Source organism: Agelaius tricolor, unplaced genomic scaffold (genome assembly GCF_023055355.1).
Source record: "Agelaius tricolor isolate 1412-34295 unplaced genomic scaffold, bAgeTri1.0.p SCAF_4, whole genome shotgun sequence".
NCBI lineage: Eukaryota > Metazoa > Chordata > Aves > Passeriformes > Icteridae > Agelaius > Agelaius tricolor.
In genome coordinates this window covers 56,373,851-56,434,798 of record NW_027269264.1, presented here as the reverse complement: position 1 = coordinate 56,434,798, position 60,948 = coordinate 56,373,851, and the positions used below count along the sequence as shown (strand labels likewise).

Here is a 60,948-nt window from a genome sequence, read left to right as displayed (position 1 = left end):
CGGGCGCGCGCGATGTGACTGACAGCCGAACCAACCAATGAGCGCTGCGACCTCGACCCGCCTCCCTTCGCCTCACGCCTCTTTCTTCCACTCCCCTTCCCTTGTCTTTTTTTTTTTTCACGCTGTGGGCATCCTATTCGCGATTCTGTCTGCCAATTAGACCCATGGACCAATCGCAGTGCGGATCTTTAAAGAAAAGATAAAGGCAGCCAATGGGCGGCCTCCCCGCCCAGCGGCGGGGGCGGGGCGGCTCGGGGGGCGGGCCCTCAGAGGAGGTAACACTGAGGGAAGAGGCGGCGGCCGCACAGCACTCGGAGGGACGGAGGAGGATAAGGAAGGGGAGAGGAGGAAGAAGGAGGCGAAGGAGCGGTGGCTCTCGGCGGATCCTGGTGGCTCCCGGTAGGTGCTGGTGGGTACTGGCCCCGGGGTCCTGCCCCATGGGCAGGGTCGCTCCGCTGGCGCTGCGCGGGCCGTGAGGAACCGTCCGGGCCTGGTCCCGGCGGGGCCGGGGGCGCCTCCCTACGCCCTCGCCCTTTTTGTTGTGGTGGGACCCGGGCTTGGTTATCCCGCTACCGCCGGCATTACCCCCGGGCTGTGGTGGGAGGGCCGCGCTGTGCTGCCCGTGTGGGTGTGGGTGAGGGGAGGGAGGAATAAAGAAGTTGTGCCGCTCCCTCTCTCCCCCGCTCTCCCTCTCCCCCGCTCCTTCTTTCCCCCGCTCCCTCCCTCCGTGCCCGGTGTGTTTTCCTTGCAGGGGTCCGCAGAATATCCCGAGCTGGAAGGGACCGGCGGGGATCATCGCGTCCAGCTCTTACCGCTGCACAGGACACCCCTATGTGCCTCCTGGACGTGCAGTCAGGGCTGTGTGTGCGAAACTCCGTGGAGTTTTGGAGGAGAAAGTTAGCAGCGGTGTGGGGTGAGGGGTTGTGTTTGGAGCTAAGAGTTTGTGTTTGGGATGGCGAGGCCTCGCCTCACCCTTTTGTCTGTCCCCTCTCCTTGTCTGCAGAGCCGCGGGTGTAAAATACACACAGCCCACGTGAGTAAGGACTCGAGGTTACTGGTTTTATTCACGCCTTTAATGCTGCAGCATCCTGTGTGTTGTCAGTGGGCAGGGGTAGGTGGGATACTGGGGAGAAATTCCTCCCTGCGAGGGTAGTGAGGTGCTGACACAGGCTGCCCAGAGGAGCTGTGGCAGCTCCATCCCTGGGTATTGTTTGTAAACAAACACAACCAGGTAATGTCTCATCTGTCCCGATAAGTGCATGGAGGAAGCTCTGTCGTGATAAGGGCAAGTGGTTGGTGTTGTTGCTGCAGAGTTGTGGAGTTCCTGTTTGTAGGGTTTTTTGGTTTGTTTTTTTTTTTTATTTTGTGGAGAGTGGAAGGGAAGAGAAGTGCAATGCAGCATGGTCTTTTAGTGTTCACTCTGGGGAAATAAAAGAACGGAAAAAAGCGTGTGAATGAGCGAAGAGCTCTTGTGATGATTGTGGAGAGCTGTTGAGCAGCTGGCATTCAGGCTGCAGGCTAGTCTTGTGTCTCTGGTCGTCCGTCACAGTTTCTGACTGAGAAAAACCCAACACGTGTGTTGTGCTCTTTTCAAATGCTTGTGAGTCGGGTAGCATTAGGAAAAAGTTTGTTTACTGGGCTAACCAAAACGAGTGTCTCCAAAAACCTGCAGCCTGTGTGTGTATTGTGTGCGGAGCTCATGCTGTCACAGTCCAGGGGTGTAAAGGGGTTAGATTCCATTGGTAGTGAGAGGTTCATAAAACAGCTTGTTAGGAGGCCGCAGGTAACAGCAGGTTTGTCTTTTCTCAAGCATTCTGTCTTAGCCTGGAGAGCTGTACTTTCAAACTGATTCATGACATTACTGCTGTGGGGGCTGGCCTCTGCAGTGAGGGACTGATTAGCTGTTGCTCTGTTCTCCAGGCTGGAAAAGAAACACCTTCTGGTTGAGGTGAGAGGCCAGCAGAGCGAGGTTGCTTGTTTAGATTTTCTCATGCTTTGTCGAGGTGTTGGTGCGTGAGTGGGTTGTTTGTGTGCTCCTTCTGAGGCACAGCTTTCAAACTTCTAACATTTACAGGCTCCAGTGAATTCGGGGGGGATGAGAGAGTGTGAGTAAAGGAGGTGTCTGTGAAGTCCCTTCCTCCCTTTGCTTAGCACTATCATGATGAAAGATAACGTTAGTTACAAATGCCTTGAAGAAGTGGAAGGGGAGGGTCTTGTTTAAGGTGTTTTCCACTTGAAGATGAGTCTGAGCATATGTTGGACAGCATCTTGGGGTGTTGAAAAGAGTAACCTGGCACCTGGTTGTTGTTCTGCAGTTGCGTGGGTCAGATACACAGACAGTCAACAAAAGGAGTGTAAGTGTTTGAAGATCCAGTTTTTTTCATTGAAGAGGCTGGATGTGCGTGATAGAACCTTGGAGAAGAATTCATCAGCTTTCCTGAGGTTTTGTTTAACAGTAAAAGAAACAGGACAATTGAAGCAATTGAAAAAATGAGGTTAAAGATTTGGTCTCTGAATTGTTCTCTTGTTTCCTTCCACCCGGCAGCTAGATTGACCAAAAAAATCAAATACCCTGGAGTTGCACAGTGAATCTCCAAATGAAAGGCTCTCCCTGGGTCCTCCTCCATCTTCCTGTTCCACTTGATCTTTCAGAAGTCTTGAGCACCAGTTGATATAATTGAGTTTATTGGAGCTCAAAAAACCCTCCCTGCTACTGAGGGCAACTTTAAAAAACAAACCTTGTTTCCATCTCTCTAATCCCTTTCCCACTAAAGTACTGGGAGAACAGGCTTTGTAGTATGTTCTGGGTAACAATGAATCTGAGCTCTCCTTGAGACTGAAGCAAATTCCTAAGTTTTGTTTGTATAAAGAACAGTACGCAAAGTTTTAATTATTATAAAAAGTATTCCAGAGTTTTCAAATGTATTCAGTGCTGCCTTAATGGTTGTGCATGTAAATGCCCTGTAATTGAAAGCATCCATTTATGGGCCTGACTTGCTAAGTGAGCTGTAAATTCTGCTTTTCAGATTGGATTTAATGACTTTTATCATAAAGCCATAAACTGGTTGTGAACTGTGCCGAGAGGCAAACAATACCTAAGCTTACTTTGCCAAAATATTTGTAATTGTTGATTTGTTAAACTGAATTGCTGCAGGTCATGCGATGGGATTAGGTTTTTGTAATAGAATGGAGAGTACAGGCAGCCCTGTGCTCAATACTCTCTGGGCTAGAAGAAATTGGCTACTGCAGAAAACCTCTCTAAACATTCCTCTCCACTTCCAGTAACAGAAACTCCATTGCAAACAGTAAGTCTTCATTCCAGATGACTTTTTACTCTGATTGTGTGTTTGACAGCCACAGTGTGAACGAAGACCAAGCAGAGACTGCAAGAGGGAAGCTCCTGAGTCTCCCATCAGTTTAGTCTGGGGCTTGAGCTTGGTTTAAAACCCTGGAGCAATAGGAGATTAACATCAGATAGATATATAACGTAATGGAACCTTGCTTATCAAGGGGGTGGGGGGCTGGCTTGTCTGAGGAACACTAGGCCTCCATTGAAAGTGAACTCGCATTAACTAATTGTTAAATGCAATTGTTTGGGCTTTAACAAAGTGGAGGAGCTGCTAAGCTATAAACTGAAACAGGTACCTAGGTAACTGATAGCAGCTCTGTGAATATTCCTGTCAAATTTAGCCCAGGAGTATTTATTTTCTAAAATAACAAAGCTGACACTTGCCTGTTGCACATGGAAAATTTTAGTTAAAATTATTGAGGTGAGAAGGGCTTAAACTGCTGTGTTTTGGAGTGCTTAGTCACTGCTTTTCTGGAGCTGTTAATGTCCTTTGAGTTTTAAGAAGCAGTACTCTGATCTTGTTCATAATACTGAATAAGTGGAAGAATTTTGCATCTTTGTAGAGACAGGTGGATTGGCCAGCTACAGTTGTGGAAGTTTTCCTCTTCTGCAGTTTTAGGAGAGTTGCTAAAATACATTGGGCCCTCCAGTAGTTTAATCAAAGGTCAATAAAATTAGCAACTCTTTCTTCTCATGTCTCCTGTTGCAGCCAATTTTAGTATGCCAGGAGTGCGTGTGTTAGATGGAGTGCTAATTTTTTAATAGCAACACACCTTTTCATTACTGCATTGGCTACAATTTGAGGTAGCCCTTAGTAATTCAAGAAAAATCCAGCTTCCCAAGCTTTTTTAAGATTATGATTATGCTTGTTTAGTTCTGTAGATGAGAAATTTGAGTTTTCTCATTTGATTCATAAAAAGACTTCATGGAGTGAGTGAGATCTACAGTCATGATAGGTGAGTAACTATGTTTTCAATGAGTATAGTTATGTAGTGTTTCAAGATGCATTGCAATACTAGAGCGTGGTAAACTTAAAAAGATGTGTAAATTGAGTCTCTGTATAGGCATGTTTCAATTTCTCACTGTAAAGCTGGCCCAGAGGAGGAAATCACTTTGCTCCTCCTTCCCTCCAAGGTCACAAGCATCCTGCCTTGAATTTCATCAGCCTGTGTCAAAACAGAACCAGGACCTTGGTCTTGCTGGCCAGAGCTCCTTGGGATGGGAGCTCTCCAGAGCCACCTTTCCTACTGGGCTGATTGGTTGAAAACCTAAACTGGAGTCTGAGGGCATTACTCAGTGAGGCTGAACACCCCTTCTGAAGGAAAAACCCAAAACAAACCCAAAGAGCCAAACCCCAGTAAGGGAATACTGCCCTACTCTGACCTGAGTATGAATGAATGAGCAGTAAGAATGAGCACCATACCACTTTTTCTGGTGCTGGTTCTTCAGAAAGGTGTCACAAAACCAGATGTCTGTTTGTAGGAAATGAAAGAGTTAGCCCTTCTGGAATCTTGAAAGGCAGTTTTTGGAGGAGTGGTGGGTGCAATAGATGCCCCTTGTCCTTTCCACTGAGTGATTTAAGCTACAGCAGATTCTATCTCAAATGTAAAATATTGACTTTGATTTCAGTTTGAAGTTCATACTGAATTCAGGTGTACATTGTGAAATTGATAAAGAATCTTTTCCAGATTCCAGGATTAATGAAAAAAACATTATCTTTAAAAAAATCCCAAAAATGGGACTAAAATAGGGAGGAAATGAGCTTGTAGACTTTCTCTCAAATACCACAAATTATTTTCCTCGATCTTCTTTCCTCAGGAGCTTAACTTCTGTCCTCTTTATTTCAGAAGAGCTCTTGCAAATGAAATTCTTCTAAGCCAGAATACTTCTAGTAAAACCAGGAGAGATCAGATTTCTTTATTTCAAGTTTAAGATGAATAAGGAGACTGATATGAAATATGTTGCATAAGGCTTTAGAATAAATTAGCCAGAAATCACTTGATATTTTTGGTAGCACCAATGTGTTTATAGTATGTTCCAGACGCTCAGGAAAGGAAAATTTCCCTTGAAGATTTTAGTCTGCTAGTATGCTGCCCTTAAGGTTTTCTTCATCTTTTGTGCTTAGTTATTGCTGGGATCATGGGCTTAATATTTAATACTTGTTCCAGAGAAGCACAGTAGAATGGAATAATAGTAGACATGACTCAAACTTTGACTTTAGAAGTTGCCAACTATGACACTGTTTGACCAACTATAGAAACATGTGTGCATCAGGGAGGAGAGATATGCTGCGGGGGCAGAGATGAAACAAATACCACCAAAGTTAGGCAATTTGTAGCTCTTCCAGTCTTAATCTGTTGGGAGTAACAGCACATGGCTCTCTGTGTTCCAGCAATCTAAAGAAACTTTTGTACCTTTCTGGGTAACAATGAGTACTCCCTTGAGTATCCATAGCTGCAGTTTGAAGGCATAGTCCAGAGATGAACTTGGGATGGAAAGGGCTGAAATGGAAGTTTTCTGCTGACTTGGTACTACTAGTTCAACTACAGTTGAGCTTGGGAAGGGATCCTGAAAAATCTCCCTACAGCTACCCAGAGAGTCCCTGAATCTTGGTGTCTTGTAGTGGATATTGGAGGTAGTGCACAGGAAGGAAATAAGGATCAAATTTGGGCCATGCCATTGGGCCTCAGCAGAAGAGAGCACAGGGGTCATGGTGCAAAGAGTCAGTGATGGTGAAGCACATCTGAGCTCCTTTTAAAAGCAAAGGCTGTGAGCGCTCAGTTTTTTGAGGAGGTTGGCTCTAAACTACTAGGGAATCACAAAAAACCACTTCAAGTAAGAGGGGATGTTACATATTCAGCATGTAGTTAATCTGAGGCCATTTTAGCAATGTGGAAATGTTTCTTGCAGCATTGGTAAAGATTGTGTTCTATGTGCATTTGGGGGGAGAACATGTTTTATTTTTTTTTAGTGGAGGAAGAATGCGTACCAGGCAAAAATCTAGAGGAATGTTTCTAGCAAGAGGTAAGTGTCAGCAATGTATGCAATTATTGTTGTTTAAGAGATCAAATCTTCTTCTATTACTGTATCCATTTGAAGCTAAAAGTTATAATTGATTAATAGAAATGGGATTTGCTGATCAAAAATGAGCTTTAACAGTGACTCCTAAACCCATTGGTGTAAACAAGGTGTTTCTGATACCATTTGGGTGGGTACAGGTAGAATGATCAATGCAGGTCTAGGGATCCCTATGTTTGTTTGAGCTCCTGACAGATGTTCTGCAGCAAGCAGACATGTGCACCCTGCCTTCTGTCTCCAGTTCCTCATGAGGTGTAAATTTCTGTCTTTGTGCTTTATATTTAAATTATAATGTTGAGAGCTTTAGGATAATATGACAAAAGGAATAAATGCAAAGACAATGTTAGGCTGATACAATTTTTTTTCTATGGTCCTTGGATTAGTCCTTATACAGTGTCTTCAAGTACTTGGAATTAATTTAATGGAAGAAGTAAAGCTTTCAGGCTTGGCCTCTGTCCAGGGGAACATCCCAAACTGTGTGAGCTGTGTTCAGATAGTTTCTTTGTGAAGAGAGGCTGAGAGCCCTCTTATTTGAGGGAGGGACGTGATTCAGTTGTACACAGTTGTGAAGCTTGCAAGCCAGATGAATGCAAGTAGTTCTTCATTCTTCAGCAAAATTTTCAGTGGTAGAACAAGAGTGACTTTCTGAAACTAGGAAGGGAATAAATTAAATTACTAGAGGTAGTTCTTTTAACAGTGGGCACTTAAATACTAGTGCAGTCTGCCACAAGAGGTTGTGAAGGCATGTTCAAAAGGTGGTTAGATGGATTTGTGGACAGCAAGTCCATAAATTGCTTCTGATGGAAGTAAGTAGCAATGTAGCCTTTAATTTTGTAATAGTTAAAATTGCTGAAGGATTATGAGGAGAGTGGACTGCAGAATACAGCCAGGTTCACATGCTCAGAATACAGCCAGGTTCGCATGCTTTCCTTGAGTAGCACGTCCTCTTGCCACCTTAGGAGCTGTTGGAGAACTGGGCTGGATGCACCATGGCTGCATTTTCATTGCAAAATCTCCATTTATCCAAATTGCTCATAATTCAGCCCACTCGTGCCTTGCAGTTTGCACTATCTCTCTAGGCTTGGAGCAGAGTGCCTTTTTTTTGTAAATTAAGGTTGAAATTTACTCTCATGCGAGTACTCATCACAATAGGCTGAAGTGTTAAGCTGAATGAAGTCCCTGCCCTACTTGTGTCACATTCTCTCTGCTCACCCTTTGAAAGATACAGGGTCACTCACTACTGGAATAACTTACTGAAATTCTTATTGATAACTCCTGGCAAATCACTGGCATGGCAAAACAATAGCTAGAAGGAAGAAGTTAGTTTAAGCCTCCCAGACTCCTAGTCTGCAGCTGTGATGTATGTTGTGTTTTTGTTAAATAGCTGCTAAGCTGCAAAAAATCATTGTTAGAAAGGGCTCTTTAAATGTATCTCTTGGTGTTTTGGGATTTCTTACAGTTTATTTTCATGGAGGTAACATATCAATTTGTGCTTTCTGATATCTTCTGCAGAAGCTGGATGAGCCCACATCTGTAAGGCAACTGTATAAAATTAAGTGTAGTATCTAGAAGTTTCTGATTAGTTAGATCTGAGCTTACAGTCATTTGGAAATGTAAAAAGAGATTTTTTAAAAATTTATTTTCCTCTGAGTATGTCAAAATAATGTGAGAGTATGAAATGAAGTGTATGGAATTTCTAAATTCTTTTGTGCTCCAGGATTTAAGTTACTCAATGTGCATTTGAAGCAGGAAGGCAAATCTTTAATAAAGAAACACCAAACCACCAGATAATACAGAAAATTTTATTTCATTATTAGGGGAGAGAATACTGCAAAATGGAGCACTTCATCACAGGGAGTATTAAAAGCTGAAAAATTGGATAAAAGCATTGAGACTGTTTGGAGGGCCTGGGAGAATAGGCTCCAAAAGAGGCTATTTACCGCCTTGGTGGTAAATGAGACCTCTCTGAAGTCTGTGTTTTATAAGGCTGACAGTCAAAGGAGTATTCTGTGGCACTGAAAGGTGTCAAATTTGAAGCTAAAGAACAGTAAATATTCAGATAAGGATAAGAATTGGTGTGTGGAGCAGCAGTGATATTGGTACTTGATTGCCTACATCTGTCAGCACTGAATATTTAGATGTTATACATCAATTGCTGCTCTTTGAAACAAGTCTTAAAAGCCAAAGAGGTTGTCTCCTTTAGTTCAGTCTTTCTGAATTTCTTGTGTGTGCCTCTGAAGCACCCAGTGCTGGCCTTGCTCAAAGGCTGAAGTATTTTTATAAAGCTCCCATGGACTGCTGCTCCCTGCTTTAGAAACCCAATGTGATTCTTCAACCACTGGAGGCTCTGCAAGCCTCCCTGTTTAATCTTTGGAGCTGCTTGGTGTACTCATTAGGGGTCTAATGTGTCTCACTGCCAGGCCCTCAAATGGTTCAGAAGATATCAGGCTACTTAATTTGGCTTTGTCACCAAAATAAATGATTTAAATTAAAGCACATTTCCAGCTATGCAGTCAACACTAGTGCTGCAGTGGTAGTCTGGGGCTGGAGTTCTCTTTCCACACTCCTGTAATTCATCTGACATCACTTGTAGTACATCAGTACCATGTGTGAGCAGCTTTTTAGCTTGAAAGAGAACTATCTTGGCAAAACCCCCAGAAAATTGATGGGTTTTTACCCTTACCTAGCTGAATTTTTATGGAAGAGCATTAGCACTGGTGCTGAGGTGATGGTGCCACAGAAAGGAAAGGAAAGAGAACTGGGCTTCCTGTGGCAAAAAGCTGTTCTGTTGGCTTGACTCCTTTTCATACTGGACCTTGAGTGTCTGAGTCAGTGTTTCATTAAAAAAAAGTTGTCTACTGAGTTTTATTTTTCTTGTTTGCTGTAACCAGGTCTCCAATGCAATGCTCAGCAAAATCATCAGTTGGAGTAATTGGGGACAATTCAGTAAAAATTTAATGTTGCTAGAAGAAGAAAATTTCTTTATAGTCTTGTGTGAAAATGAATGTTTTATCTTTTACCAGGGCCTCTACAGACAAAAAGATGTGCAATAGTTTAAAACTCAGAGAGAGTTGTTCTGGGTTGGGTGTAAGTAAGGAAGGAATTCTTGCCTCTGGAGGTGGTTAAGTTCTGGCACAGGTTGCCTGGAGAAGTTGTGGCTGCCCCATCCCTGGAAGTGCTGCAGGCCAGGTTGGATGGAGCTCTGAGCAGCCTGGGATAGGGGAAGGTGTCCCTGCGCATGGCAGAAGGTGCAACAAGATGATTTTTAACAGTCTCTTCCCAAACCACTCAGTGATTCTGTGATTTAGGATGGAGTATTTTCAATGGCTTGCATAAAATTATCAGTGTTGATCTTGGTCCCTGTTAATTAGAACCTCTGTCTCCCTTATCCCAGAAAACTACTTTGCTTGCTTCTGTCATATTTTTTGGGTGCTCTGAGAAGCTGGTTTATGGAGGTGTAATTTATTTGAAACTGAAATGTCATGCCTACTGAATGTTCTGTTTTGTAGAAGTTGCAAAGTTATGACTTAAATTACCTGTAGAATATAATCTAGTGTTTGTTGACTTGGCCCTCACTGAAACTGCAAAAATGTGACAAGGCATAAATTAGCCATGAATGCTGTAGCCTGGAGTACCTTGGATCATGCTGTTGTGCAGGTGGGAGACTTCACTAAGATGAAGTTGGTATATTTTGGGTAGATGTGAGGAGTGTGCCTGTGCAGGTTGGAGAGGCACGTAAGCCTTCAAGGCTCAAATCAAATAGCCTGAAGGTAGTGTTAGCTTTTAGCTAAAACAAGGTATTTTCAGCTGACTGAACTAACTTACTCAGCTTGGGAATATGGGAACTTTCTGGAGTTCAAATACCCATTTGTTGCCTGGAAGTAGGATCATTTTTTACTTCAAAGCTATGCTTCCATCCATAGGACCATTAATGTCCTTGTGCAATTTCTAACAGCTGTCTGCCTGTTGATTTCAGGTATTTTATTTTAATGCCTAAAACCAGCCTAATGGAAGCTGCAAAAGCAAGATGCTTTTTCCTAAGTGGCTATCATTTCTCTTTTAAATGATTTGAAGTGCATATTGCAGTGAATGCTAAACATAGCTCCAGTTTCAGCATCCTTTTTAATATTTCATTTTATATTAATATCCTGATCAGGTAGTTATACTGAATGAAAGGCTTTTAAAATTGAAAACAGATAGTTCTACTACCCCGATGCCTACAAAATAAGATTTTAACTGTTCCTTTAGTGAATTTTGAAAGACTTGATTTTAAGGACTGCCATTTGAGGGGATTTATTATCTGTAGACCACTGAATTTTAGAGGGGACTAGGCTTATTACTAGACTTGGGGGAAATTTGAAATTGGTGTCCCCCCATGTAAAAATAACTGCTAGTTATTTAAAACATGACAAATGAGAAAAGGTTTGTGAAATGGCTGGCTGTTGGAAGGTTTCTGTCAAGCCATAATGACTAAATCACCTTCCAAACACAATTTCATCTGCTAAATTAATTTGGAGATGGGCAGAACATGCATATATATGTATGCAATTTGTCAATCACTTGGGAAAAATATGAATAAATTACTTAAACCAGCTAGCCTAGTACAAAGCTAGACTCAAGTTAACCTTCTGTATTTGGTGAAGTTTGCTTTAGTCGGGAAAGATTTGAGAAAAAATTAATTTTCTATTCCAGCAGTAATCTTGGTCTGTGTTTGCAATTGCAGAGTCTACAGCAAACTTGATGAAGTCAAGTGATGAAGTACCTAACTGCGATACAGACTACTTCTGAGCTAATTATCTTTTTTTTTTTTTTTTGGGATGCAGTGTCCTGTGGCATTTGGCAGTGAAAGGTCCTGAGGCAGACAGGTATTTGTTTCATGTGAAACCTCAGTGCTAACATGTCTCTTGTTTTGGTTTGTGTTTTCAGGGATCAGGCGGGAATCTCCAATTCATTGCTTGCTGAGTGTCCTGTCTGGTGGAAGTCATGTCCATATTGCCATTCACTCCACCAGTTGTGAAGAGACTTCTGGGGTGGAAAAAATCTGCTGGTGGCACTGCGGGGGCTGGTGGTGGTGAGCAGAATGGTCAGGAGGAGAAGTGGTGTGAGAAAGCAGTGAAAAGCTTGGTCAAGAAGCTAAAGAAAACGGGACAGCTGGATGAGCTTGAGAAGGCAATTACCACTCAGAATTGCAATACAAAATGTGTGACAATACCAAGGTAGGTGCTATTGTATTTGAAGTTACAGCCACTTAGGAAATGATTAAATGGATGCTCAGACCTTCTGTGAACAAATGACTAAAAAATAGTTGCATGCTTTTGATTCTTTAAAATTAATTAAAACCTGTATTGGATTAATATGGTGCTTGCTTATAACAGAATCACATGCTTTGTGAAGTCACAATTTTGTTACATTTCAATTTTCACTGATATGCAGGATCCTGTTTTTGTGTATTCTGATGATATTTAACACTGGTCTTAGTTTGTAGCACTGCTTCATGCTTTTATTTAATAACCCTGTCTATACTTGGGGAGGGGGGAGCATGCTTGAGCCAACACCTGTACTTGAAAAAATACCGAAAGACTAGTTTTTCCTTGGTCAACACTTCAGTAATCTAATTATTTTCAGTTTTATCTGCTAGTTTAAATGGTACACGCTGCCTCCATTCTCCCTTTTGAAGGGAAATTTTATCCTTGGAGGCAAGTTGTCTGAAGACCAGTTTATTTACTGTAATTATTGTTATTGTTTAATGAAAACACTTTTTGCATAATAACTTGGGGTATTTCTAGAATTGCTCCTCTGATATGTATAAAGATTTAGATGAACAACTTGCATTCTACCCCTTTGGCTTTCCCAGCTTAATTCATAGCAACTGCTGTGCGAGAGCAAGGGTTATGTTTGTAAGTACAATGCAGTCTGCTCTTGATTCATGTTGCACTGAAATCCCACTGGGGTGCCTGGGCAAGCTCATTGTGTGTGACAGAAGTATCAAATCACTTCACAGGTGTGTTTTTCCCTGAAAGTTAGAGAATTTCACTTTTCTGGGCACTTAAGTCACTTGATGCTAAAGTTATTTATAGGGGAGAGGAGCTACATCTGGTTTATGAACTTCATTTCTGTATTAGCGCATTTATCCTAGCTACTTTCAAACTTTGTATTAATCATAGTGGAAGCTAGATTTGACTGGTGTCACTAATGATTCCATATATCAAATGTGTTGTAGCTGTTATCTGATAATGGTTTCAGCATTCTGTTTTCGATTTGACACAGCTGTCTGGGAAAGTCATGACACTACCCTGAATAAATGACTATTTTAATTCTTATTTTTCTCTTTTCTCTCCACGTTTTGTTTCTAATGCTGCACTCTGCTTCTATTTTTTTCCCTAGAATATACCCAAAAATTTCTGGTTTTGCCTTCTGCTTTCTTCCTTTTGCCAGATGGAAACAATAGATTATTAGTGCTTTCTTGTCTCAGTGTATTATCACCAGACTAAGATTGGAACCTGTAAGGTTTTAGGTTTCTTGAGATGACTCTGTGTATTTAGAGAGTCTTTACTGAAACTGAGATGAGGTGCTTAATTGGCAGTTGTTTCATATGACGCAAGTTAAACACACTTGGTATAAAAATGTGCACCTAGGTTCTAGAGCTCTTGGATTTTATAGAGCCCTCCTTCAGGGAAACTGGAACAGTAGATATTGCTATTTCAGAAAAATAGATGTCTGCAATGAATTTTGTCAGAAGATACAAACAGTATTCTAATACATCATTGTTTTTGAGTAGACTCATAGTAGTCTACTCATAGTAGAGTATGCTTGCGTGACCTTTTGTGCTAAAGTAGACATAATAAATAATTCTTTAAAATGGAATACAGATATTCTGTTACTAGCAGTTTTTGCTGTTCTCTGTCCTCCACTCAGCTGTAAAAAGAACTGGACCTGGATTTTACTCCTCTTGAGTACCTTAGGAGTTAGTCAGGAAGAATTTTTCTGTTGGTGTTGGCTATTATACAGGGCTTAATTTTAAATTAAAAAATTGTTTTGGCACTAAGGGGCAGGGTGATATCAGGGCTGCCAGCAGTGCCATACAGAATTTTTTAATTTCATAGCTGGGTTTTATATTGTTGATATTACTTCACTTTGACAGCAGTAGTTTGGGTTCCCAAGAAATAATGAATGTCAACTCAGTATTGTAATGACTTCTTGGAGATTCTGTTCTTGGATTTAGTAAGTTAATGAAACCACTGCTTGAGACCCACTTTAATGAATGTCTTAAAGATCTGCAGATCAGCAGGGATAAATAATAAAATGCTGAATTTGAAACTTTTTTCCTTACTAGTCAGCAGGAAGTTTGTGGTGCCAAGCTGCTGAGATGCAGTTCTGATGTGACAGCTGGGCTAGCTTTCCAAATGTTTTTGTGTATGTTGGTTTTTAGCTAGCTTTAGTTTTACTTACTACTGTTTTTAATTTGGTGCAGATATCGACAACTGTCGTGGGATGCTTCTGTTTGTCACTGTTGCATTATTCTTTAAAAAAAGTTTCATTTGCAGTTTCAGAAGTTTCTGGTCCCCTGGGAGATTTCCAGAGGTTTGATACAGTGTTTAACTCTAGTATACTTTTTCATCATTGAAACCTAAAGCTTCCAAACTCCCACAGACTTTTCACGAAACTGAGAAGCAGCTTGAACAAAAGTTGTAATAAATCACCTACTCAGAAATCTGCATTTTTTACTGTGTGTCATTGATAATTGTGCTGAATCAGGTTTATTCTGCTCCTGTGCTGTTTGTCAAGGTGACTGCACACTAAGGGAGGCTGATCCTGTGTGTACTACACAAAAGCTGCTCATGTGGTAATTAACACAACTTCTTACGAGACTAATGGAGGTTCTGAGAAAGCAGAAGCAAACAGATGGAGTGGGTGTTGGCATTGCACAGCAGGACTGCTTAGCTCTTCATAAGTGGGTCAGTAATCTAGAGCAGAGGCTAAATAAGTACAGAAGTCCTTTTGACACTAGCCCTCTAAGTAATTTGTAGTTATCTTGCTGAATCCTCCCAGCAAGCCAGTGGGATTCTAATCACATAATCTTTGTGTATTCTGAAACTAAATGTTGGCACGTGAGTTCACTTTTCGAAAATACAAAATTAATTTGGTGGCATTTAAGAACTTGTCTTTATGCTCTCTCATGCAGTTTTGACATGGCCAGGAGATGCCGTCAGTGTAGAAACACTGTGAGCATCCTTCTTCTAAAGGAGCAGTTTCTTCCTTCCTAGCCTGGATTATTCTTTTGAATCTCAGAATCCTAGATTAGTTTGGGTTGAAGGGAACCTTAAAGATCACCTAGCTCCAACTCCCCTGCCATGGCCATGTGCAGAGGCATCTTCCTCTAGACCTGGTTCCTCAAAACCCAGTCCATAAATGCTTTGTAACTAGTGGAGGCTGAAATCCAAGCATCTAACAAACCAAACCATGCCATGTAGTGAATAATCAGCTGGCATGTTGTCATATCTTTTGCATGTAGTCTGGCATATAGTCTTATCTTTGTTATTTAAAAAGTTGTTTCAGTGGTAACAGCACAGAGAATTGGAATCCAAAGTATGAAAACACAACTAGTTTCAGCATCTCAGTATTTTGGTGTGATCAGCTGAGTCATTTTTATGTCTTAAAAAGAGTACAGGTATGCTTCATGCCTTATTTCTGATTCTTTTAAATGGGACCAGAAAACAGTTGCTTTTTTAAAGTGCCTTATAATGTACAACTAGTGAAAAGAGTTTGGTCGGGTCAGGTTTGGGATAATAGTGACCTGGACTGTTGTAGTTCCTTTATTTTCAAAATTGGAAATAAATTTAAAAAAACAAAAACAAACCAAAACCTAAGGGAAGGGAAGCATTGAATTTGAACAATTTTTTCTTGACATTAATAGCAATAGTCATTTTACAGTTATTATATATAGTTGCTTTTGCTACTGTATGTGGAACTGTAGTTAACACTTGAATCTCAGCTTTAATTGGGGGGCTTAGTTCCTGCAGAGGAGGTAAATTTTACTGCTGATTTACATTAAATTGCATCACAAAAGTAGAGCAATGTTGAAAGTTGATGGAGAGCACTCTGGCAGATTTTTGGCTGAAGAAAGGTTTAAAAACCCAGCTTTCTGGGTTTAAAAACCCAGTTCAGAGAGTCTCTTCTGGGGTGCTGGTACCATGCAGGTGCCTCAGAGTCCCAGGTGAAACGCAGCAATTGCTTCCAGAGCAGAGCAAGGGCTAATACTCTTGTCATGCTCTTGCTTTCCAGCCTGCGTTGCCATTGGAGTTTTAGTATTATCTGGTCTTACATGTGCTTTCTGTCCCTCTTGTTTAACATGAGGAGAGCTTCTCTGTGCCATGGTTTTTAGAAGCTTATTCTTGCTTGTTTTTTTGCAGCTTCCCAATTTTGACTTAAAGAGTGAGAGTAAGAATTTAAGATGATCTATGGAATTTGCAGTCCATAGTTAAATTTCTAAAGCACCTGGCTTCTGCTTCCAATATGAGCTGAATACTGAATTTTTGTACCATTCGGAATCAAAGAGAAAGCCCTACAATGGGTTCCATGGTTTTGGGAATGTGGAAGATACTGAGGGAGTGTTGGGAATGTGAAGCACACAGTTACAAATTAAGTGATTGGTTGGAATTACTGATCAACTTCATTAATGTTGATGGTGCTTTGAGGTTTTTAGGAGGAAGTAGTAATATTTCAAATATTTTAAAGCCATACCTCTATGGCTTTCACTTCATCCAATAATAAAGGCTGGCATTTTTTTTAACTGCTCCCATGGAATTGGTTACACCCTGATTGTTCTGGGGAAATAAGGTGTTGTTATTTAAGCATTGCATTCAGAATACCTTTATGATATTCTTTCCTAAATAAATGTAAAAACACAGTAGTGTGCATTGATTGCATCTGAAGGCTGTAGTGTTTTTGGGTTTGGTTGTTGTTTGGTTACAGCTTTTTTAGTGAAATAAATGTCCATGTGACTTCTGAGCCTGAAAGACTGCTCTTGATGCTGAAGTGAATAATGCTATTGACACAACTTCTCTTAGGCTTGCTTAAAGTATCCAGGAAATAAATCCAGTATATCTTAATTTTGCTCTATTTCTGATGTACTCTGAAATGCTTCAATACTTAAAGCTGCAGAATCTGATGAAAATTTGTCAAACACATGAAAACAAGGCCATTTGACTGGATTAAAATCCTTTGAAGAAGCTATGTTTCTCTGTTGTATAAATGTTATTCCTTTGGTTGCCCCGCAGCCCTTTCCTCATTCCCTACTGTGAATAAGACAAGGGGCCTAGGCATGGCTCATGGCCCATGTTAAAATTGTTTTCTGCAGGTTGGCTCTCTTTATTAGTTACTCTGAGCCTCTGAGAATGGAGCTTATGGGTGCAGATCATAGTGTCTACGCAAGAGTTAACAGCAGGAGTACACTGGGCAAAGAAGTACCCTGTTCAAAGATGGGGAAGCTGGCTTGGAACTGCTGTTTGAAAACAAATATTTTAAAATAATGCCTTTTGGATGCCTTTTTCTTCACGTAACTGAGTAAAAAGTAAATTTAGGTGTAAAGAGGCGAAAAAAACAAACCCTCTACCAGTTAGCATGTTGTCTTGAATTTCTTGGGGATATTTGTCAGGAAAGTGATCACATAGCTAAGTGCAGTAACCTAGTTTTAAGAATGCTTTTGATCACTAATAGAGCTGAGTTGTCAAGTTGCAGCTTCTAGAATAGATTGTTTTCAGGCTTTAATATCTTTCCCCAAAATAGGTTACTTCAGAGGAGAGCACTACAGGTACTCCTTTGTTCCTTCTCAGGTTAAAGCCATAGGACACAGGTGATTTCAGCAATTAAACTGGGGAGCAGGGAAAGTTTCTCTGGGAACTGTTCTAGGAGAGTTCCCAACATCTGCTAAGGTATGAGCAAGTTAGTGAAGAGGACAGTGGTAGGCATTTGGGTAGGCATGGTAGAGCCTAAAATAACATTGCAATCCAGACAGAGGTGAAGCCTGTTTTCCCAGAAAGAAAACTTGGCACTTTCTGATAGTTTGTAGCAGAGATGGGATACTTCACTATTCAAGCTGGGGATGGACACTTATTCTTAATCATAGTTCAATATATAAAAAATGTCCTCAAACCATGTAGTGTTTCTCACTCTGGATGCATTGAGTTAGATGTAAATGGAAATGCATGGAAACTATAATTGAATATCTTAAGCTTTCAAAAATATGTATAGATATTTAAGACGATGCTTCAAAGTTCACTAAGTACTGTTTTTCTTGCTGAGATTACAGGAATAATATGCTTGTAAATCGTTTGTTGACAAACTGACTCCCTTTTCTCATGACAGGCTTATTGAGAATTAAGCAGACCCCCCTCTGTTTTTCTCTTGTTGGAATTTCAATAAAAGCATTCTTTCAACAAAGCCAAAGAAATCTTTTCTGGAAGTATGGCAAGAAACAGCTGAGATTTTGGGGGATATTGGCCAAGATTAGCTTCATAATCTTGTGCTCCTCCTTATGATATCTGATACTGTGAGTACTTTGGATGTGTTCATAGGAAAGGTGTAGCAGGAGAATCGAACTGCCCTTATTCTGCAGTCTCATAATTATGGTGGAACTTAAATATTGTTCTCTGTAAAAGACTAAAGGATGTGGTTATAGACAAAAGGATACGGCCCTAATTATGTAAAATGACGTGTTCAAACTCTAGGCTGCAAAATGCCTTTAGATGCTGCATGGATATACAGTGGGAAATAAATATTCACATGAGGTTTGACTTCAAGGCTCCCTGAAACTTAATGTCTAAACTAGAGTTTAGCAATTAATATGGCAATGTTGTTATCATGTTAAATACTGTTATTCCTTCTTTTATTAACCCTTTCAATGTAATTTCCACATTATAGTCTAAAAGGAAATTTTGTTAGTTTTCTCCTATTTGATTGATGATGTTGCTGTATTTCATGTGTGGAGTAGGATGCAGGATGGATATGAGCACAAGGTAATGCTTTTTTTTTCTCTAATAGCTTTCTTTTCCTCTACTGCCACTGGAATAGTCTCTCTCAGGGATACCTGAGAGCTTCTTCAGATGGCTTAAATGGACTTCATGAAAGGGGCTTTTGACAGGGGCCTGGAGTGAGAGGACACAGGGAATGGCTCCCCACTGCCAGAGGGCAGAGTTTTATGTGATATGGAGAAGGAATTGTTCCCTGTGAGAGTGCTGAGGCCCTGGCACAGGGTGCCCAGAGCAGCTGTGGCTGCCCTTGGATCCTTGGGAGTGTCCAAGGCCAGGTTGGATGGGCTTGGAGCAACCTGGAATAGTGGAAGGTGTCCCTGCCCATGGCACAGGGTTGAATGGGATGAACTTTTTTACTGAAATTAAGGATCGCAGTTGTGTTCAAGTGTAATTGAGTGAGGTTTAATTACAAATACTAAAACATAACTGTTAACTTGTTTTGTGGCCCAGCTGTGGCTGGTGGTGAGGACTGAATTGCTGTAGCTGAGGTTAAGCTTTAGTGTAGGCATAGCTCAGGTTACAGCATCTTACAATGATGTCATCCTGAAAAAGGAAGTCTTAGAGTATTAAACAAAGATACTTAGGGCTGCCAGTTTTAAGCTCGTGCAATTCAGGAAGCCACGTGACTTACCCACATAATTTGTTAGAGTTGGTGTGCCAAGCAGAGAGTGTTGGCATGTCATTTAAGCTAGGTCAATGTGTAAAAATACAAATGTGAAAAATACTTAGCACGTAGGAAAATGCTGTATAGTTCAAAGGAGCTTGTCTCTCCAGTCAGAAGGAAGAAATGTTGAATTTTGAGGATTACATTGTATACTAACTGGAATTCTGGATAAAGCTGGGGGAATGTGGATTCTGGCCTTGGATTTCCTGCCTTTTCCCAGGTAACCTAAGTTTCTAATTTGCTGTTATTTTTCTATAAATGGAGATATATTTTTTTAAGGATTGTAATATTGCCACCTTCACTGCTATAAGGTGTATTAATTGTTTAGAGAGTGAGCTTAAAAGTATTTTGCTGTTGAAGTATCAGTGATGGGAAAGCAAATTTGGGGGTGAGAATGTGAGTGTTAGGATTTGTGAAAGTTCTTTGTTTAAGTTGATGCTGCTCTTCATGAGGATTCCCTTAATGGTAAGAAGCAGGAAAAGTCTGAATCAAAAATAAGTGTTAAAGGAAGTGCTTAGGCTTGCTTGATTTTTTAAATTTTTTTTTTTAATTTTTAATTTGCAGTTAATTATCAGGCTAACAACTGATGCTGAGGCTGCTTGTGTTTACTTTAGCAATTTACCTGCACAGTAGGTTCTGGTAGAAAGTTTTGACTAGGAAGAGTAACACCTGCATCTTGACAGTTCATGCTGCCATTAAGAAGATGTATTAGTCACTCAAAAAAATTTTGTTGACTGTGCTTTATTGTCAATACTGAGCCCCAAATTATCTCATAAATAGTTATTTTTTCTCCAATAAAGGACTCAGTCTTTACCCAGCCGCAGTCTATGCTAAACTATTCCCTATCTTGCTGTGGTAACTCATGCCTTTATAGCTGGCCAGCTATTTAGTGTGGTGAAGATTCCTCTTCTCATTATATTCTTCTGTAGAAGTCAGCCATTTTAGTTTTCTTGGTACTGTAACAAAACACCTGAGTGCTGTTTTCACTAGTGTGAATGTTTTATGACAACCCAGCCAATTTTACATGAGAAACTTCCCAAATATGTTGCTCACGCTGTTAGGCTAGGAGGAATTTATAGGCTAAACAAGATACTGCAGTTCCTTTACTGCTGCAGCTTTGAACACAAATAGCTGTTTAATAGGCTCCCTACTGATTTAATCCCACTTGTAATGTACACCTGCTAATTTAATAAAAGTAATTTCCCATGTCTTGTTTACTACTTGGGGTTGTTTTTTTTTTTTTTTTTTCACTTACTCTGACTCAGTTGCACAGCTGATTGGTAGAAAGCTTCTGAAATTTACTGTGTACAATGCCATGGTCTCATCATGAACAGCTTTCTTTGGCTTCTGTCATGTTGCATTGTTTGAAGCCGACTGGCAGGATACAAGAGAACAATCGGGAGCTGGAGTGAGTTCACATCTCGCTGCATATGCTTTAGAATTGGCAGAAGAACAATGAGGTTGGGGAAATCCCCTTGAACAAGTGCTGCACAGTAATCTGACTTCAGCATTTGTGCAGGAAAGATCCTCCAAACTGTGGCTTTTCATTACAAAATATACAAGGAAGTCTTAGAACTAGAGTTGAGAATTTTCACGTAGAATCTTCACTCATAATTGTAGGTAGACAGGCCCCTTTTTCAGTGTTTGGTTTGTTCTTTTCTTGAGTAGTGGATAGAGAAAAGCCTGGTGCAAATGAAGCATACTCAGTTTAGCTTAAATGCAGAATTTCAAAGTTACTGTTTAGTTCAGTTAGTGAGTTACCTCCCAGAACTGGTCTTTACTTCCCCTTAGTTTTGTGGAAGGCTTCAAGTTGAGTTCCTCTGATGCCTGAAATAATTTCAACTCATGCTGTAGTTTTGAAGGTTTGAACATGAAGAAAGGCTTATACCAACTGATGTTTGAATCTTGCAGCTTTGTGGCACAGAAGTTGTGTTTGAAATGGTTTTTGACTCAGGTGTTTGGCTGAAAAAGCCTTGCCTCTAGTAGACTACTCAAATGTTCATCTCATGGACTCCAACTACATTTTTCAGGAGTGGCTTCTGTACCTTACAGTGTTTGCATAACCTGCAGCAGCACAGCCTCCAGTCACCCAAGCTCATTGATAATTCTTTACTCTCTTTATGTCTTCTCCCACTTCTGCTGCAGTGGGAGGAACTTGAATATGAACTGAACAGCCATACCAGGGAAAGGAATTCACATGTGTCCATAACCATAAATTCCGCAAAACGAATAACAAAAATGCTTTTTCAGTTATTTTGCATTTTAATTTTGAATGTTCTGTTTGTCCCATGTACCTGTCTTGCAGATTGATATCTTGTCTAAACACAGTTAGTACCCAAAAATTTGCTGTCCACTGTATGTCTCAATTAGATGAATATAGGAGGAAAACAGAAGGGCTCTTACCTAGTGCAAGCTGCATTAATGGCAGTCATTTAAAAAATTCTGTAATTCTGTTTGCTGATGGGAAGACATTTTTACTGGAGTTGAGTGCTGATGTGTTTGTCGATCCTCTGGGAGCTCCTCAATGTTTTGGCAAACAACCACAGACATTCCAAGAAGGATTTAAGCAGCCTTCCTTCCAGCAAAATCCATGTATTTGTTAACTTAAATGTTAGTTTTCCTTGAGCCTTTGAAACACTCATCTTTTTGGCTGCCGTAGGACAGAGGGAGAGAGCAGGGCAACTGCCACCTCAGCAGAGGGCAGGTGATGGTAGATCAGGGCTGACTTCTGGTAGGTGGAGTGAGGAAAAGAAACTGTTGGATGTCCTGGGAAAGTGTTTTACCTGTTAAGCAATTGGATGTGAGGCAAGAGCACTTGTGGGCACAGATGCACGTTGGGGTGTGAATCATGAGCAAGATGTCGAAGACTTCAGGACGTGGCCAAGGTCTTAACACATCCTTTCTGCCTAAGCTCTAGTCAGCAGAGCTCAGGAAGTACCTTTCATTCTTATTCTAGAGGTCTCTCCTGCATATTCCAATTTTCTGATGACAGTATCTGCTGTAGGGTCCCATGTTCTCTTCTGGGCCTGAGGAGAGTAGAGGCTTCTAGTCAGGCACCTTGGCTATTACCTTCTTGATTTTGTATTATGAAAAGCATATGAAGTAATATAATATCACAGCAAATATGCAAAGCGCATTTTAGAAATGTTTTATCTATTTATTCTATCTGAACAATGCAACTCTTCAAGGCTTTTTATGGCTTCCTTGCTAGTTGTGAGTTTTCTTTATTTTTGTCATGAAATATGGGCATTGTGAGTGTTGGTGAGGGCATTGTCAGACATAACTGTATCTTTTTGGCAAAAAGTGATGTCACAAGTACCATTCAGTTCTCAGCCTCAGTGTGTTGCTTGGGGAAGCTTTCTCTAAGGCTCAAACTTTAACTTCATTTGAAATTCGTTATAGGAAACAATTATAATTTAGCTATATAATAGTTGGTATTTCTTTATGTTTTCATAAAGACAGTCTGTTGTTTGGGATATGGATCAAGGTCAGTGTATTCTCTGCTTCACCAGTTTTCTGCCAGGTGTGCATGGCTTGGGCTGCAGCAGGGATTGTGGTGGCCTCCCTGGATTGAGCATTTCATAGCATATAACCTCTGTTTTTCTTCTTGCCTTTCTGACATGGGTGTGTAATTCATAGGGGCTGTCCAGAGGAAAGTTCAGTTTGAAATGAGGTACTTGAAGATCCTGTAACTGTTGTTCCAAGAGTAATCTTTTTGCCAAGGTAACATCCTTTTTGAGGACTGTGGACAATTAACTTGAAGGGCTAATCTCTCCCCTTCACTGTCCCAAATACACAGTAGTTTGAGAAGATTAATCAAAACATCTCATGTTTTCTCAGCTGTCTATCAGCTGCAAACAGCCCACGCAGGTGGTAGCATCAGCCACTCACCCACTTGGAGGATGATGGACTCCTCAAGAAAAATTACTTGACTTGGCCCTTGCTTGGTAGCTGTACCTGTTAGCTTGTGGGGAAATCTTTCACCACACCTACTGTGACTAACAGTGGTTAGAGAACTTGAGATAAAGGTCATTTTTTAATGTCTGTTGGGAGCATGATCTTCTGTGAGATTTGTCTGCTATTAACAAAACAATTCGTTGTGGATATATCAGCCAGTATTGGGACGGATAGGTCTTTATATACAGGTACTTTGTCCTTGGATATTTCTGATTTTCAGGTCTGTAAAGAATGATACAACATTAACCTGTGAAAATGCACTGGGTGTCATCATAACCCACTGCCTGATGTTATCACAGAGTAGTTTATGTTTCTAAAGATGTGAAACTGCAGCAGTTAGAAAACCTTTATTGGATATAATAGTGTAAGAAATAAAGCCATGTAGGAATTCCAAGTTACCATTTCAATAATGCATCTTAAAGCATAAACATCTATGTGTTCAGTGTTTGTAGGTTTATTGTTGGTTTTGTTGTGTGGGCTTTTTTCCTTTTTCCTTTTTTTAAAAATTTTTTCATTTGTTGTTGTTGGGTTCTCTCCACCCCATGGTTAGTCTTTAGAGAGCTACCATTGTGAATGCTCTTGTACACTTCTCATCTTCAGTAGATACAGGGCATCTAGGAGTGACTGGTTTTGATGGCTGTTTTGGGACATGTGACTGGGGGCAGTTTTTCCATGCTTAGGTTCCTGTTATCTCCAGTTAGACTGCTTCAGTGTTTGTGAGATGCAGGGCTGCTGAAAGCTGTGTGGTGTTTGGTTGGGAGTGGGGAACTGCAGGGCAAGTTTCCCAGCAAAGCTGTTAGCTCATGATTTCCGTGGGCTGCTTTTGGATGCTCCACATCTTTGGTCTTTGAGCATAAGACTTGTGGCCAGCTCCCTGCTGAGTCTTGAAGGAGGCTGAGCTGCACTGCATGCCTTTTATTTCTCACCTCTATGTTGCTTGACCTTATCATTTAGAAATTTTCAGGCTCTACTCCCCACCTGCCTTTGAGCATAGCGTAGAAACTCCTTGATCAGATCTCTGTCTGAGCAGACCATATGGACAATGAGAAAAGAAAGGAATATTTTACTTCAGCTTGGTTTCCATGGCATCCTGGGAAAATTGCTCTTGAACTCTGAGGTTCTATCCTTCCAGGATCTCCTAGCATTGAGAGAAAAATAAAGGTAGCCCTGATTTTTGTTGACTGCTTTATTCTGTCTGACAGCATTGGGCTAGCATGTCAGGATTTGGGAGAAGGGAGGATAATAAAGTGCTTTGAAGAACCTTGTATCTGTATTTTTGCCTATGTAGGCGGTTTGTTGCACATGTGACCAGGAAGAAGTGTTCCTTTAGAAAAGGCAACAGAAGCATAGGCTGTTCATCAAGATCACTTGTTGGCCTGGCACTCAGCAGAACTAGAGAAAACCAGCTACTGGCCCTGGGCAGCTCAAATGCTGGGCTCTAACAGTATCTTCTGTACATCACGTTCCACTTTCGTGTCCCCTGTGGACATCCTTGAAGTTTTAATCTGAAGTAAATGGGAGTTATTCAATGACATTTTTTTCTTTTCCCACAGTGTTAGAGAGGTTAATTGCATCCTGTGCCTCCTGCTTTTCTGGCTATTTTGATGTGTTAATTTTTTTAGCATACATCTATTTATAAGGAAGGTTATTAAGTCATTTTCCTCAGTTCAGATGCTGCATTTTGTATTTGATGTGATGGTTTTGAATATACTTTATAAAGTTCTATGTAAACTTTATTTGTAAAAGCATTCTGAAAGATGAGAGGTTGTGTAATGGTTCCTGATTTATATTCCACTAAATATGCACATACATAAATGTATCTTTCTTGGCTGCGTGTAGTGTGTCTTGAACGTGCCTGTGGGGTGGGGGAAGGGAGGGAGAGAAGGTAGTGTTACAGTTTTCAGCAAGTATCTGTGTCTTCTGCTTGAAGCATAAAGGTCTGCTTTTGGATTCTAGGGAAGGAGGAAAAGTGATTTTTTTTTTTTTAATTTTTTTTTAGTAACTATGTAAGGCCAGTTGCTTAAATAAGTAAATCTAAGGGGTTAGAGACACTTGAGGAAGCACTCCTAGCTGTAGATGATCAGTGCCCAGCCCACACTTTTACTCTTGTTTTGCTGAGTTTGTGCTGAGAGAGAAATCTGTAATTTCAGTTGTGCAAGAAGATTAAGTCCAGGGCTTTGTAAGGCATTACTTTGTATCCTTTTCCTAGACTTGCCAGGCTCTATTTCTTCTGTGAAGAATGGAAGATTCTGGTGGCAAACCACCTGTAACTACCTAAACTATCCACCTATGGTTGTGTGTAAATACATGTAGATTTTCATCTACTCTGGTTGCTAGTACAGCCCTTTAACAGAACTTTTCTAGGGGTCTGCTTTTCTACCAGCTTCTATCACAGAATTGTCTCCATAGAAGAACCTTTGTCCAGCTCCTCTAAAGGGCAAGTGCCACCACAGAGTGGCGTAGATAATTTTCGAAAAGAATTCATACCTATGGATTTTATTGTGTGCTTGTTAACTTATTAGGTCATCCCTCTAGCCGGTGATTGGAAGAGAAATCATTATTTTATGCTGAATTACTGAAGCTTTATATTTTCTGTTGCAGGATAATGAGATCAGGACCTCTGTAACTTGATGTCATTGACAAGCAGGAACAAACCGCTGTAGCTCTGAGTCATTCCATTTGATGAATGTGTGTGCCTGGTTCTGTACACTTAAGTGAGCAGATGACATTATGTCACTGGAACATGAGATGCTGGAGATGCAAGACATTGATCAGTTCTGCAGGGATGCAAAATAATTCAAAGGAGGAGTATGGTAGATATGTCATGAAAGGAGCTTAGTGTTCATGTCCTTACTGCAGGTTGTTTTAGTCTTTCCTAAGTCAGCATAGTGCGAGTAACCTTTCCCCTATCACCCCCAGCATGAGGAAAAGAAGCATAAGCAACATGCAGTAGCTGGGGCATTTAGGTCAACCAGACTGCATTTTAGTGGGTTTGTTCAGGCACTTAGTGATGCAGCTAGCTGAGGTGCTGCTTGGAAAGACTGTTAATATAGTTAGCATTACTCCTCTCTGGTTTGTAGGCATTTCAGGCTGTAATAGGAAAAAGTGCTAATTGTCAGTATACAGAAAGGACTATCAAATCAGAATATAAAAGCATATTTTCATAAAAACATGTTTTCATTTGAAACCCAGAATTAAGGAAACCATGATTGGGCAAGTTTGGTCAGAGCTGTCTGTGCTGAGTATAATACATGTATCTTTGTAAGCCAGTGAACTTTTTAAAATGCTGACTTAGTTTAATCTCTGTTACACTTAAGCATTTTAATTCAGTTTTTCCTATTACTGGAGACTTTGAGGCCATTTCTGAACTAGCTCCAAAGGCTTGGTATATCTCCTCAGCTGTTCTTGAATCTCAGTTGCATCAGGAAGAAGGTAACTAACATGAGAGGAAGGATTCTCTTCTTCCGTACATCAATTCACTGGTCCTTTTCTCAAAGGTAGAAACTGTGGAGTGTAATGGGCAGTGTGTTCACAGGAGTGCAGCTTCAGTGTAGCCACACCAGTGATAAACTGGAGGCCAAGTCGGTGTGGTGGTTACTGCCTTGGCTTCCTGCTCAATACGTTGCTCTGAATTCTTGGATCTAAGACATTACATATAGCAAGATTGATTTATTTCTTTAAAAACAAAGGTACAGGTCTTGTATACAAGGTACAGATCTGGAGTTTGCAGACTTCAACCTGTTTTCTCTGGTAAATTTTACAGAGGCAGCCATGAGCAAAGCTAAAGCACTGGCATTGCCCATTCGTTATGAGAAAATGGGATTCCATAAGTCTAATGCCCATTTCTTACTGCTCTAACTCCAATTTGGATAGCTTGGTATAGCTCTTGAAGCAAATTTTCTGCCTCTTTTCTGCCTACTTGGCAAAATAACAAAGTCATAAGCCTAGTAAATGTTAGGCTAGTATAAAGGTGCCTGCATACTTGTATAAGTAACTTCTCTAATTCAAGTGAAAAATCTGATCGTTTTTGTTGCTGTTGTATTTTTTTCTTGTTTAGTCTTTGAGTAAAAACAGTGAAAACCAACATCAGTCTTACTTCTGTAGGGAAGACTTTGTCTGAGAATTCTAGAATTGGAAAATAACTTTGATTCTCATCTCCCATTTTAAAAGAGATAAATGGAGTACTGTCAGAGATTGCTGAAATTATTTTTCATTTCGGCCACAGCTCCAGCACCACAAGTGCCTCAGAAAATGTAGGGGCAGACAAATTAGATTCAATGGGAGAAAGGCTCATGATTATAAGATGCAGGAGAAAGGCAAATGGAGAAGATTGCCTTGAACATGAACTTGGCAGACTTGTTAGTGGCTGCAGATTCTGAAAGATGTGAAAGATTCAGGAAGGATATTAGGGGCTCCGTGTAATACTTCACAAATAAGCAAATTAAATGTCCAAAACCATTTCTGTCATGTTTTCTGTATAATGTGGGCTTTGACTAGCACAGGGCTATTTGCATTTCAGGTTTTCTTTGTCATAATTCTAGTGTTACCACTTCAGGTAAAGAGGAGGCTGCCAACTGAACTCAGTGCCTTTTAGCTCCTTCAGAGCTGTTCCACCTTGCAAGACTTCGAAGAAAAAATGTGTAACTACAGTTACATATGAAACGTGACAATATTTAACAACTTCTTTATAGAGTTTGTGGTACTTCATATGTAAGTATCTTTGAAGTGGTTCTGCCTGCTTCCATCTGATGTTGTACTTGTTGCAAGCACTTAATTTAGTACAAAAAGTACCTTGAGCACACGGAGTTAGCAACACTGTAAATAGTGGTAGGATAGTTATTTGTTCATTCTGTTTCTCAGTAAAAATTTGTAATAAATTCATGATAGCAACAACTTGTAATATACCTGGATCAGCCCAAGCACTGTGTGTTATAGTTTTGGTGCACACCAAAACTATCACACACTGGGTACTGATTAAAATTCTGCTGGCTTCAGGTTTTTCAGCTATAGCCTCATATAAACCTCTGTAAAAATGAGTATTGTTGACAAGATCTATCACCTTTATCCCTGTTTGTATCTCCTGCTTTGCAGGTGCTCTTGGGGAAGGTGCAGGGATGCCTTGGAGGATGTGCAGTGCTGTGTGTAGACATGAGCTTGTTGATGCTGTGGCCATGAATATCTGGTCAATGCTTGCACATACTTGCTTGGATCTGCAAATCAGTACATCTGGCTTTTAACTGCATTGAGAAACTGATCCTAATTAAGCAGCCAATGTTGAGTACCAGTAGGCTTTAATAGTTGGCATCTGGACATGAGTGAGGGGATTGTGGATTGATCTGTGTATATACATCTCCAACTGCTGATGTTTCTCGTTACAATTACTGCTGCCACAAGCCGAGATGCAGAAGTCTTTTTATAGTCACCGAGATGAGGTTGTGCTGTCACAGGTCATCTTATCCTGTTCAGTGTTCTCCTGCAGTGTCCTTTACTGCCTAAACATATCAAAATAGAAGAACTTGTTTTTGGGCAGTGTGTTCCAAGGGATAAGAGGTCCATGTATATTTTTGGACTCATGTAGATCAGTACAGTGCATTTCTTTAAACTATTTCATTAATGTAGGTTTTTTTTATTGGTATGGATTTTGATAGGGACAGTACTCCTCTGGTTGAGATACACTGCCTTAAAATAATTTTATTGCTTACTCATGAGTGTAGCACAAACTGTTTTCTATGTTTATTTGTTGTGGGCAGATCAATAATTTATTTGTATTTGTACCAGGACTTGGTAGTCCAGTTTTTATAGTAGACTTACAGTTAACTGTTATTTCACTAAGGTAGTGGAATAATGACTGGGAACATCATCTGTAGATAAGGCAATACAAATACTTGCAGATTATCTTCCATAGTTGGGGTTGTCCTGTGTCCACATGTTTCTTGTGTATGTCAGAGTTTTCTGTCTTACTGAATAAAGACAGTCAGATTTGGCATTTCGTGTGAAAATAGTAAAGCCTTGCTACAGCTCATTGCTGTGTAGGTAATTTCTTGCCCAGAGTATAGGTTTTTTGGAACTCAGATTTTCCTGTTAAAGGAAATGATGAAATGGAAGAAGTGAAGGCATACTGTGAACTGTTGCACGCTGATAGCCACATTAAAGATTCTTCTTGCCAGAATTGCACAGTATCATATGAGATTATATTCCTTATAAGCAGATAAAAAGTCAGGTTAAAACACCAGCTCTTACAACCCTTTCCATTCAGGGAAAGCTTCTGACAGAAGTAGCTTTGGTTCCACCATGTATAAACTTATGTGATCCTTTCTTTACCACATCAGCTCTAAAAAGTCCCAAACCCCAGTTGTCCCAGGTTTAGTGTGTAGCAGCTTAACCACATACTTGCTAGATTTGGTTTCCCTAAAAGTACTTGATCTCAAAGAGTGCTTCTTATTCCTTGTAAATATTTTTTTCAGCATTTCTTCTTTCTCTAGGAAATAGTTTTCTCTTGTTAGACCTTCACATCACCTGGGAATCTGAGCTAGATTGGTGTTTATATCCCTGAAGTCTCTTATAATAAATTCACTTACTTGTGGGAACTGCAAAAGTAACAATCTTCTGTTGAAGCGTGGAGTACTAAAGGCCACAGAACATGATGATTTGCTGTTGGGAGCTACTGTTGAAAAGTGTTGAAAAGATAAAAAACTAGCTTTTGTATTGTTGACCAAATGTTCGCTTGTTTCTGTCAACAAATTGTTTTAAGAACAGCAGTGAAAATGCTCTTTGGAATGAAAGTGTCCAGGAGAGAGGAAGTACATTAGCTTTGAACTTGTGTTTTGGAGTATATTTAAACACTGTCTGCACAGGAAACATTTGGGTACAGCGACACAGAAGCCAAATTATATTTTGAAAACAATGATGGCTTACCAGTGATACAGTGTACAGCGAGTTCAAAACCAAGCCCCTTGTTTGGTAAAATACAAAGCCTGAAGTGTCCTTCCAGGCTTCAGCTTGAGTGCTTACTGAAGGTGAAGTGGTGATATGTTTTGGCTGCCTCCTTCCTAATAAATTAAACGTGCCTGGGAGCATTCCCAGGCACTGTCCAACTGGCTCAGGACTGCCTTGTCCATTCTCTTCAGCCCTCAGCTAGCAAAGCAGGGGAGCTGCATCTGAATTGTCCACTGTGAATGGGTCCCGATGGTGTGCGACTCACAAACCTGGGAATTGTGTGGGAGAACAATAATTGGCACAGCCTGGTGCTGGGGAATGTCCTAGCTGCTTTCTAGCATACATGATCATGTTCCAGGGCCTGGGAATATTTCCAGACAAGGCTTGACTTATGAGTACAGATGTTAGTACTTGATTCTCCTGAAAACTTTATGGACTAATGCATGGAAAGGACTCTGCATCACACAAGATTTTGGACGCTTCAGAAAGGTAGATTTAGTAGTGAGTGATTCCTGTTTGTTTTGAGGCAGTAATTCTGCACTACTAAAAATCTGTACCTCCTGTCTTACTTTCAGATGGTTTTACGGGTGGTTAAAACATCTTTCAGAATTCAGTCACCTTTCCAGCACCACCTTTCAGGGATGAGTAGACATGCCTGCCCTCTGTCAGGCAATGGCTTGTGTATGAATGAACATACTGTGGCCTTTCATGGAAGTACTGTGTATTGAAGTATGGTTTTTAGGGTTGTGAGGAATTTAGTTTTGATCTGGTGTGCGTGTGTGTGAATTTTAAGAGTCTTGATTTATTGCCTGGGTGATGTGGTGAGGGGACGGTCTTGCACCTTGTAGGCAATGGATCTTTTATGTCAGCAGGAAGTAGAGAAACCTCTTTATTTCTTTAGATGTTTCTTCCAGCAAACAGTAAAATCTTTGTTGAGCTGACTTCATTGATCATATGGAATGATTTCCTGCAGGCTCTTTCTTCTGTGTTTGATTGCGCATTACTGGAGTTTAAGTATAGTCCTGGTGTAGATGAAACTAAAACACTACTGCTAATCCCAACTCTAAGCAGATGTGCATCCCAGAGGATAGCACATCATGTAAACCAATGACTTTGGAGCAGTTTTGCTGCTCTGACTGATCACTTTTCTGTGCTTCTTGGCTTGTCCTCCCTCCATGGTGTTTTGAGCTTCATTCCAAGCTGTGGCTCTGTCACACAGTCCACTTCAGGATACTGTTTGTCTTTCTGTAGGTTGTGGAATATGCTGTCAGCTTTAAATATTAATAGGGAGAAGAGGTTAGCAATATAAAATACTGTTCCTGTTCATCTTGTTTTGTCAAGGGCTATGAAATTTTACTTTTGCATATGCTTATTAAAAGCCTTGCGAACCAAATGCATGGCAACGTCATGCTTACACCAGTGGTGCACCCCACAGTTTTGGGAATGTGTAATCTGTGTGACAGCTCCACAGTTTTGGAGCACTGCTTTGTATGAAGGATCCATTGCTCAAAGGTAGTGAGCTGTCAGAGCTCACTGTGTCAATTAATATGCAGCAGGCTTTGTGTCTGCTGATTGTTCTAATTGCATGTAAAGATGATCTGTCTTAGCAGCAGTAGTGGTGCATATTTAAGGACACAGTACAGTGCAGAGGTGCTCCCTGGTGTCCGTGTGTCTTCAGGGCAACTACTTCAATCCTTGCAAAGCTTCTGGTGACCCAGGGTTCTGACTGCATCTTAGGAATGTGGAAAAGAGAGGCTGCAGACCCTGCTGATGCAGCCATGGGCAGGATCCCTCTTTGCCCACTCCTTTGGGAGAGCTGTGATGCTGCTTGAGATCTGGATGCAGCTTGTTTGGGATGGTTGGCTTTTCTGAAGAGCTGGATCTCTGCCAAAGAATGGGCCTTCATCTCTGGCTCTCTGCTGCTCTCTACAAGGCAAACTCATCTAGTACAGGGTTTTACTTGTACCTATAGTCAGTAATGTATCAAAAGGCCTTATTTTATTTAACATATTTATTTGTGATAAAAGCAGGCTGTTGCCACCCACAGTTACACTCTCCTTTGTAGTGCTCATATAACTACAGTAAAGAGAAGTGATCTGACTGAAAAGTAACTCAAAACATACATTTTCAGCCACGTTTGTTCTCTGGTCAGATAGCCAGTTTATTGATTTGGGTGGCTTCTCACTGGCATGCATGTTTCAGCCTCACTGGGATGGCATTAGAAATGAGGTGTGTGGTAGAGGCAAGAAGGAAACAAGACCCATTCATTGCCTTCACCAGCTGCCAACACTTTGGTTTTATTAAAAGTCACTGTGGAATTGAGGTGGTTGTCAGCCCTGACAGTAGTTTCAAGCCCAGTGAAGTGCTGTCTGCTCTTTTGTTTTGTAATACTAATGAATTTTCCCTGTGTAATGAGAAGAAATAAAAACATAAGCCTCACTTTTGTTTTCTTAAGCACTCAATCCAAACTTGAGTGTATCAGCTAAACTTGGTAATTTAAATTTCAGTCACAACACTTGTATTTAAAATCAGAAGTTTGGTGACCTTGGATTCTTCCTGTTGCAACTTTTCAGAGGCTGTTAATTTTAAAGGTAATACAGCAACCAGCCAACTTCAGGCTGCATAATTAGGAAGGAGAGATTTGCTTGTGAAACAAATTCTCTCCATTTCTGAAGTGAGAGTATATAAGTATGTTACTTATATAAAATAAAGTGTCTATTTTCAGTGGTCACTGAGCAAGTATGTTATAGAACTGAGCTTCATTTATGCTTCTGAAAGTCTGCTGCCTGTTTGCAATCCTATGCTGTTTTCTTGCTTTGTTTAAATTTGCCTCTGCTTTAGTTTGTGTCTATGACTGAATGTTCCTTTGTCTTTTCCATCGTGATCTGCTCCTTGAGCCAGTTTGGTAAAGGCTTAACTGCCTTTCCTTTTCTCCTGATTGATTTAGCAATTAATGATATTTGATAGTTGAATCTTAAGGTACTATACTGTAAAACATTCGGTTTTGTACACTGTGTGAAAGAATATTTAGCTGTTTAATCAAGGAGAGTACAGAAAACAGCTAATATCAGCTATAATGTGTTTTTCTTCAGAGTTTGAATTTGTTTTTCAGAATAGCAACAAATTAGTCTGTGCATGGAAAATGAGATTAATGCTGATGAATCAAGTGGTGATACTTGAACTTTAGATTGTGATATTCAGTTTTGGATACACATGGCCTTTGTTTGAAGTCTTAGAGCAGTTTATGTTTAGAAACAAACAAAAACAAAAAAACCCAAAACCAACCCAACCCAGAAACTGCCTTTTAAATTTGAATTTTGTAAAGAACTAGGCTGAGGAAGTTTTGCCTGTTTTAAGGAACATTGCAACTGTATCAATTACTTGAAACCTGAGAACTTGTTCACCTTTAAAAACATTTGTCATTTACCTTGAATCACTTGTTCCATTTTGATAGCCTCCTTCATATAGAAAATATAGCATGAGATGTCAGTTTAAATGCCAGTCTAACAGTGCTCTATCTTCTATGTGAAAGGAAGTATTCTGTACATTTTTCCATGTTTGACCTCATGGTGTTTTGAATAACCATGTTCCATATTCATATCAATTTTTTGTTTTTGTTTTCAATTTATGCACAGCACTTGCTCTGAAATTTGGGGACTGAGTACACCAAACACGATAGATCAGTGGGATACAGCAGGCCTTTACAGCTTCTCTGAACAAACCAGGTGAATATTCTGCCCTCTCTCGCATCATAAAAATCTTGTGGGAGGGATTGGCTTTGGAGGGTCTGTAATGGGATGCTTTAGCTGTAAAATAGACTAAAATGATTCCTAGGCCTCTCATGGTACAGCATTTTGAAGTATTTCCTTGCCAGTGTAGAAATCAGTATGTTCACAGCTGATGTTTTGACCAATGAAACTCTTAATTCTATTATTACTCCTTTTTCACGCCAGTGCTATTGAAAGAATGGGAAGACTTGTAAAATGCGAGCTCTAATGTGATTTGGTATTTATATTAACAAAATTGGAAAACTTAATTCTTTAGACCTAATCTTACAAAGTGTTTAGACTGCTTTGTATGCCACAAGCTTTCAGTTAAATCTTGCTAATTGGCTCAGATATGAGCTACTAAAGAATTGTTTGTAAATTCTTCAGTACTTAATGGTGGGCAAATTCTAAACAGGGTCTTTATTTTTTCATGTCACATTACTTGATTTGTGTATTGAGGTTTGTCTCCCATCCCATAACAATCATAACATCTGCATTTGTGTAAGCATATGCAGTCTGTCTTAAAACTAGCAAAACATTTTCAGCTGGTAGCAAGGCAGACGAAGTGAAGAAGATAAACTGTACAGCCCTTACAAGATGTGCATTCATGTGTTTTGTATTGCAGTTATACTGCCATGTGGATCACTTGGGCAGCTGACTGCTTATAGGCTTATTTGCAGTCCTGTGGGAGTTCTTATGCTTAAAACCATAAAGCATCCATGCCACAGCAAAGCCTTGAGGTGCCTTTAGCAGTGGAAGGGACCATTAAGTGTGTGATTTTATTTTTAACAACTGTTTTCTGCATTTAAAAAAAAAAGTATATGAAGCAATCATTCTAAATACTGGGTTGTATGTAAGTGGCTTTTAATGAAGTCTAAATTCACTGGCACTAATTTGAGCAGCTCAAACATGAGTTGACATTGCTTGATACGATCACTTTCATTGCATTTGAAGCCTTTCAATTAGGGTATAGATGTCAGTAGCAGAGTCAACGCACTGAATTCTGAGAATGAGCTGCCCATGTGTGTACTCTGTTGCTGGAGGGACCGAGGCAGCGCGCAGTCTGTAAATGCTTCTCCACATCTTTCCCCTGCAGATCCCTCGATGGCCGCCTGCAGGTGTCTCACCGCAAGGGACTGCCCCATGTCATTTACTGCCGCCTGTGGCGCTGGCCAGACCTGCACAGCCACCATGAACTTAAGGCAATCGAAAACTGTGAATATGCTTTTAATCTTAAAAAGGATGAAGTATGTGTAAACCCTTACCACTACCAGAGAGTGGAGACACCAGGTAGGAGGACTGCTTCTGGCTTTCTGTGTCAGCATCTGTTTGTGTTTATTCAGCGTAATGTTTTAAATGAAAAATGAGAGAAAGGTCCTCTCTTGATAGAAGTAAAAGATTCTTTTTGAGATCATATCCCTGAAAGTTTTTAATAGTAAAGGTACCGAAAAATCTTTACAAATGTGTTTATAAACACTTCCAGGACTGCTAGCAATTTCCAGCTGGCCAGGTGCAATTCAGACTGGATGGGACAGAAAAGTTGATTTACCTTTGCTAATGTGAAATGGTCTTATTTAAGGCACCTCAGGAATCATATCTCTTCCAGTACCTAGCTGTGCAAATGTAGTATTAGCAGTGCTGAGTTTCAGAAGATTTCAAAACATCTGAAGAAGCTCTTAGATGTTTTAGATTTATTTTTTTTAGTTTTAGCTCACAAAATTGTGTGTTTTGATTACCAGTGATTTTTTGAATTTTGCCTTTCCAGTCTTGCCTCCTGTGCTCGTGCCACGGCACACTGAGATCCTGACGGAGCTGCCACCTCTGGATGACTATACCCATTCCATTCCTGAGAACACTAACTTTCCAGCTGGGATTGAGCCACAGAGCAATTACATACCAGGTATTTTCTTAACTCCCACTCTAGACAGCATGTTCTGACACTGTGCCACTGGAACAAAGATGGTCATTTCATCCTTGTAAATGATCAAATTAATTGAAATATGCACCACTAAATCATATTTAGTTGATCTCATGTACTAGTTCCAGTGGAAATACCTAAACAGTGTTGTTTGCAGAACATGATCCTGCATGAAACTCTATTGCTGTCATTTCACAATAGCTGACTTGAGATTCAGAATGCTAATAAGTCCACAGTAGATCTTCACTTTCTGCTTTAAGCCTCTTTCATAAACATGCAAGGGGTTGCCAAATGCTGAGCATTTGAGATTGAGTAATAAACTGATGCTCAATCCCATCCTATGTAATATGTGGAGAAGACTTTTAAGTTGCAAAGCAGTGACTTAAATGTCTTGATCTGTAGTTCACGTCAGTAGTGGTCTGCTTTAGCTTTTTGTTACTGTTGTGTGCATATTGTTTTATCTTTCTGTATGAAAGAGCAACCTAACAATACTGAACTGTTAAAGAGCTTTTCCTCCCTCTCTTTTCCCCCTTTTCCACCCCAAAACAAACAATGCTAATCTGCTGCACCTGAAACCCTGTTACCCTCATTGAAACAAAATCAGTGACCTTTTTTTCCTGCCCCAACTTCCTGTTTCCTATCTCTTCAGGAAGTCGCATGGAGTGTAAAACCAAGTGAAGCTGAAGTTTGCTCATAAATGTTTAATGCATTCATGTTACAAGCTGAAAATTCACATCTGGAGTCTCTGAAAGAATGAGATGACTGCCCCAAAACTCAAATATGTGCAATGTACAAGTTGTATTTACAGGTCTTAAGCAGAATGTTTCTTGTGTTTTCTTTAAATATATCCAAGAGTTGAAATGGATCAACAATCAATTAATTTGACCTTTCTGTTTTATTTTGGCCACATCTGTTTCCACCTTTATAGAGCAATTTAAGGCACTAGGAGTTGGTGTTGCTTTCTTAACTTGCTTATACTTTAACTCAAACTGAAGGCTTTTGGTAAGGTTTGCAAACATCTTACTGGAAAGCCACTTTCTGCAAATCAGTACTATGGAAATGAGCTAAAGTAGTTATTTGCAGGAAGTTTGCTCAAGGTGATTGTAGGCATTCACATGATCTTCAAATGTTTATGCAGGTAACCACACCTCCTTCTCTTTGTCACTGACACCCTCCTCCTGTGCTCGTATTGTGGTATCTTACTTTATTTGACCTTTCTGACTTAATCTGGAATGCTTGGCTGGGTTCTGATAAGCCTTGTGTGCCTTGATAGCCTTTTTCAGAGAACCGTTTTCTTCAGTGCGAGGGCAGGCTCACATCTGGTAGGTTTGTACCCCAGACCTGTCTCAGTACTTGATCTGCAAGAGAGAAGGAGCAGGGTGGCCTTTGGGAGCTGCATGTTCCAGTTCAGGTTCTGGATGGGCTGAGCTGCATCATCCGCACTTCCGGCAGCACTCAAGCTCTAAATTTTCGGTGCCTCACCTAAGTGTTCATTTCCAGCTGTGTGGTGCTCAACCTCTGACCCTAAACTGCTAATAGTACTAGGTAGAGTAAATCTTCTGTGTTTGGGCAGAGACTAGACATGGAAAGCAATCTGTGCCAAAGAGCCTAGATTAGCAACTGGAAACAGGAGTCATGGGTTGGATTAGAAATGTGTATTGACCTTTTGCCACAGCTGTGGGCTTAGCTGTGGGTTTATGATTAGGGGAAGGGTGGAGTCCCCTTTATCACAATGAATGCTGTAAAAATCTTCAAAATGGATATGATTTTTGTTATCATATTTCTTACTAGTGATGATTTCCTTTAATTGTCCTTTTGAATTGAATTCTGTCATGTCTATACTTAGCACATAGAATGAATCAAAGATAAAATTCTCTCAGTTAATTTTAATTTAATCAACTGACTTAATCTAGTTTCCTCTCACTGGTTTCCTTCTGATCTCACAATATTGCAGTACATCTCAGACATGATGCTTGTTATAACTTTATTTTATTTCTTAAGCAAAACGGCTTTATCTTTAAATTTCTACTGTTTGGTAATAGTGTAATTAAAGGTGTTTAACCTCTGGAAGTTTCAGAGACAATGCTAAGGTGATTGTAGAGATAGTTAGCTTCAAACACTTTCACTAAAGAAACACAGGTTTTGCCTATAAGATGTAGGAAAAGACATTTGCCCAGTTCAAAGAAATTTATTTCCTGAAAGGCAGTTGGTTAACTCGTTATCTGGATTACAAAGAACATCTTGAGTGGAGAAAAGGAACATGCATACTCTCCTGGGTTTTGAAGATATTTCAGAGGAATTAGACACAGTTTCTGGTATCAGAATGCTTCAAAGTTGGTACTGAATTTGCTTTGGTCTGTAAAATTCTGTCTTTAAAGAAAGCTAGTTAAAACAGTAGATTATAGTTTTAATAGAGCTTAGAAGTATTTGTGGTAACAGTAACAGAACTTGTGCAGTATTTTAAGTTAATATAGTTATAAATTAGTCAAATCAGCTGTTGTGTATGGAAGAAATATGTATTTGGGGACTGAACTGAAAAACAACCTTTAAATCTAACAACTTCAGTAAGGTGTGGGAGGGTATCTGATCTGATGGTTATCCTACATGAAGACAGCTCACGTTATTTTTTTGTGGAAATCACCAGATGGTTTTTTTCATTTGTGATTCTACTAAATATGAAAGCTGTTGATCACAATTGCAAAATTGTTACTCGTTGTAGTGACAGCATCTTGTCTTAAATGGAACAAACAAGGATTCTGATATTTATATAACAAATTTCAGCAACTGACTGACATACAAAAGAAGAAACATTTTACATACCAATAAGGCAGGTAACATGTTTGAAGTCCTACTGTAAGGAAAAAGGGACAGCAAAATGACATTCAGATTCAGTGTTCAGGTAGGTGTAACAGAGCTCATGAAGATGCCATGACAAAATGCACAAGACTTAGATCTTCCAGAAGTTTTCCTAGTCATTTTACAAATTGGTGGATTTTTCTTTTTTTTTTTTATAAGAAACACCTCCTCCAGGATATATCAGTGAAGATGGAGAAACAAGTGACCAGCAGCTGAACCAAAGCATGGATACAGGTAAAATTTATTTTTCATCACTTTCAAAGCTTTGTATTACTAGCTGGGATCCCTCTGCATAGGAGCATGAATTCAGCCCAAAAGATGATTGCAGTTTTCCTCTGTAAAAACTGGTGGTTTATGCCTAAAATACCACTTTCAGTCTTTAATGAACAAAGCAGTTTTTTGCCAGGGAAATGCTTCTAATACATTCTGTGACTTATTAAGTATATTACATTTGTTCTGTAACAGAAGCATACAAGTCTAATTAAGACTTGACCAGAAACCCTTAAAATAGATTTTAATAGCTAATTGGTTTCAACCATTCCCCAGCAAACAGGTTCATTGAAGCACAGTGTCTGTTGGCCTAAACAAGGTACAGACAGTCTGTGTTCTGAGAACCTGTCTCTAACTCTGACAAACTTACCACTTCTGCCATGTTTCAAATTAGTTCTTGTGTGGAAGGTTCTGTGGCAAAAGTAACGGCATTTGTGCCTTTTTATGTAGGGGTTTCTAGATAATGTGGTTAATCTTAGACTTGGACAAAGCACAGTTAATGTGCTGGGTAAGAACCTCCTGCTGTGTGTTGGCAGACTTGAGTGTGCTTGGTTAGCTAATGTTAGCAACCATTTTCAGTAAGTTGAAATCCGCTGCACCAGTTTCTGTAAGAACTGCAATATTTTCCCACTATGTGACAATAAATACCTTAATTAAAACAGCCTGACATCAGTGGTAACTGTAGGAATGTTTCTGGGAAAGCCTTTCTGTATTTTGCCACCTTGTGTGCAAATTATGTTGGAGAGTTCATGTTTTTATGAGTGTTTAAATTCCTCCTTCTGGGAAAGAATTATTTCCTCAAATGAGGAAATCTAGCTTGCTCTTTTCTGGTGATCATAGAATCATAAATTATAGAATGGTTTGGGATAAAAGGGACCTTAGAGACCGTCTCTTTCCACCAGGGACACCTTCCACTACCCCAGGTTGCTCCCAGCCCTGTCCAGTTTGGCCTTGGACACTTCCAGGTATGGGGCAGTCACAGCTTCTCTGGGAAACCTGTGCCAGGGCCTCACCATCCTCAGCATAAAGATTTTTTTTCCCAATATCTAATCTAAATCTCTCCTCTTTCAGTTTGAAGACTTTCCCTCTTTTCCTGTCACTACCTGCTCTTGTAAACAATCCCTTTCCAACTTTCTTGAAGGCTCCCTTCAGATACTGGAAGGTCTTTTCCAAGATAACCCTTTTCCTTTGAGAACAGAGAGGCAATGTCTTGCTTGTCTCATCAACTCTTTCTTACCTGTTTTTTTTACTGAATTTGGGAAATCACTACCTTCTCATCGGAGAAGTGCATAAATAACGTTGAGAGTGTGCACAAAGTGGCAGAGTTCTGCCAAATACAATGCTAAGTTAATTTAATCTTTACGGGGTCGGGGCGGGGGGAGGGGGGTGGTTACCCAGAGGTCTGGAAGATTGAATGAAATCCTAATTCAGAGTAACTGTGTGATATTCCAGAAAACTGACCTTTCTTACTCTGAAAAACTTCAGTGAGAACCTGATGTAGATAATGGCCTACTGGTCTGAAATAACAAAAAACATTTGCTCTGAAACCTGTCTGTCTTGCTTCAACAGGATCTCCGGCAGAGCTGTCTCCTAGTACTCTCTCTCCAGTTAATCATAGCCTGGGTAAGCTGGAAATACTTACAATTATTTCTCCATGTGTAGTGATTCTTCATTATATATGTAATTACTTTAAAAGTGAAAATGTGCTGTAAGAAATTAAGAGCTATATTAAGAGGTTACTGTTGTGTTGGCTTCCTGGTGTTAAGCATAATGGGGCTGGGTTAATCACTTGTTAACAATTACTCTATTTCTGTACCTGTTGAATTCATAGCAAAGAGAAGGAGTGGTATCTTTGTGTGTGCAGGAATTGCATTTATAAAATGAATAGTTTAAAAGGATGTTTGCCTCTCCGTGATGCTGCCCAGACTTGCTGTCTCCCTTGTGTGTGTGTTCTGCTGCTCTTCTCATGTACTGTTTCACCTGTAGCCACAGCACAGTAGTTGCTCCCACATTAGTAGCCCACCTGCTTTGATCCAGTGCTATTGCTGTGTGTCAAGTGCCGCAGGAAGATCAGATTGCCATGGGTTTGTTTAAGGAATGGTGACAGGATGTGACAGGAAAATGCAGAACGCTGAGTAAGTAATTAGGGTAGGTAAAAAGGGGAAGCAGTGAAGAAAAAAACCTGAAGATAGAGGGAAGAGTCTCTAATAGGGGACAATAAAGTAGCTTAGAACTACCTTTATCTAAAGGGAGAGTGTAATACAAAAGAACATGATTTTCATATTATTTTTTTTCCTTTGTGTTGTTCAGTGTTTGATAGTTTAATCTTTTCTTTAATGCTGCCAAAATGTTTGCAAGCTACAGAAAAGGCAACAGGAATGTCTCAACGTCTGGCGCTCAGAGCACCATTAGCTTAATCATTTTGCCGAGCAAAATGCAAGTACTGAACTAAATGAGCTGTGGTCAGATTAGATCATCCCTTCTTCCCCTCCTCCTTCCCTTGTGTGGAAGATTGAATTCCATTCTATTTACTGAAGTAGGTAAAAAGGACAGCAAGCAAAATATAGTTTGAATAGTTTGAGGAGACTACTGCTGTCATTTCTGGGAGAGACAAATAGCAGGGTAGATCGATCTACTTTCAGCCTCAAAAATCTGTGTTAAGTTTGGTTTTTAAAATTTTTTTTTAGACTTGCAACCAGTTACTTACTCGGAGCCTGCGTTTTGGTGTTCAATAGCATATTATGAGTTGAATCAAAGAGTGGGAGAAACCTTCCATGCGTCTCAGCCTTCCCTGACTGTAGATGGCTTTACAGATCCATCAAATTCAGAGCGATTTTGTCTAGGTCTGCTTTCCAATGTAAACAGAAATGCTACAGTGGAAATGACAAGGCGACATATAGGTAAAGATCTCTGATCTTTTAACTGTTTAATTTCATTTTGTTGGTTAAATTATCTGGAATGACCCAGGTAGGATGTGTGTTGGGTTCCTTTCACCCTTGTGCAGCCAGCCATCAGCCATATCTCTCAGGGCTTGTCAAGGATAGTTTGGTCTCACTGGCTGAGAACAGAAGTGGAAAGACACAGTCACTGCTTCTGAAGTTAGGAAGAAGCATGGCAGCTTCTGCTGCTGAAGCCAGTTTGAGCTGGGAAGAGATGTAGTGATGGCTGGAGCTGAAAGGAGCTGCCTTTCCTCACTCGGTAGCCCCACAGCTGGTGGCAGCTGCAGTCACACAGCTGTCACCCTCAGGGCAGCACAGGAGGAAGCCACTCTACTGTGTGGCACTCCAGTAGCTCACATTGCTGTTCTTGCCTTCTGGGAAATGATGATGGACCAAAGCATCCCAGGGGGCAGATTTGTGGCTTCCAGCATCCTCAATGGACCACTCTGCCCTGGGCAGCATTTATATTCAGAATTGCTTGTAATTGAAATTTAAGCTTTAATTACAAAATATTCCCATGTTGCATAGTTTACTGTAGTTTATAAAATGCAGAATGGACACTGATAGAATGAAATTCTGGATTCTTTTCTGAAATGGGGAAAGCTGCTATTGAGAACCCATTGTTTTGACATGATTAAGGTTTTCTTTGTAATGGTTAGTCAAGAATGTTGTTTTCTGCAATGCAAGGTCTTGATTTCAGGTTCTTCAATAAACTACCTTCATTCTTTTTTTTTTTTTTTTTTCTGGATACTTTCATTAGCAACATTTACGAGATTGTTGTTGTTGTTGTTGTTATTTTTACTTGCAGTAAAATTTCAACCTCTTCAGTAGAACTGACTCCTTTTATGCCAAGTCCAAATGCCAAATCCAGATGCTTGTCTAATAAAATTTTAGATGTGCAGAAACCTAGGCTGTGCTTGTGCTGACTGGTCAAAATGATCAATGAAGAGGAAAAGCAAAAATCTGATGAGCCCTTACTCTTTGATAGAGGGAGCTCACATTTTGTTTGAAAAAATTGTTTTAATGAAAAAGGCAAATGGAAACTATGGCCTCTAAAGTATCTGTTAATTATAAATAGTTCTCTCTGGGAGATCATTTGCACATTATTTACTTTCTGCTAGAAATAAACCATGCAGATTTGTTTTCCACTCAGAGACAGAACAAAGTAACAATTGAAAGGTGGAAAATCGAGATTTTTTTTTTTTTCACAGTTTGTTGGGTTTTTTTTTGTAATAGGGCTAAATGAAGTCATATTGTTTTTGTTAAAGCAGCACAGGATTATGCAGTGGGTTGTGAAATAATGTGGGTGTATGTAAGCAGAGAGTGTTGCAGTGGTGATCTTATGTTTTCTCTTTTGACCATAGTGGCCTGTGCTGCTTCACATACAATGGTTTAATATTAGCACAAGTTTTAATTCTGTTTTATGAACACTACTTCTGAACTTGGATTTGGTTACAAGCCATTATATGGCTAAAAAAGGCTCTTTAACTTTTGACCCAAAATTATTCTGCTTTTCCTTCATAAATTTTGCATTCATGGGAGAAAAATGCAATGTAATTGTTTTCTGCTCCTGCTACAGCTGTCAGCACAGCAGTGAGGTCGTGTAGATAATTGATTTCTGTTTGTGTTGTAAAGAAAAACCTTGGCCTTCTCTTAAAAATAAACTTCCTTGTTCCCTAATCTAGTCATACCACAACTGGAGTTCTTTTGAATTTTGCTACAGGCAGGGGAGTGCGTCTGTATTACATTGGCGGAGAGGTTTTTGCCGAGTGCCTGAGTGATAGCGCGATCTTCGTTCAGAGCCCCAACTGCAATCAAAGATACGGCTGGCATCCTGCAACTGTGTGCAAAATTCCTCCAGGTTAGTGGCCTACCAGAGGTCTCGGGTGAAAATACCCAGTGGAGGTGTTCACTGAGTGACGTTTGCTTTCCTTTTTTGTAATTTCTTCATAGATTCAGGCTTCTGTGTAACAAATGCAAGTGTATTCACTGACTGTACCTTTTTGACTCTTTATAGGATGCAATCTAAAAATCTTTAATAACCAAGAATTTGCTGCTCTTCTGGCTCAATCTGTGAATCAGGGCTTTGAAGCAGTTTATCAGCTTACTAGAATGTGTACCATAAGAATGAGCTTTGTTAAAGGATGGGGGGCTGAATACAGGTAAGAAAAGAACCTCCTTTGTACTTAAATTTAGAGTTAATGGTTTTCATTTTTTCACTAGTATAGCATTTCTCTCTGGCTTGAAAGCCATTCATACAGACTTCTTGCTGCTATTGTGGATATGCTGTCTGCAAATTGAACCCATATTTTCCTTTTTTCCCCCCCTCAGCTATGGAACTGCTAAGTTACAAAGTCCATAAACTGATTTTAGTGTTGCATTGAAGCCAACTGTTGAGCAAGGAATGTCGTCAAAGTTCCGTTCCTTGCTCAGCCCTGCTGGCTTGCATGTTGTGGTGAAATCCACGCCATCATCTCAAAGTTCCACAGTTTGTGCTGTGAGATTATTTGCTGTGTGTTAGACTTGCAGTCATTCTGGTCTCTGTCCTGCTCTGCCTGTAGCATGAGCTCCTTAGGCTGTGGTGCAGGATGGGGTTGGTGGTACCCAACGGAGAGACGGGCAGTGCCTCTTGCAGAATGGAACAGCTGGAGAGCATGCATCTAAGGGATGGCAAGTATTTTGGAACTTGCAGTGGAAAAAGCATTGCAGGAGTGAAATGATTGTGTTTATGTAGTAAAACTTCTAAAAACAGTTCTTTGAGTGGAAAGAAATAGCATTCTATCTGCTTTGGAATAGATTCCAATTGTGTTCTCTATTAGCACAAATGAAAAGTGGTAGTTGAGGACAGTGCCTGTTTTTAATGCAGTATGGAAATTCAAGAAGAAAAGGAATTGACTTCTAACTGAGCAGTTCTAAAGATTTCATTATTTTGGAGAGCTAGACCTGTGGTTTTAAACAAATCTCTTAAACCTCTCTAGAAATTGTCCACTGAAAGAATGAAGTTTGACAACTCAATATCCTAATGCAATACATAATGATTTTTTAAAAGCCATATAATTTCTGAAGTTGAATAATGGTGTGTAGGCTCCACTTGGGTTGATTCCTTTATCTGCTCTTGAAATACATACATGTAAATAGCAGTGTCAGTATGTGGGGGAGGTTTCTCAGCTAGATGAAGCCAATTTTGTAGTAGTCTAATGAGATGAAATGAGAAATTTGAGTAATGGAATAAACTGGTACCTCTTTGTTAGGAAGAAGTAAGAAAAAAATCTGGCTCAGGTTTAAAGAGCTATTGGATTTGGCTCTGAAGGAGTATGTATACACTTAGGCATAATTAAATACAACATTCAAATCTGAGCAGAAGAAAGGCTTAATCAGTCAGATTATATAGAGGCATCTTGAAGTGAGTGTAAGTGCTGGTTTAAAACTGTGGGGAGGCTTTTGTTAAAGTTACTTCTGAGTGGGGAGAATGTTGGTGGTTGGTCTATAAACTGTTTGTAGACCGTAGGATTGAAAAAGCTGCAGTGGTAGCGCTGCCAAAACGGCACAAAAACTGGTTACTGACTCATGATGAACTAATTTCTTTGCACATCTCTTTAAGATGATGTTATTAAATTACAGATACACAAAGCTTGTAAATATGGGATTAGAGCAAGAAGAGGTGGCTCCAATGACACAACCTTGAATTTGAATTAATGTAGCTTGACTTGTTGAAATGGATCAGGAAACACTGTAAACCCCATCACTCTTGTTAAAACATCTGTGCTTCATTATTATGTGAAAAAACCTTTCTCATAGAACGGGCTTAGGCAAAGGCAAAGCATTACTTTCACTTTGAGCATATGTGCATAAATGTGCTGGTACAGCAAGGTGATATGTTTTATAGGCTTGGTAGACACAATACCTAACAAAGCTTTTTGCTTTGTTACATGTTGGCCCAAATTGGGGATGGTAGAAGTTCAGATCACCAGTCAAATGTTTGTGTTAGCACAGGAACTCTCCAGGTCTGGGATCATCTTCTAAAGAAAGTTCAGCAGAGGTAATTAGTGATCTTTGAACTGGAAACCTTTGGGTTGAAGAGGTTGAGTTTTTAGCTTTAAGATGGTTGCTCAGTGACTTTCACTATTTTACCAGTTTTTACCAGCGTGGTGCAAAGGGACGATTGTTGAACTGAACCAGTTGTAAAATTTTGAGGAATTGTGTTGTGAAACACATTGTAGGAGAGTTGACAGTGGTGGAATAATGAACTTCCTTCTTTGGGAGAGGATTCAAGAGTAAATGGAACTATATTTCCTGTGGTTTAGATTTGTTTTTCTGTTGTATCACTTCATTTTGGCATAGGCATTTGGGGCTAAGATAACTGTTTTATAAAGGGCTGAAAGAGCACAGACCCAGCTGCTGTCATCTCCTAGAAAATGTGAAACTTTTGAAATCAATCTTCACTGTCCTAATTTTTCTGCCTTTTCAGTTCTTCTGTTTATATAAACTGATTTCCTTAAAGCAAAGGGCTGCAGTGCTGACAGTAAAAATGAAGGAGCTCTGTTTGTGTCTGACTAATCTGCTGCCTTTGAATCTTGGGATAGCTGGAATTACTACGAAAAACTGGCTTAGCAACCATTGTCCTGCCAATCTGGTTAGGGAAAACTCCCATGCCTAGAGTGGGTACAGTGAAATAGGATTTCTCAGGCAGAGTTTGTTTTGTCCAATACTGATTTCTTTACTTTGGAGATGAGAAGGAAGATGTTTGAATAACAGATCTGTGAAACAAAGGTATATGGGAAAGAGAATGAAGCTTTTATGGTTGTCAGTCCTTCAGCTTTACTGAAATTTGCTATATGGTATTTAAATAAGGTCTTCTATTGTGGAAAATTATAGGCAAGTTAGTATAAAAGACAAGGGAAACCCAATTTCTACTTCAGTTGTTTCTGTGAGGATGTTATACTACAAAACACATGTAGAAGTGTGTAAGATTACGGGAAATCAGAAATAAAGTTTGGTGTTCCTTTGAGATACCATCAGTTAGCACAATGCAACCACACACTGTGTTTTGATACAGCGTTTCTGACTACATCTACCAATTTCCTTGGTACATTCATCATGTAGTTTACCTCAAAAAGCCAGAGCTTATAGCACCATAGCATTGTGCTATTGGCCACGCTGGCAATGCAGAGCCAAGGGTTTCTATTCCATATTTCTCAGTAGCTGTCTACAAAATTCAAATCCAGTTATCCAGTTATGCATGCAGACCCTTGAAAGGTTGAGATACAGCTGCACCCAGTTGTTTGCAGTGTGAACACTGCATCAGCTGGGCAACCTTCATTTCTGAATTTCTTTTTAGAAGTAAGGCTCTTGATGTGGCACTTGAAGAAAATACTGGTGTTATTATTCTCCAGGGTGAAATATTCTTCATGTATTATGGACAAGCATGTAACTATTGATTTGTCTTACATATGTGAAATGCTTTGGAGTTCTGGGACTTTTTTTTTCTGGAAAAGGTTTAGTAACAGTTATGGTAATAGTTACAGATTTTTATCTCTGTGTACTAGATATGGATGGAAACATATCTAATCATATGATGCAGAATTTTGTGGCAGCTGAACCTGCCCTCTGGCTGGATTCCAGGCAGCCACCAAAGTAGCTCTCTCACTCCTGTCCACAGCTGTACTGGGGGGAGAAAATAGAGCAAAATGGTCATGAGATAAAGACCAAGAGAGACCCTCACCAAATACCATTTGGGAAAAACAGACTTGAATCAGAATTATTGAATGAATTATTGCTTACACAGCCAGAGCAAGATAATGAGAAGTAAAATAGGACCTAAAACACCTTTACCCCTTGCCAGCTTTACCTTCTCCCCCAAAGGGAGGTAGGAATGTGTGTCATTGTCAGTTCTTCAGGTGTTGTTCCTGCCGCTGCTCAGGAAGAGGAGTTGGAATCCTTCCCCTGCTCCAGTGTGGGGTCCCTCCCACAGGAGACAGTTCTACATGAACTTCTCCAGTGTGAGTCCATCCCATGGGCAACAATTCTCCATGAACTGCTGCAACATGGATCACACTTCCAAGGGGTGTGGTCCTTCAGGGACAGGCTGCTCCAGCATGGGCTCCTCCAGGGGCTGCAGGTGCATCTCTGCAACCCTGGTGCCCTCCATGGGCTGCAGGGGAATCTCAGCTCTGGTGCCTGAAGCTGCTCCTGCCCCTCCTTCTCCACTGCCCTTTGTGTCTGCAGAGTTGTTCCTCTCACTTGTTCTCACCCTGCTCTTCTGTGGCGATTAAAACTGGGTAACAACCTCTTTTTTTTCTTAAATCTGTTATCCCAGAGACGTCACCATTCCTAACTGGCCCAGCCTTGACCAGCAGCATGTCCATCTTCAGAGCTGTCAAAGGATATCTCTGCCAGACAGAAGGGAAGCTTGTGGCAGCTTCTGGCAGAAGCCCCTCCCCTGCTACCAAAACCTGGTGCCACCAACCCAGTGGAGTGACTTTTCCCTATTCTTTGTTTTCTAGGCGGCAGACGGTAACAAGCACTCCTTGCTGGATTGAGCTTCACCTGAACGGGCCTCTACAGTGGCTGGACAAAGTATTGACTCAGATGGGCTCCCCTTCAGTTCGCTGCTCCAGCATGTCCTAAAACTCTCCTCTGTCACCAGTGGGCTAAAATCCGAGTCCAGTCAACAGACTTAATATAACAGCTCGTCTGTCGTAGTATTTGTGTGTGGTCCCCATGAACTGTTTACTATCTAAAAAGGTTTTTTAAAAAGGAAAAAAAAAAAAAAGAAAAAGAAAAAAAAAGAAAAAGAAAAAAGAAAAAACAGCACTTGAGGTCTCATCAGTTAAAGCACCTTGTGGATTCTGTTTCCTATACTCTGATACTAGATGAAAATTTAGTGTATAGAAAAGCCTTCTTCAGAAAGAAGGGACAGTTCTAAAGACTCTTTAATGGTGTTTTTTATTGGGTATATAATTGAGTGTCCTAATGGTTATCAATAACATGAATAGCTAAGTATATATACAGATAATGTATCATGATCTCAAATATCACAGTATTGTGCTGTTCTACATTTTAGTTCCCATAAATAGTAATTTTGGTTTTTTGACTGGGGCAAGTATCTCATGAAATTCCAAGACTTTGCTCCCTTATTCTTTTATATTTTTTAATATAAGCAGGTTTTCAACTTGTCCTAAACATAAAAAGACTTTCCTTATAGAAAAGCTGAATTTTTTGCTGCGTTCTTAAAGAGAAAGTCCCTCCATTGGAAGGGAAAGAAATGTCTTGAGATTCATCTGTGAAATCTTAAGACACTTTATATACTTAATGGGGCCTAAAATGAATTCATATTATAAATTCTGAGTGTCCATCACACTAGCAGTCTACTTTTTGATACCCATTTGAGTTGATGCATCTGTTGCCAGCAGTATTGCTGGCAGTGGTGTAATTTGGGACTTTTTTGTACCTTGGATCATTGAAATGAGTGATTTTTTTCTCATGGACTGAGAATTTACCATGGCTTTGGATACTGGATTAAGTGCACAAGGTTATTGGCTTACCCCTTACATCTATATTTTTTCTTCATTGAATAAGTCTTACCCCTTATTATCTGTATTTTTTTCATTTTTTCATATGTCACTAAAAATAATAGGGTTTAGTTTTTGGAGCCGTATACCTTGAAAAATTATTTCCTGGGGTAAGCTAGTCTCTCTGTTTAGGTTTTAAATAGATGCAGCTTCTTAACATATTTCAGTAACAGAATTTAAATTTCTTATCTGAGTCGCTTTTATAGTTTACTTACACACCAGATCATACGCATTCATTATGTCATAATGGGCCTTGTTATTAAAAGTAGTTGCTTCTGCAAAACCTCTAGGATAGTGGTTGCTGAGGTATGACCAGCGAAGGAGGACTTCCAGGTTCTTCGTGACAGTGCATGTTATTGTGAACCCTTGGACACTACAGCTGCACCATATTAAAAATATTCTGAAATATATTCTACAAATAAGTCTGGGTTGGGGATGGGTTGGGAAACTGTATAGAAGGGTTATTCTGACTTGAAAAATACACATCTTACTAACAATCTTGTGATCTAGCTGTCTGTCATTCTTTTGTTATTGTGGCAGTAGCAGGATTGCCTTTGTCTGTTTTTTTCCATTGTTTCATCAATTACACTAGTTCTGTACTTTGTAAGTACAGCTAGTGATAACTTAGCTTTGAGAACAAAAATGTGGCCAGTGTTACAGCTTTTAATCACTTGACTGAATTGATGATAGTGATGGATATTTTTATGCCATAATGACTAGGGCATAGAAGCAATACCAAAAATCAAGCCTTGAGAAAATGGGCCAGACACCTTTCAAAAATTGGCAAAGCAGTTACCAGTTTGTGCTAGTTTTACCAGTAGACTAATGTATTGGTAGAACTTGTGGACCTAAGAAATAAGCTTCATGCGTGTTGCATTTGCCTAATATGTGAATACACTAATAAAAGTTTTAATTCTCAAAATGGCCGTTGGTTTTTTTTTTTTAATAAATTGGTCTCTATATTTTTTTCATTGAAGGTTAGGAGTTACCCTTATCCACCCAGGAAAATGCTACAAGTGTCCTGCATGTGGTGGGTGGAAAGGTAGAGTTTAGATCCTAATACCACTTCCCATGCAGCTGTTGTGGAGGTTCTGGATCTGTGTGTGTTTGGTGGTACAGACTCCTGTTCCTGATGCAGTTTATTAAAGCAGTTATTTTTTCCCTGCCACAATCAAGTTGCATCCTGCTATCTCAGGTGTTTACTTTCAGCTGTGAGACAGATAAGATCAACTTGTCCCGGTCAGACTCACATTTTTGAGCAGTTTGCAGTTGAAGTAGTTGGGTGGCCTAATGCTGTGGTCTCCTTGCTGTGTGTTTCTGAATGTGCCTTTCACCTGTGGCAGTGTTAGTTGCTTTGCCTTGAACACTGTAGTAACCTTGACTCTGCCTGTTCTCAGGATGGGCACTTCCAAGGAGAGTGCCAGGACCCTGCAAACACTGCCTGTGGGGCTCCCTGGTGCAGGACTGTTCTGTCTGTGCTGAAGTCACTGTTTTTGACTACTACTGGTACCACTCAAATGTTCTCCTGCCATTGCTGTTCCAGCCACAGCTTAGAGGCACAAGGCCTCTAAGCTTAGAGGCACTGCTGTGTTTGTAGTGTTCACTTGTCTGTGTTCCATTTCAGTGCCTTTGGCAGTTCTTGACTAACTTTAACCTACCCCTGTTTCTTAATCCAGTGCCTTTCTGACACTGCTGTTCTGCTCTTCTTCAAATTCATGCAGATGACTGCAGCATCTTAATGCAGAATGCCTGTGGTACATAAGGAATGTGACTTTCCTCCCTCTCCTCTTCTGCCGCTCAAAGTACTGATGTCCAAAACACAAGGTGTTTTTTTCTTTTTTTCAATAGGCTATTTTGCAAAATAAAACACCTAGCAAATAGGGAGTACTCAAGTGGAGATGCTTTCAGTAAATTATGGGGAGCCAGCTGCTTACATGTATCACAGAGCTGAAGAAAATCTGTACAAATCTTGTGTAGCATTGACTTTAATTCCATGAGCTGGGGTTCTGATCTCTCTTGTCACTAGCCCTGCCTGAGCCTTGATTTTCATATTGCCAAAGCCAAGTAATCCAACACCAGGTGGTTAATGTAAACATCCAAACCTAAAAATGGTTTTTGAGTTGCCTTTTGGCAGCTTGAAGGTACAGAGTTGACTTTTCAGAACCCTTCCTCCAAAGAAAAACATGATTATTTATAAGTTGTCTCAGGGCTGAGGCTTTGAGAACCATGTCAAATGCCTGGACTTTGGCAGCTTTAAACTGTGAGAATTGATAGTAGGGTGTCATCATCTCTGCATGTTTCCCCCTTCTTTTTGCACTTGGCTCCTTTTTAGGTGGCAAGGTCCCTGCAATAGGCATTCCCTACTCATATTTCAGCATTTTGTCTGGAGTCCTTTGATTTCAGGTGGTGTTACACAAATCTGGAACACCATGAGAGCTGTGGTGTTCTCTTGTTTTTATTCAGGACATTGTGTTTAACCAGATCTTAACCTCCTTGAGACCAATTGCAGGCAAGGAGAGTAAATAATTTAACTTCAGACTCCATATAAAATTGACAGGGAGAGGTAAAATCTGAATTTGGCTGCCAGGTAGCATAGGCCGTTGGCAAAGGAGTCTTTTTTAAGTGCATAATGTAAATATAAATGTCTGCCTTAAGAGGTTCTCTGATGCTATCAAGGTAGCAAGCTAAGATATTTAAGAATAAAAGATTTAAACTAATTAACACACAGCTAGAAATCACAACTCCAATACTTCATCAAGCTCTTTGTTTCCATGTGTCCAACATTTTTCACGTTGAAGTGGGAGGGTGTGAAATTTGGGGGTTTGATAATCATCTGCAGCTCTGAATAGCTGGCACAATGAACTGTGTTTTGTTTTGGCCTTGAAACTTGTCACACTTCATTGTGGTTACAGTTTTGGGAGTTTTTTTTTAGCATTGCAAGCTGAAATTTTACTGCAGCTGGGTTTTGAGTTAAAATATTGTGAAATACAGGATTCACTACACTCCGCCCACACAGTGTTTTACTTGAGTATGAAGCATTGTTCTTTTTACCAAAACAAGTTTGGCTAACCTAATTTTGGGGATGCTGAAGTTCCAGTGCTAGCTCTGAAGCATCAGTGAGGTACTGTCTTTGTTAAAAAAAATTATAAAAATACCGTCTTTGTTAAAAAAATTATAAAAGTAGTTTTATAACTAAAAACAGTTATAAAACACACCAGCTGCATTAGCAACCGCTTCTGGAAGGAAGAGAGGAAGTTCCACCAAAGTGAAATCCTGTGATCCCCCTGTCGCGCCAGCAAGAGAAACAGGTTCTGCCCCCACATGTCTTGATGGGATTAACGTACACTGTGCACCAGTGTCGACTAAAACTTTGTATTTTTGTGGTTCTGATGTGCCAGGCCAGTGAATCCACACAGTCCAGAAAACATGGTTATCCCTAGCCTCTCCCTGGCCAGAGGCAGGGCCCCTCTAAGCCTGGTTATCCTCCTTTCCTTGGACATATGTCTTGGAGGTTCCTTCAAGGGGATCGGACATGTCATCATCATCATCATCATAATACCTGGCACTTCAGCCACGGGCAACTGGAGCTGCTTTCCTCTTGGTGGAACTCCCTCTCTGAGCCTTGCCTTCCTTCAATTCACGCAATACCTGTTGTGCCAGAGCAGCAGTAGATTTTCCATCCCATCTCCTCATTTCCCTCAGTCACACAGGAAGAACCACAGCTCAGCTCATGGGCTGTACCTTCTCTCGCCATCTGGGGAACTTCCGTGTCAGATACCAGAACCTCAGATCTGTACTGCTGAGATTTAGAAAAGGTCCTCTTTCATCTCCTCCCTGAGTTTCTTATGATTCTCCTCTCTCTTGTCCTCTAATTTCTGGAGACGTATTTCCACTGCTGTGATTCTGGCATGTGTTGGGCCATGCACAGCATCTGCATATGCTCAGACCTTCTTTGCCATATCCAGCACAGTCTCATCCCTCTCATCCCTCTTCATTATGGCTAAGGCAGAAGTGTATCCTTGTGGCCCAAGTTGTACAAGTTTTCACCACATCCCAGATATACATGGTACAAAGTCTGGGTTCCTAGTTGTTATGTCATCTGAGAAGATAATCTCTGACACTGCCATTTCCCTCAAGCATTGAATCTCTTGCCCTGTGGTCTTCCACTGTGTTTGCTGCATATAGAGATCATCTGCACACAGGTATCTTTGTGCAACATTTTCCAAGACCCGTGCCCAGAGGCTGTGAGGGTTTGCCCCCCTCATCAGTCCTTGGTTGATGACAGGATAATGTGACAGGGATCCCAAATGCCTCGCTTCTGTGCCATCCAGAATTGTAGCCTCGCCTGCAGCATCCCAGAGACGGACTGACCAACTAATTATGGATTCATCAGGTCGCCGGGTGTAATCCTTCCTTAGGCCATGAAGGTCCTCCAGGGAAAAGGACTCAGTAGTGGCTTCTGATCTTGTGCCTCTTGCTGGCCTTGAGGTTCCTTCCCCTGCAGCATCATCATCATCATCATCATCATCATCATCAATCATCATCATCATCATCATCATGATAATCCACTGGGTGATTGGTTTTGGTTTTGTGTTTCATACCTCTCATGGTAGGAGCAACAGCCACTGGTTTAGGCTCACTGTCTGGTTTAGCTGCTGGCTTAGGCTCACTGTCTGGTTTAGCTACAGCCTGAGTAGCTGGGGTGTTGGCTGCAGTCTGAGTGGCTGAGGTAGCTGCTGATTTATCTCCCTGCCCTGCTGCCTCTCTCTGCTGCCCTGCAGTATCTAGCAGCATGCAATAAGCATAGACCAGGGCCCAGCTTATTGCAATGAGCCTTTTCTCCTTAGAGTCATCATGGCAGTTCTCTTCCAGATATTTCCCCATCTTATCTGGGTTCTGAATTTGTTCACAGGCTGTTGGATCAGAAAATTCCTTCAGGGTTCAACCTATTCTCTCCCATCCTCTACTCCACTCAGAATTTTCCATGATGGGGTCCATGCCTGGGTCAGGGGTCTCATCAGCCCCTCTGAACATCTCAGCTCATTCTAGACAAGCTGCAAACTATATAGAGGAAGCCTACCAGATGAAATACCAGAAGGGTGGTATCCTTGGCATCCAGGGGAAACTGAGCATTCTCAAAAAGGGAGGTTAACAGATTTCAGGGAAAAGAAGGAAAGGAAAGGCTGGGAAGCCTCACCCCCTGCTCCTCCTCTAATAAACTGGGTGCAATTACTAATAAACCCCAAAACATGCTACTGGAACTAGGACACAGGGTACAGAGAAACCATAAACCACTCATATTTCTAACAAACCCCAGCACCTTTGTTAAGTCCTTTTAAATCATTATCACCACATCCAGTGAAATAGCAATCCTAATCCATTCCCCTCTATGTGCCAGGGACAATACCCGAGCTATCTGTGGACAGGAAAATAAACCTAGGGACCAGAAAGGTATTAACAGCTCAAACAGGCCCAGGGGCCACAGATACATCAAGGCCTCCATAAACTCAAGCAACATGGTGGGTACCGAGTGCTTAATTCCAAGACAAAGTAAGTGACACCAAAATGCAGTCAGTTCAGGTTTTTTCCACTTTCTCGAGCTTCATGTTGGGCACCAAGATATTTGTCCTGATTTGGGACAGATTTGGGAGAAAACTTCACAAAGGGATCTCCTCTAAAAAAACTAATTCCAGCAGCTCCTCCACCCCTCCACCAACTGATTTGGGAGAAAAGTCTCCTTGGAGAAAAGTGGAAAAAACCTGTTTATTTCACAAGTAAAGTACTCACAAACATGAAAAAACAAACAAACAAACAAACAAAACCCCCCAAAATAACCAAAAAACCCCCAAAAAACCCTAAAACCAAACCAAAACAAAAAACCAGTGAAACCTCTTGTTGCTCTGAAGAGATAGCAAATTCAGAGAGTCCTTCTGTGAGTGTGGCTGAGTCTCTCCAGGGCTCAGCCTGGCATCCAGGCTTGGTGTCCAGCTTTGGGGGGAGGGCCTGGGTGATTGTCCTGGTGTGTTGGACCAGAGGAAAACCTGAACGGTTCCAGAGGGGGAAAAATCCCCACAGTCCTGGGAAAACTTTTCTTGCCTTGGCTAATGAGGAAAACCAGTGAAAAAAGCAAAGAACTCCTGGTCTGTCCCTTGCTCTGCACTGCTGTGAGCTCAGAGAGAACTGAACTCTTATATCTGTGTTTTGAATACAAGCATAAAAAAATTCCACCACTCCTCCTGCCCCTCTATCTCTCTCTCTGGGCCTAGCTTAAAGCTACAGGACCATTTCTGGGCACACAGCAGATCAGGGGATACACATCCTCATTAAGTAACCCCAGGACACCTGATCAGGGACTTAATTTGCAACTGGTCTGAAGCTTTATCACTACTGAGAAAATATGGATGAAATGTGTTTTTCCTGACCACTTAAGCTTTGTGAGTGAATAACCATCATAAACCATATTAAAGAAAGCCTTTTAAAAACCTCTTCAGTCATGTTGGTCCTCTTTTCCATCTCTCTTGGGTTGAAAGTTCTCTGGGTAAGATTGACATCTCTTCTCTTGGGAAAGCAGTGTGTGGAGCATGGTTCTGGTCCTGCATTGTCACAGCTACAAGAACTTGAACCAAAGCTTCAAAGCTGAGAGCAGTCTTTGATGTTGCCTTAGCTGTTGTTTCATTAACTGTAATCAGGATGAAATCTAGTTGGCTGGCAGAAGAAAAAATGAATGACAATGGATATGTAGACATGTCAGACCTCAGTGCTCTTGATCCTTCCCCGTGTAGAAGATCTAGTCAGAATGGATTTGATAAAGCCCAGTTGCTTGTCCTGTTTCTTTTGGACTAGGATCCAAAGTGTCTTTGGGCATAGACATTCTGGCCCTACTGTTTTCCCAGCAGGGGAAGGTGAAACACAAGCTTCTGACACTCTTGATTTTTCTGTTAGCAGCCGCATTTTTGCCCTATTTGCTTGCCTAAAACTATAGCAAGGTATCATAAAGAATTTATGCCTCATGAATTAATCGAGCTTATGAGCAATGTGTACCTGAGGCTGCAAATTCAGCTTGATTTTAACACTTTCTCTACTTTAAAGTCTAGTTTTCTTGCCGTTTCATTTTGAAGTAAAATTCCAAGAACAGCTGTTGTGTACTTAGTGTGGTGGATTATTAAACATAGTTGCAGGTGATCTTTGGGTAGAGTTGGATGCTCACTATGAGTTTGTATTTAATCTCGGAGAGGAGTTGTTTAGAACATGGTCATCTTTGATCAAGAAGCAACTTCACAGGGAGACCAGAGCCTCAAACATACACCCATTTCTGAGGAAACTGGAGTGGAGGCAGGTCAAGCTGTAGAGCCAAGTCCTGGACCAGGGAATTGCAGACCCCCCAGTTACCTGCCACACACTCAGAACTCTTCGGAGATGCCAAAGGGTTGGACAGATACACTGGAACTGTCTAGTGCATGAATTGCTTTGAAATTACACCAATGCATAATGAATTTAGAAACACTTCAGGAGACCTGTCTCTTCTGTTTGTGTTGCATGTCCATGGTGGGTGGATCTGCAGAACTCACAAAGTGAAGCTGAGAAAAATGCGCGTGTATGAGAGCTGGTGAGATTCGTGTGGGGGTTACTCAGCATGGACTCCTCAGGGCTTTCACACCTGTGTGTTGGTGTATTTCTTTTCCCCCTGTGGGATCACTGGTGGAATCTGTGGTTAGAAGCAAAACGCCTCAGGCAGCAGAGGGGCAGGACTTGATCTCAGTGAAGCTCTGGGAAGAATCACACTGGTCTTGCTGAGAGGAGATTTGTGAGCTGCAGGAAGAATTACCCTGCTGGGTAACACCATGTAAAGGACAGGGGGTGTTGATTCAGGTACAGGCCCAAGTGAAATTTCTAATGGGCCCTCAGCCAAGGTGTTCACAAGTAGAATTATTTGTGCCTGTGCTGTGCTTCCTCGTGCTTGGTGCCAAAGTTGGCAAAGGCAGAGGGAGCCTGGGCTGGTCTCCCCTGAAGGCATAAATGGATGAAGATCAGCAAGGTCCACTTGAGGGCTGAATGAATAATCACTACCCAGGCTGCTGCCTAATAGTGGAAAAAGAGCCTTTGCCTTATGTTTTTGTAAGTGGTCTGATGAAGAGCAAAGGGCATTAAATTTGATAAAAGAAGTCCTGGAAGAAAAAAAAATAATTGTAGTGATGAACAAATAAAAATGTCATTTGGATAAAGAGCTGCCAGGCACCTGAGGAGCTCAGCAGGCTGGCAGGACTGTCAGGCACTGAGGCAGGCTGTGGGTTGGGATGCACTGTGGTCACTCTGGAGAGTGTCTGCCTCCAGACTGGACATTCCTAACAGGATCCTGGTTTGCACAGGAGATGCATCTCCATCAGGGAAGTGTACGTTCATAACCCAGCATCTCTTTTGGCATACTTAGGACTGGAAAATGATAACATTAATTTAGAAACAGTAGTCTTCTTCTAGACAAGTACACTTATCTTTTTTTCTACAGCTTCAGAAGTCTGAGAGTCCAATGGGAAGAAAAACCACAGCAATTAGCAACGGTGCTGTTAGTACTGATGGGAGGGAAAATGTCTTCATAATGTACGCAGACTTTGAGGTTTGTGCAGCGTATGAAATTAAAATGGGCAAGGAGCCAGGGCTGGGAAATACAAAGGTTTACTAAAGCAGGAAAAGTGGTGGAGCTGAAGAAAAAGAACGAGAGGGTGGCTGGTGCTCAGCTTCAGCAGTGATACGTGGTCACAAAGGCGCCCTAAGCAGTTATCTGAACGCTCGTGATATGCATCTGCTTAAAGTTAAAGATCATAAAACTCATTTTCCTTTTGTTACAGCACTGAAGGAGTTGTTGCAGCACAGAAGCAGGTTTAATGGAAATGGGGCTGAGGAGCACAACTCCAGTTTTGCATCTCTGGTTGCCAAAGCTGAGGCTCAGCATAGTCTCTTTGGTAGTAACTTGAGTTCAAGACTGAAAAACCAACAGGACTTGCCCTGTTGCCTGACCATGAGGATAAGCAGTCTTATAAATAATAGTAATAAATAGCCCACAGCTTCTGTGGGAAGAGGTTTGCTGTAATGTCTGCATGAATTTTTATTCTGAAGAAGACATTTTTTGCTTTTTCTTTAGTGCTGGGACAGTTCTTAGGAGTGCTCAAGTGCTCCTTGGCAAACAGTACATCTGAAGCATGAACATGTTTTGTGATGGGGCTTTGGGAGGGAAGGCTTTGTTTTTGAGGAATTCAGGAGAGAGTCTGACTTACTGAAAGTCTGCAAAACTTTTTTGTCTCCTGATTCTATTCTTAAAACACTTAAATCCAAAGTTAGTGGAGTTTTGCGTGACAGCAGCTACGCTTGTAAAATGTGGGGAAAACACTATGTTCTTCTGAGGCCTTGAGGAAGAATATTAAAGAGGAAATTTTTCAGAAGACTTATTTGCCAATAGCAGGAAGTCCTATTAAAAAGGGGGAGGAGAAAACGAGCTTCAAAGTTTTCTGCTTTGAAGCAAGGTGGGGGAAGTGGGAATGGAATTAGCGTGCGAGTAACAGTCTAAATATTTTAATTGCGTTTGGATTGCACTGGGTTGAAACTTGCCTGGCTGATGGACCAAAGCCTTGATGAAGTGAAGCTTGAAGAGGCTTAATTTCAAGCATAGGACATTTTGTCATAAATGTGCATTATATTTTTAGCTTGCTGTGTCAACAGACACCCTTGCTCTGGGCAGTTTCACTTGGCTAACAAAAGCAGTGTGACAAAGGTGTTCTCTCTCCACTGGAGACACTTGGAAACAGATCAGCCATTGCTTGAACTATTGATTTGTGTGATGTCAGAAACTAACTTGGTGCCTCTGGGAAGGCAGTTCTGATCTGTGTACCATCCCAAGGACACAAACTCAAGGCTGGTGTTCCCATTTCTCATGTGCCTGTTCACACATACCCTCTTGGACTTTACTTCTGATCATCTTTTTGAAATCAAGGGGGTCCAACAGAGGTTTGCTGCAGTAATGCCATAATTAGATGATAATGACCATAATTTGGGTGTTCTCTCTGAGCTCCACCCACTCCCCATGAGTTTACACAAGTGGACCCTTGGGAGTCAAAACCCTTGAGCTCACTGAAAAGATGACTGCAGAATTTTGGGGCTGTAGAATTTTGGGATCTGTTTGTACCCAGTCCTTCCCCCCGGCGTGCTCCGAGGGCTGAGAAGCTTGTGTGAGCAGAAGGAATGATTCATCCTGACTTTGGGATGATGAGAAGAGCTTTGGGAAGTTGTATCTCAGGCATGGGATAAGGAGAGATTCCCCGAGTCTGCCCCCAGTCCCCAGGTCTCGTGCTGGCAAAAGATCTGGGCATGTTTAGAATAATTAATGTCCTGTTAATTAGCGCTGCAGCAGGTGGCACTGGTCATACCAATTGCTAATGAAGGGCCTCTTGTGTCTGACTGCATGTCTAACAAAAAATAAAGGCAGATTAATTTCTGGCTGTGGCCTAAGGAGCTCCAGGGCCCTTGCAGAGGGTGCTGCTAGCCTAAGTTTGCCATGGCCCTGTCAAAATCCAGCTCCATGGGCGAGCCAGCTTTTGAAAAGCATTTATATTTCTTTGATATTAGGCCAAATCACTGAAAGTCATCCAATTGAGGAAAAAGTCATCTAGCTAAGGAAGTGATTAAAAACTATGGAGGACCAAGGGGGTAATTTGTGGACTTCTTCCCATGGCATAGAGTGTTTTAGTGGCAGATCCAGTTCAACCCAAAATTCATGTATAGGCTGCTAACACTGGTGTACCTGCATCCATGGAGCTCTGTTTGCAAGATTTCTCCTCAGGTGTGATTGAGCCAATTCTGAAACTGATGATTTCAAAGATGTGCCTTTTGAGGTTTACAGCAGGTGTTCCCCCCATTTTAGATTCTCTTTTAGATTCTCTACTGCCCTGTGCTCTGGCTTTAGTGCAACCTTCTCTTTCATTGAGTACTTAAAATTTTGTGTTCCTGTTATCCATGTGGTCAAGAAAATTTCAACTCTGTGACAAACCAGGTCCCTTAGAGCCTCCTCCTTACAGAAAAGAACTGATTGAGTGTGCTGATTAAAAATGAAATACTCATACTGAACACGATCAAGGTAATACCATAACTTCAGAAGTTCAGGAAGAGATCTCTTTTCTCAGCCTCCCTCCCTTAAAAGGTGTTTGTAGGGGTTGTTTCACCCAGAAGAGGCATCAGATTCTCTCCACGGGGGCGTCAAACCTCCACAGCCATGGGGGGAAAGTGATCTGCTGAAAGTTTGTGTGGAGGAATGCCAAGGGAGGCAGTCTGAGAGTGTCTGTGCACAGATGGAAAGCAGATAAGAGCAGTCAGTGGGTAGCGCTTTGTGCCCATGTTTTGCTGGAGTCCTCGGGTCCTTCTGTGTCAGCCCTGGCTGCTTTCAAATGAGGTCAAACTCCTGGGGAGTTTCTCTGTTGCCACCACCCCAGGATGCATCTGCAGCAGCAGCATTTAAACCCACGTCTTCCTGCCTCCCAGCCTCAGGCTGGTTTCACCAAGCCACAGCATTTTTCTGACAGGGCACCACCGTTGGCAGCCCATGGCTCTGAGTCATGGAAACTCTGAAGCG

The 60,948-nt window shown here is 40.8% G+C and overlaps 1 protein-coding gene across 3 annotated transcripts; it reads left to right on the top strand.

The window, feature by feature from the left end:
• Positions 1-240: 240 nt before the first annotated feature.
• Positions 241-50,256, top strand: SMAD2 (SMAD family member 2). Of its 3 annotated transcripts, XM_071425833.1 has the most exons (12): positions 241-399; positions 11,354-11,643; positions 33,649-33,738; positions 34,877-35,070; positions 35,546-35,680; positions 38,714-38,788; positions 39,727-39,789; positions 40,394-40,447; positions 41,512-41,724; positions 43,487-43,624; positions 43,781-43,925; positions 48,267-50,256. In XM_071425833.1, the coding sequence occupies exons 2-12, from the start codon at positions 11,411-11,413 to the stop codon at positions 48,388-48,390; spliced, it is 1,464 nt and encodes a 487-aa protein (XP_071281934.1). In that variant the 5' UTR covers positions 241-399; positions 11,354-11,410; the 3' UTR covers positions 48,391-50,256. The 3 variants fall into 3 exon arrangements, with proteins under 3 accessions (XP_071281934.1, XP_071281935.1, XP_071281937.1); XM_071425834.1 differs by lacking the exon at positions 39,727-39,789; XM_071425836.1 differs by lacking the exons at positions 33,649-33,738; positions 39,727-39,789.
• The last annotated feature ends 10,692 nt before the right edge of the window (positions 50,257-60,948 follow it).

What these genes read in the sequence shown, in the direction of transcription:
- SMAD2 (XM_071425833.1), top strand. Translation starts at nt 11,411, where the DNA reads ATGTCCATATTGCCATTCACTCCACCAGTTGTGAAGAGACTTCTGGGG. An exon ending in TCCAGTTAATCATAGCCTGG is followed by an intron (nt 40,448 to 41,511) that starts GTAAGCTGGAAA and finishes ATTTTTTTTTAG; the next exon opens with ACTTGCAACCAGTTACTTAC. An exon ending in GGATGGGGGGCTGAATACAG is followed by an intron (nt 43,926 to 48,266) that starts GTAAGAAAAGAA and finishes TTTGTTTTCTAG; the next exon opens with GCGGCAGACGGTAACAAGCA.